Source organism: Topomyia yanbarensis, chromosome 2 (genome assembly GCF_030247195.1).
Source record: "Topomyia yanbarensis strain Yona2022 chromosome 2, ASM3024719v1, whole genome shotgun sequence".
NCBI classification, from domain to species: Eukaryota; Metazoa; Arthropoda; class Insecta; order Diptera; family Culicidae; genus Topomyia; species Topomyia yanbarensis.
The window spans coordinates 430,913,591-430,974,538 of NC_080671.1; the positions used below are offsets into that span (position 1 = coordinate 430,913,591).

Sequence of the window (60,948 nt, forward strand, 5' to 3'; positions counted from 1 at the left end):
GATTCCGAATCAAATTCCGAATGGTTTGACCGGGACCCAGCCCGATTGAGCTATTCAAACAGTGTTGCTATGATTAATAATAAAATCCACTTGTTTTGAAGTCATACTATTTCTTTAGTTAATTCACAAATTTACAATAGTCCACGAATATGTTCAGTAGAAGAATACCTTTAGAAATATATAGTGTTCTCATGAGCTGATTGATTTTTTATGAATTTATTTTCAATTTTAACCGATTTTCCATACTAATTTCCATACAAACTTTGAAATTTTTGGAGGGTCCGTAGACACAACCGATTGGTACCAAAATTTGCACAATAGACCTTTCTCGTCCGACCTAACCCCCTTTTTTCTTATTTTTATTCAAAAGACTACACATTTTTAAAAATATTTCCGCTGAAATGAGACTTTTTAGAGCTATCGTGATTTTTTAATGATTTTTTAAAATTTGAAAAATGCAAGAATGTTGAGTATTTTTTTCACCTTTGCAAGAATGGTGGGACTCAAAATATGTGTTTGGGCAGCACTGTTTTGTATATTTTTGCTTGGCTTCCTGGCAACGCGGCAAATGAAGTGGTGAGTCGCGGTACAAAGTTCATTGGTTATGTAAACAAACTAAAGTGAACATCTCGGTGGAGAAGGTTGCATGGTAATGTTTAACCTCACTTTTTTGACAGTTCAAAGAGATTGTTTACATGATCTTGGAATTTTTGTTGATTCGATCATAGTATGAGAAACTTGGTTTGGTTCGCTGCCAAATGTTAACACTTTCCCAACAAGGTAATTGATGTCGTCATCATACATTGTTCCGTTAAATTTAACATTTTTACTTTTCTTGTACATGATTCATTGAAGAAGCAAGGAATTTCTAGCCAAACATTTGAAAAAGGCCTACTGCCAAATGCAAACAAATCGAATTTTTATGTTCTCTATTAAAATTCTGGGACAGAACCTGTGGATAGATGTTTTCTTTTTCTTTTTTTCTGTTCATTTTATCTCTTGTCTTGCATAGCCACTCTTTCTTCCTCACATATTTTAAATGGACTGGCTACATTCGACAGTCCCCCTGACAGCATTTGACGGTTCCCTTTGGCTGCATTTGCCAGCTCCCACTGGCTACAATTGACATTAGGTTTTTTTTTGTATCCACACGTTCCGTCCCAGTTAAAAACTATCTATCTGGCCATGTACATAAACATAACGCAACAATGGATTATGAAGAATTTTGATAATGATTTTATAACAAATTATAAAAGAGCCCGGCTGATATAAAAGTCCTAACTAGCAATACACTCATTATAAAATGATTATAAAGGATTATTGTAAATGATTCCAAAAGGATTATAAAGGCAGTGAAATACGTACTCAATGAATTAAGGGGTGTGTCTGATGTAAACAATATGCGCAATCAAACTAAATAAAACAGTATTCAATTTTTAAATAGAATTATAATGAATTCGACCAAAACTTCTTTTGCCTTTTTCTCATTTTCAAATGTTTGGGTAGAATTTAGATTATTTTATCGTTGTTGCGATCAATTTCGTTTGGTTTGTTTTGTTCACAATGTTAGTCGCGCAAGTTAGACAATGTTTCGCCCTGTCCGGCACCGAGTCAACCGATGGTCCAACCTGCGCCGCACTCGTCTGTCGCTATGTCAGTGGCAGGGACTTGGATTAAAGGCCAAAATTTCAGCTACGGTTGGTGGTGTTGCTGCAATCGGTTTGCCTTCGGCCACGTTGGACATTCGGCTAACGGGAATATTCAGCGATTCCGGTTCGAAGGAAGCAGCGCCAGTAGCAGACTGCTTCGGTTCAGCAATACGCTCCGGTATCGGACGAAGCTAACACTCCGACAGGACAAAGGTTTCAACGAGGGGCTCAGGAATAAGTAGCAGAGTCCTTGCACTTCCTGCTTGTCGAGTGAACAATTCTGACGAAACCACTGCCGCTCTCGCCAAGTTTGATATTCGTAATAAGTGCGACGTCAGCGGTATAGTGCCAGGATTAGTCGAAAACAGTGCCAGGACTGACTTGCCAAGAGCTACAAGATTAAATAACAGGGCGTTTTCAAAGTGACCATAGTATAACGTAGAGGCTTTAGCCAGATGATTTATTCAGCAGAATAAGATAGCAAAATTACCCAAAAAATAAGACCTGGCTGCCGAAGTGAATCCACACACATCATCACCTACAGAGTCAAGCAATATTGGAACGCAGCGAAATTCCTCACAATGAATTGATCTCGTTAGGTGAAATTCCAGGAAGTACAATTTTCAAAGCATAATTTAATCGACCGAAATTGTAGTCCTCAGTCGAGAGAGAGAGACTGATAGAGTAGCAGCAGCTAGGAATTTTCTTTCGAATGCTAGCAGCGGTTTCGCGTATCCTGCACTAAGTAGAGAGCGTTAAGACAGATCTCCGAAACATGTCAAGTGCTATCAGATGAGAAAAATCGTCGCATCTATGACCAGTACGACAAGGACGGTCTGCTGACCAGCGGTTCCGTCCGGTACCACCATAACACACGGCACCGGCGACACACATATATATATATATATATATATATATATATATATATATATATATATATATATATATATATATATATATATATATATATATATATATATATATATATATATATATATATATATATATATATATATATATATATATATATATATATATATATATATATATATATATATATATATATATATTCACAACATACTAATTACTTATCCTTCCGAAAAAGTAAATAAATTGACTATGCAATTTACCATTCGCTGCCTAGTTATTTCCTGCCAATTTGAACAAGACAGCAGTTGCAGAAAGCTTTATTGCGGTGCAAAAATGATGGCAACTCGGGATATAATATAAATTTACATATAATTTCTCCTCCCTGATATTCTTCCAGAATGTATAATGCTCTGCATTCTTATCACTCCTATCAAATCCTTCTTATTCCTTATCGTCAGTGCCGAGTACTGTTTTGCATTTGCCGGCTAAATCAACGACAATGCGATAATCGACGAAACTTTTACTGTAATGGAACTTGAACACGAATAATAAATAATTATTCCATTCGAAAGCGATGTTGTCCTCATGTTTGCAGCTATCATACGCTGGTAGGCATTCTGACCAATGGAAACGTTTTTCGGTATAGGCATTGAACGATCATTTCAACAACTTATCATCGACCGAATTCGTTACCTATAAAGTTCAGGTAAACTTCACCACCTAAAAATGAGTAATCAATCGGATCATCTTGTTAGGACTTAACCCACGAGCAAACAAACAAATGTGTACAAATCCTTATCCATCATCCAGAAAGCAATCGTTTTATAGCCCAATGCTTGATCTTACGATTCAGCATATGCCACCGGGTTTTGCATCCAGCGCCGATTGGTCAACGTATGAACCAGGGGTGACATTACGCATCTCGAAACGAAAGGTTTATTGTATTCAAGCTTGTGTGAAAAGGTCGATTCGAATTGGTTGCATAATGTGGCACCAGGTTCCCATTGTTCCAATCCTCATCCCTCTTGAGTTGATAGTCTTCCAAAGAGCATCGAAAGTATTCAAGTAATGTAAATTTTAAAAGTCCATGTAAACAAGTCTTAGGTAAACAAGCACACTGAACTGTCAGAAAAGTGAGGTTATACATTTTCATGCAATGCTCTATGTTTTTGACAGGTATATGAATGAATCATTTCAGCATCAGTGATGCCAGGTCTATTTAAACAATAGCCTGCAGTGAAAATATAAAAGTCTGCAGATTGCTACAAAAAATTTCAATAAATTTGACATAGAAATGTAGTATGTATATATTTTAAATGATCAAAAATGTTAAAGGCTTGTGTATAAATTGGCTGGCATAGGCTTTGTTCTGCTAAATATTTGTAATCTGCAAAACATCTGCAGTGAAAATGCAAAATCTGCAGATTTACTAATTTATATGCAGATCTGGCATCCTTTTAGTATTCCCCACAGTAAATTCATCCAAATGTTGTAAAAATACGGGGAAACAAGGCAAGATAGGTATTCAGAATATGGGGTTAAATGACCAGCTTACACTATTTTTGATTTTTTCAATAGTTAGAGGTACCAAATCATCGCGGCAATCGGCAGTAACGAATTGGGGATAAAAAAGGAAGCATCCTATCATATAAAATTTTTTGACGAGAAAGGTCTATTACTAAGGTTCATAAAAGGAATCAGTAGAGCCTGGTGGAGCTGAAGATCAAAAATTGAACCAGTCTAATATAGACATTGTCTCAATTTGTCGAGTTGAGTTGGCCCTCCAGGCCTCGGAAAAACTTTTCAAAGTTTGAGCGGATCCAATACATTTCTTTTGTAAGAAATGTGAAAAGTATAAAAAAAATAGTGTACGGTAATTAAAATCTTTAATTGGATTTTTGAATAAATAAGCTTTTTGCTAACTTTAATTTAAGGCATTTTCCACACGGTTCGAAATCAATCAACCGACCAATCATGCAGAAGTGTCCACCCGTCATGCGTTCCAACTGTTTGCAGATCGCAGTTCAAAGTTTGTCCTCAGACTAACAGACGCAACAATTAATTTACCGTACATGAAGAACATGCCATGGAATTATTTGAACCTCACTTTTTTACATTTTGGAGAGCTTATTTACATTGATTTGGATAATTTTTGAGTTCGAGTCGCTTTTAAATTCACCTTGTAAACCAGTTAACTTTAATATTTTCTTTAATGGCGTTATCATGCAATGCTTCAAACGTGAACTGTCAATTCGGATCAAACAGGTTGTAGCTAAAATTAAAAACTAGGGAATTTGTTCAGTGTTATATCTGTTAGCAAGTGGTTTAACGGCACTTGATACCGTTGAAAGTACTTTTGTACATACATTCCTGCAGTCCAGTGCCTCTGGTTCTGATGACTTACGAGTAGTGCAAAATGGGTTTGGGTAATTAATTGTTTAATTGTTGGAACAGACTGTATATGATGTAAGGTTCCAGATAAATCATAAAAACCAAACAATTAAAAATACAATAAACAAAGCAATTTCGCGCTAGTATCCAACCGGAAAAGAGAAACGTTATATCTTGAATAATCTTGTGTTAAACCTGCTTCGAAGATATAATCATACCTCAATTGTGTCAACGATGTATACCTACATTTACCGTTTTAACAGTATGTGCCATAAAAATGCGAACGTTTGATTTACTATAAGTACTTGTTGTAAGAAGTTACTGGTATAATCCAACTGGCACCATATGCTCGCAAATAGACCCGCACATGCGATGAGGTCATACTGTGAGATATCATGTACACAGTGTTCTGCTGTTACCTTATCTTCGGAAGCCAGTAAATAGATGTCCTGTCCTGGGCACCACTGGGCTTGCATCGGTTCGCCATTCCATGTCCAACTTTTTAGGGCATCTAGGGTATCAAGACTTTAAGACTTCACGACTGTTAAAATCTACAAGTGCTTCTTTTGTAGTGATCCAAGTGCTCTTCGCCAGGGACTCAAGTGCCCTTTGGCAGCAATGGTACTTGATCCGAAAATTACGCTTACTTTAACACCAAAGCATCGCTTGTGACGAAATCTACGAGCAATTCAACGGTACTGCTATTCCTACTGGTAATTGGATAAACCACCGGCTACGAACGGAAGTGTGTACGGCTTATTGACGTCAAATGTAGTCAGATTGGCTAAATTTAGCTATAACCCAGCAAACCAGCAATCGTATATAAAAGTTTACAATAAATTACAAATCATGACAGACTAAATCGAAATTACAAATAGTGCAAGCAAAAATTATGTTTTGTTGTAAAAAGTTCACATAAAATGCAAATCTGTGATCCAAATACAATTTTGACTTGAAGTTATTTATTAGTCCACTACAACTTAAAACAAAATTGCACATGCGGAAATCTTGAAACATTGTATATAAATTAATTTGCAATTGGATTAAACTGCAAAATCGTTAAAAAAAAAATTCTCACCTGCTTATAGCACTTTGCAAATTCTCTGTCAGACTAGTTCAATATTTGAGCAATAAAAAATGGCTTGAGTAAAGAATGTAGGTTTTGATTTGACAGGTATAGAAGGTATCATTGGAGGGCCATATTTAGGTTGGATTATGGTATTTTTAGATCGTAATCACAAAGCGATAAAAATGATCAAATATAATCGTTGCTTGACAGTGTATAAATAGGTGAGTACATAGCGGCTATGCTGGGAATACGAAGATCTCAGGTTCGAAACTGTGGAAGTAAATCGTAGCAGGTAATTTAATAATTGATGTTCCAGTAACTCCAAACTCATCCATGAAAGACATATCTACCAGTGTGGACGTAACTATGTCTTATAACAGAATTATAGAAATTTTATCCTGATTTTTTATTTTCATGTTATTTTTTAAAAAAATACTCCTTGTTACCACATTGGGGACCTTAAGCTGCATAAACTTTCATGTGTGATTGTAAATTTGATCACATATAAACAGATAAGCTAGATGATTGTATAATGCTTCTGATGAGATCAAAATTCGTCGTAAATCACATACTTCTACTATACCGATTTGTTGTACGTATATGGCCTCCTCTCCCCTGCCTATCCATGTATCTGATATGAACAAATATAAAAATACGTTTTTCAACGCACTAACCTTGCTGGTGTGCCACGAAACTGCTACTTAAGGAAGCTAGAAAATTTTCCTATATAATCAATCCGAGTTTTTGATGGAATGCCATCTGTAGCTCCTATTTTGTGCGAAAATATCACCCCTCTTCACTTGTGGTTTCTTTTCGAAACACTCTTCTGTTCGTTTTCATTGCACTTTTTCAAATGCACTTTTTTCACATATCACTGCAAAAACACTCGCGAAACTTTAATCGTTTACTAACAAAACTTCAAATTTTCTGCCAATGTGCAGATGACCAAAGGAAAATGTTCGGAACTCTCATTTGTGCGTTTGAATTTTCACTTCAGATTTCAGTTTTTCCTAATGTAAACAAGCGAGTCGGTGCCTAGCAACGTGGCTTCCACATATCTTCACCTTAACACAAATTAATAAAATACGGAATATTTTCTATAAGGAAAGTATTTCCAACGACACGACTAGACACTTGCATTCCGAAACTGTATCGCAAATCTGACTACCCCTCAGTAACTCAGGTAACTGGTACTGTCAAATATGACATTTGGTAGGAAAATGTATGAAACTTGCAACACTGAATATTCTGTTATTTTTTCCAAACAACCTTCCGTGGCAACCCCTGGTTACGCTGTATGAACTTATTTGTTTACAAAATCGTTAAATTTTTTTCGGATAAATATTTTGAGTAGTATAAAGAGTAATTTAGCGTTTGATTGCTTTTTGTAATGTTGTGGTCACATTGCTAATTCAAAAGCAACTATGAGTAAGCGGAAGAAAGTTCAAAAGCAAGCGCTATGGGTGATTATGCAGATTCATTAAAGAGCGATTTCATCGGGAGCGGCTTCATCGAAAAGCAGCGAATCTACAGAAAAGCATCCTAAAGAAGTTGCCGTCCTGGAGCAAGCATTCAGCGAACTGGACATAGCTAATGCAAATTAACACACTGGTTTCTAACACCGATTTTAATGCGTGCTTGGAATATTTGTCGTTGGTATCAAAATCCTGTTAAGCATCCAACAGAAATCAAGGTTTTGGATATTTACCCCAGTCTAAGAAAAACAAAATCAACAACCTTATTACTGGATTGGTGAATTCTTTAAAAAGGGGTGCATTTTTGGGATGTCTGGATGGTTCGGACATTAGTACTCGCATTTGCGAATTGCGAAAAATGGTATCAGTAAGAAAACGGTTAGTTTCAGAAACATGATAATTCGATATAGAAACAAATGTAATATTCCTAGCATCATCCCAATCGAAAGTTTTATAAATTGTCTCTTAGCTGCAAGATTTTTATAGAAATGAATTTTAGCTCACTATTAGTGTGATAGTTAATGCTGAATTGGTGTTTGGATTCGAGTAAAGAAAGGTGATGTTTATTCATTTCGCCTTGGTGGAGCATCGATATGCCAATACCGATCGCAGCATGTTACTGTTTTATCTAATTTTGGAGTACATATTGTCAAGTCGTCGGTACTTAGCTTAGCTTGCTGCTGCTGAACGTGTCTTCGGACCGCCAGACTTCCCCAAAAGCATCTTCATGTGCTGAGTGTGGAGGTTCGAGTTTGGGAATGTCAGGGAGCAAGTGTGAAATTGATTTTATTGCTTTGATCGTATCGCGTAGAGCACCATCTACCATCGCTTGCAGCAGTTTTTGTAGCGAAGAATCGACTACTGTCATTTCGTTTAGGATTTGTATATGTGCGGAAGGTTGATGTGGTCACGTTATCGTAGTAATTTTACTTATTAGGGGTCTTTTAAGTGCACAAGTGCTCCACTATCTCGGATATTGTTGGCTGCTGAACAGGACTAGAATGTTTTTGATGCACTTGTAAGTTTATAGCGATATGCAGCCGGTGTGGTCGTCTGACTGTGAAAGATGACGTTACGAACTGCTGGTTCACTGCACCGTGCTACTGGTATATTCGTTGTTTGTAGTCTGAATTTGTGATTCCAGTGGTTGTAATTAATTTTCGAACAAATTCGTCAACTGATTATTTTTCACATTGCTCTGAAATTGAGGGTGTTCTACAGTCAAACGTAATACATTGGACTTTAATGTACCAAGTTTGTTGAGGATTTCCGGAAAACGCAGATGATTCCGCCGACTAAAAGCTCATAATTATTTTCTAGTTTCAGAAATTTCTTTGAGCAGTTTGATGTTTTGTTTTCTTTCCTGTTGTGGATTGCTAGGATACGCATATCAATATTGAGAAAATCAAGGCAGTGTTGCCCGAGAAATTCATTTCATACCATTAACGAGAGGTTGCTCAATGTTCTGGTAACTGGTGGTAAATTTCTCGGACACCTTTTCTTTGAAATTTTTCATGAAGTTTCAGGTCGTGTCGTTGGTATTTCTCATTCCAAACTTTCAAAATTACTTTAAGGGGTTAAATTTTTGTTAGGAACCTAATAGAACACGTCATAAGCTAATAATAATAAGAAGAATAACGGAAGCTGCAAATTTTATTAGGTTGTTATAACTCACATTTTTTTCGACTACGGCTAAATCAGCATCAGTTCCTAATTCCTTAGAAACGAGTAAGTGCAGTAGATTAAGATTAAGTGCAGAAATTGGTAAATTGCTCGCAAATCAGATCAGCTTCATTAGGAATAACTACAAATAAATCTATCTTGCTAGGATTTACTCTAGATCAGATCCATCACGTGTGGGACAGAGCGACCCATTCCTTCCACTCGATTCAGGCGGTCACCAAATTTGTAAGCGCATTAATTATTTACAATGAAATTATTATTAATAAACCTTAATTCTAGCTATATACAAAATTCGAGTTTGCTGTCGAGAGTTTGTGTAACCTAACCCCACAACTGTGCTTAGACGTATTGCCAACGTGTGCATTGTAAATGCGAACAACATGAGTATAAAGGAAGCTGTTACCAGCATCCAGTTGGTCGCAAAATGCTTCCGAGTAGGCCCGTACATGCTATGGGATCATACAGCTAGCAAAAAGTACGGATCTGCAGACCAACTTGATAGCTACTATTTTTTTTATGGAAATGGATATGATTGTTGCACTTAATTAGGTTTGATTAATTTTGCATGGTGTGCCCTGATCGGTTGGATTTCAAACGAATTTCATCCTGAGCTTTGCTGATGAAACATTTCTCATCATCTCCTCCCAGTAAAAGCTTGTTGTCTGGCCGATGCATTTGAGCAGAAAATCCGACAGCATTCAGCCAGAATTCCGCATATTTTTTTTCTAACCCGTTTTGAGTCTATCAAAATTTATTTGTATCTTTTCATTGCGTCAAGCAATTTTTTCGAGACATTTCAATTATTTTTTCATGTCCTTTAGTGAAACAGCTTAGAAACGAAATTCAAACAAACATTTTTTATGAAACCAAGTTGTGTTATCGCAAAACAGTGGTGGTCTGAGTGAAGATAAAATATATATTAGGTTAAAACCAAACCCGAATTTCATTTCAATGGTGACGAGAATCTCGTTTCGAAATTAACAATTTGACCGCAGTTTGGTTCAAAACTGAGTCAGTTTCAGTCTCAAGCAAAAACCAATAAATTTAAACAGTTATGTTTCATGCAGATATCCGAAGTTAAATATATAATTTCCTAATTCAAATATTCGTTAATTTTAAGTTATGATTTTTAAAAACCTTTCATTTTAAGGGACGCGTATTTACCCCATACTGAACGCTACAATGTTGAAATACTCTAAATTAGTTCCGGTTAAATTTGGCTTTATCATCAAAAGATCTTTAGCCAATGTAGAAAATGAAACAACGACGCCATGCGTACAAACAAGCACAAACTAATCGTATCTCCCAACGAATCTTAGATAGGAAATAATCAGCTGGGATAACTAGAATAACTTATTGCTAAATCAACATTTTAAATGCTATAATTGTCAGTATGATGGGACGAGTATATTGCTTTTGTCACAAATAGCACGTGAATACATTAATAATTGTGTGTAGTGTGGAAATAAATCTAACGAACTTGCTTGATGGCCTTAGTCATTAGTATCGCTTAGGAAAATCTCATTGGATAGTTGTAGCAATTATTTCAAATATGCATCTACTGGTTTCAAACTCAATTGCGCTTCAAACACAAATATCAATTTTTCACACCGTTTGATCGCACACACAATGGTTCGAACACTACCGTAGGTTCGATGCGTTAAACACAAACTGACAGCATAGTGCCTCCGGATTACTCATTAAAATTTGTTCATCGTTCTGACGAATTTTATCAGCGTATTCGTGTTCGAATTGAAAATGTTTTCCCGTGAATTCAAAATCACTAGCAAATAATTAAGTACAATTTTACGTAGGACAAGAATTAGGACTACCTGCGCAGTACCGGGAAAATCTAAAATAGTAACAGGGTTAATAATGCCGAATACAGGCAGAACACTGTCATGTTGTTGGAATAAAATAATAGATATTTGAATTCAGTGGTTCCAAACTCAATTCAAAACTTTACTGGCATCGAATTGAGTAGCACCGCCTCAACTGTATAGATTCAAAATTTGGATGCGTCTTTTTGATTTGATTTCTTTCGATTGGTCAAAATGTCAAAAAGTTTGGTATGTGTATGGAGATTGTTCCTACTCAGTATGTATGTGTATATGGGTAGCCACCATCCTAGTTTGAGTCTTGCTCTGCATGCGGCTCCACTTAAACGGTACGCTTAAATTTCGATACCATTCTGCATTCAGCATACCGCTGTACGAAGGCCCAAAAGGAGGGGAGGGGGGTTGGCGGACCTGTAGGCAATTACACATACTTCGTATCCGCGGGAATCAAAGAGTCGGCTTCCAACAATATGATCCAACAGATTAAATAACGAATTTTGCGATACTTGCCAAGCTTTCTATGAGATGGTTTGTTGAAGAAGAGCTCGTCAAATTGTTTCCAATTGTTGGAGAGAAATTCATCTGTCGCGAACGACGAACACTTTTCCTCTTTGACTCCGGCTGACCTTCCACTTCATTGGCCAGTTGTAACTTCAGTGATGCCCTGATGCACCCTCTTCACCCCATAAATCATATGCATATAATGTTAATGTACATCAATTAATATATTTTATAATATAATATAATATAATATAATATAATATATATATATATATATATATATATATATATATATATATATATATATATATATATATATATATATATATATATATATATATATATATATATATATATATATATATATATATATATATATATATATATATATATATATATATATATATATATATATATATATATATATATATATATATATATATATATATATATATATATATATATATATATATATATATATATATATATATATATATATATATATATATATATATATATATATATATATATATATATATATATATATATGGGGTGGTCGTAGCGTAGTTGGTAAATCGATAGCCTTGTACGCAGCGCACCTGGGTTCGAGTCCCGACCCCGCACATAGGGTTAGAAATTTTTCATAAGAGATTTTTCTAACCCGAAGAGGCGAACGACCTTAAGGTTAAAACTTCCATAATCGAAATAAAAAAAACCTATTTTAATCCACCTAGCGGTGCAATTGTGCCTTTCTCAATCATGAATCACGAGAATGTGTGCGTTGTTTATATTCATTAAAAACTTTTAAATGCATATATTACATTTTATTATTATACCTCACATGACAACTATATACCGGAAAATAAATCATTATTCGAGTTCTAAAATTTTGAAAAAGAAAAAACAGCCACGGTAATATTGAACTGAAAAAAGGTGCGAAATCGGCAAAGTCCCAAAAAGTCGATTTTTATAAAAAAAAATGTTTTTCGAGATAACATAAAATCTCGACGTTTCATGCATTTTAAAGATGTTTGGCATCAAAAATACGAATTCGATTTCTGAAATTTCATGAGGTCCCCCCTTTGAAAAAAAAATTTAATTCCGGCTTATATGGGAATTTCATATGTGACCGGACGGTTTAGTCTATATTTCCGGAACCATATAAGCGATCCGTACGAAATTTTATAGACATCTATGGGGATATTATAGCTATCATTTGGGATTAAGTTTGTGAAAATCGGCCCATCCATTTCCGGGAAACTGATGTGAGTTCGTAAATTTTGAAAGATGGCCGCTTTTCCCGGGCACTTCCGGAACCGTTTATGGTGGTCAATGTAGTCAACGAAAGTATGGTTGGCCGTCGGTGACCTAGAACAGCAAATTTAAGTTGTTTGAGAGACATTTTAGCGAAATTTTTACCTTTTTTGCTTTCATCGGAGTATCGGTTTGAATCACAATTTGCTATGTGATCGCACGCCACAACCTGTAACTCCGGAACCGGAAGTCGTATCGGGATGAAATTAAATAGCCATTTACGGAGACGCAATACCTTTCATTTGAGGCCAAGTTTAGTCGAATCGGTCTAGCCATCTCCGAGAAACCGATGTGACTGTTATTCTGAATTTAGATACTTCCGCCGGGGCTTCCGGAACCGAGGATGGTGGCCAATGTGGCCAAATAGACTTTGAATGGATGTTAGTGACCTAATACTACAAATCGAAGCAGTTGTGGTCGTATTTTGGAAAAATTTTCACCTTTATACATTCATTGCAGAATTTATTAAAATCGACATTTTCTGCGTGTTCGTACTTATCACCCTGTAAATCCGGAACCGGAAGTCGGATCCATTAGAAATTCAATAGCAGCCTATGGGAACGTTGCACCTTTCATTTGAGACTAAGTTTGTCAAAATCGGTTCAGCCATCTCTGAGAAAAATGAGTGACATTTTTGGTCACATACACACACACATACACACACATACATACATACACACATACATACACACACACAGACATTTGCCGAAGTCGACGAACTGAATCGAATGGTATATGTCACTCGGCCCTCCGGGCCTCCGTTAAAAAGTCGGTTTTCAGAGCAATTGCAATACCTTTCTATTGAGAAAGGCAAAAAATATAATGTAATAAAATAAAATGCAATATAATATAATAAAATGCAATATAATATAATATAACGTAATACAATAAAGTATACCGTCGTGCGGTGCTACATTGGATATGTGGGGCTACTTTGCACACTTTAGTCTTCAATATTTTCTAACAGGCGCACTTTTATTACTTTTATTATACTTTTGACATTTGCAGAGCCATATCTTTTAACCATGTTGCATGTCTTTTGTGATTTTTTTTAACACTATTCACCAAAATAAACAAAACACTTCAAGGAAAACCTTCAATGTACTGTGACCACATATAATTTCTTGGAAAGAAAAAGAGAAATGATGAAATTCTTTGTTTCTAGTACATCAGGATCGGTTTTTTATGAGCATTTGAAGATTTTTGTGACTAATCATTCTCAACAACTTTACCGTACTATTCTATATTTGCCCCTAAGGAGAAAAATTGAGTAAACACCAAAATTCCTCACTAGGACGAAAATTGTTGGTGAAACCAGTCTTTGTACGTCAAGGGCACAAATTCTAACTTAATAAAGTCATGGGTGTATTCGACTTGGTCTCATCAGAAACCGACCCTAACTTATTGTCGGAATAGATTAGCGTCGGCTTGACGCTAAATCCCTAAAACTAAAACACACGTTGTGTTTCGATCGAACGACTGGCCAAACGTGATGTCCCGTCCGAGCAGATGTTCTGCTTATGCCGATAAGACACGGTGAAGCCGGCGCTAATCTATTCCGACAATAAGTTAGTGTCGGCTTCTGATGAGACGCAGTCGAAACGCACCCATAACTTTATTACCGTAGATACCAAGGACTCTAAATAATGCTTTGAGTTTCTTCTCTATGTATTTTTCCAGGTGGATTATTCACCAAAATTATTTTTTACAAGAGATATTTGTATGTACAATGCGTTAGCAGCGGGTAGACGAGAGGCGAATGGAGTGATATGTAAAAGTGGCATATTTTTCTATAAATATATTCTAATTTATATATCAATTATATTATATGCAATTAAGTAAAGGGCGAACACGAAATTATTGCGACACATTCAACAGGGCATAACTTTTTTACCATTGGATAAAAATCAACCAAATTTTGCACACTTTCTCATTGATGTGTGTGGTATCGTACCAAATAAGCTAGCCATGACTTTAGTGCCAGAGTAGTGTGATACTTGTTACGAGATAGACGTAAAATATATTGTGCTTACACAGAAGCTAATAGATCAAGTGCTAGTAATCTTCAGTTCCGAAATCCTGTTACTACATTGGCGACGAGGAGAAAATGTGAGTACATGCATTATATGTGGAAAATTTTCATTTGGTTACATTGATCGTCTCCAAAATTCCACGCACCATTCAAATCGAGTTCAATACGGTAGCTACGCCACCCGGAATTTTCAAGCGTGCAAAGTTTCAAACGAAATACTTCCATGGCAACCGCGAAACTACAAACTTCCATGGTTTGCTATATATTTCTGAACAGCCGTTAAGAAAAAAAACGTGTTTGTTATGATTGAGTTCGACATACTAATGTACGGTGAAATCATTACGGGGGCATTGTGGTGTTATGTGTTATTCGGTGGGTTGTTCCGACTACGAATGGTAGATTATCCTGCTACAGATGATCATGTTATCTGTACACAAGAGACAGAAAACGATAACTTAAATGCAGTTGGTTTCAGGTATGTATGTATAAGATTCATGTTAACATTTGGAATTAATGATATGAAATAAAAAAAAATGCATGTGAAAACTGATTTTTATTCACAATTGTTCGCTAAAAAAATATACATAAGAAAAATTGTAAGGCGGAATCGCCATACTTTATCAAGTGGAAAGCGGGTTCGCCACGGTACAACTATTAGGTGAAAATGAGTCACCAAGTTACATGAAGTACGAAAGGCGGGTTCGCCACAGTATGTGAAATTGGGTTAGCCACAAATGTGTAAATTGAAGAAGGCGGGTTCGCCACACAAATTCCATTGAGAAGGTCAGTTCGCCAAAATGATAAACAAGTTTTTATTTGGCATGAAATATTTATGAATTTGTTTTGTTTTTTCTGCATTTTGTTCAATGAAATAATAGGGCTGGTGGAGAAATTCGGATTAAACAGTTTTTAACTTCAATAGAGTCATCCCAATTGCCCTTGGCATGGGCCAAATGGAAACGCGATTTGGAATGTTACTTTGAGTCTGAGAAAATTGAATCTCAGTACGACAAACGGTCGAAATTGTTGTACCTAGGAGGTTCTGATCTACGGGATATATATGATAATTTACCAGAGGTTGAAAATGTAGCGCACGTTCTGAGGGACCCACCGTATTTCGATGTCGCAATTGCCAAACTTGACGCTCATTTTGAGCCGTACCGTAGACGTACTTACGAACGTCATTTGTTCCGCCAAATTACTCAGAAACCATCTGAGCGTTTTTCTGATTTTGTACTGCGGTTGAGGACCCAAGTTAAAAGATGCGAATATGATAAGCCTGATGAGATGATTTTAGAACAAATAGTTGAGAAGTGTTCTTCTAGCAAGCTGAGACAAAAGATGCTTAAGCGAGATATGCCATTGAGTGAAGTAGAAGGTTTGGGTGTAAGTCTTGAAGAGAGCGAACGGAAGCTAAAGGAATTTGGAAATTTGCATGATGCTCCAATCAGTAATGTATCGAATTGGAAGGCAGATGGCAATAAAGGGAAACCAAAACTTCAATCAGGTATTTCTAGAGATGTACGACCATTTCACCATCCAGTTGGTCGTTTCTCGATACCGGTCCACAGAATGAATAAGCGGTCCGACCCGGTATGTTTTGCTTGTGGTAAACGAGGTCACGTCAAAGGAGCTGACATATGTCCGGCACGAGCTGCTACGTGTTTGAAGTGTAGAGGACCAGGGCATTTCGCTAGACAATGTCTAAAACGTGCGAACAATGAAGTTAGAGCAGAAGCAGCACCAAAACGTATTCGAGCTATTCATGAGGATGTTGAACAGGAAAATGATGAAAAATACATTTTCTATGCGATGGGAAAGAACACATTTTTGTTCAAAGTCGGTGGCATAAATATACCGATGATCATTGATTCGGGAGCAGCGGCCAATATCATTAGTCAGAAAACGTGGAATCATATGAAACAAATGAAAGTTTCTGTTTGGGATATGTCTACTGAGGCGGACAGAAACTTCACGTGCTATGCATCAAACGTACCCATGGAGATAACGGGAACGTTTATGGCAACAGTAGAAGGCGGAGGAAAAAAAATTGATGCCAAGTTCTATGTCGCCAAGGATGGCCAACAGTGCCTTTTGGGAGAACAGACGGCTAAATCGCTGCAGGTTTTGAAGGTTGGATTCGACGTTGGAAATGTTTCCCAAACATCTCATGAGTTTCCGAAAATTAAAGGAGTCACTGTAGAAATTCCAATTAATGAATCTATCCAGCATGTTCAACAAGCATTCCGACGTGCTCCATACGCTCTAGAAGACAAAGTAAACGAGAAACTTGAAACATTGCTTGTACAAGGAATCATAGAACGGGTTTCTGGACCATCGCCTTGGGTTTCACCAATGGTTCCGGTTTTAAAGGAGTCAGGCGATATTCGACTGTGCATTGACATGCGTCGAGCAAATCAGGCTGTAATACGGGAGACACATCCACTTCCTTTAGTAGACGAATTACTCGGATCGGTAAATGGTGCTACGACTTTTTCTAAAGTGGACATCAAAGATGCGTATCACCAATTGGAAATTTCGGAAAGATCTCGTCCCATTACCACATTCATTGCAAAAAGCGGCTTGTTCAGGTAATTCAGAGGAATGATTTTTAACATTTGCATTTAATTAAATATTAAGCATTTAGATGGAAAACTGAATTCAAATAAAAAACAGAGAATAAAAATATATATATATATATATATATTTCAAATATTTTTATTTTCATGACACGATTGTACTCAGATATAAAAGGCTAATGTTTGGTGTGAGCTGTGCCCCAGAGATTTTCCAGAAAACGATGGAGACGATTCTGGCGGGTCTAGAAGGGATCATAGTGTATCTGGATGACATAGTTGTGTTTGGATCTTCAAAACAGGAACACGATAATCGATTACAAACCCTCCTCAAGCGTTTGGAGGAATACGGAGTTTTATTGAATCATCAGAAATGCATATATGAAGTAAGCGAGTTGGAATTTTTGGGTCACGTCTTGAGTAAAAAAGGAGTAAGTCCCACAGAAAGTCGCATGAAAGCTATACAAAGTTTTAGGGAACCGAGGACAGTCGCTGAATTAAGAAGTTTTCTTGGCCTTATTACCTACGTCGGTCGCTTCATTCCACATCTCGCTTCGAAAACGGCACCTCTACGATCTCTTCTTCGAACTGGTTCGGTGTTTAAATGGCAAAATCAACAACATAGGGCTTTTGAATCAATCAAGGAGGCAGTTAGCGATATTAGCTATTTAGGATTTTTTGATAAGAAAGACAAAACTAAGCTGATTGTTGATGCAAGTCCTGAAGGGTTAGGAGCTGTTCTGCTACAAGTAAATGAGGACGGACAACACAGAATTATAGCTTTTGCAAGTAAAGCACTTACTGAATTAGAACAGAAATATTTTCAAACCGAACGTGAGGCTTTAGCCATAGTATGGGGTGTAGAGAGGTTCAGCTTATACTTGCTGGGAACCAAATTTCAACTTATAACTGACTGTAAGGCCCTGAAATTCTTATTCAACGCTCGATCTAGACCGTGCCCAAGGATTGAACGTTGGGTATTGCGAATTCAATCATTCAATTATGAAATTATTTACGAACCTGGAGCAACGAATCTGGCAGATGCGCTATCCCGGCTATCTGTCGCAACAGCTAAACCATTCGACAAATCAGTGGAATCCTACATTCATCAACTAGTTGATTTTGCAGTTCCTGAAGCTGTGACTCTGGACAAAGTTACCGCAGAAACAAAGGAGGACGCGACGTTGCAAGATGTAATAAGAGCTTTACAGACTGGCTGCTGGACAGAGACGACTAAAGGTTTCAATTGTTTCAAAACAGAATTACACGCAGCCAAAGGGGTGTTAATGAGAGACGATCGCCTAGTTATTCCCGAGAAACTACGTCAACAAGTGCTAACCTGTGCTCATGAAGGCCATCCGGGAATGAGTGTTATGAAACGTCGTCTTAGACAAAAAGTTTGGTGGCCAAAGATGGACGAACAGGTGGAAAAGTTCGTAAAGAGCTGCGGTTCATGTACGCTAGTTTCCGCTATCAGTCCTCCTGAACCAATGCTCAGGACCAAGATGCCAGACAAGCCCTGGTCAGATGTAGCGATTGATTTCTTGGGACCATTACCATCAGGACATTATCTTCTTGTTTTAGTAGACTATTTTAGTCGATTCACTGAAGTAATCATAATGAAACAAACAACTACAGACCTTACTGTGCAAGCTCTGTTCGAGACATTTAGTCGTTTTGGGGTGCCCGAAACCTTACGATCTGATAATGGACCACAGTTCATAAGTGAACCATTCAAAGCATTTTGCCAGGAGTTCGGTATAGAGCATCAGAAGACAATACCATATTGGCCACAGGCCAATGGTGAAGTGGAACGCATGAATAACACCATTCTAAAACGTCTCCGTATAAGCCAGGAGGAGAATCGTTCAAAGTGGAAATGGGATTTACGAAGCTTCTTGCTGATGTACAACTCGACGCCACATTCGACATCAGGTATTGCGCCATCGGCTCTTATGTTTGGCAGAGTATTGCGAGATAAATTGCCAAGTGTCCACAGTCGATTAGGACGTTTAACGGAAGCTATCCAAGATCAAGATTGGGAAAGAAAAATTAGAACAGCTGGAGTGACAGACATCCGAAGGCAGGCAAGATCAAGCGATCTTGTAGAAGGTGATATTGTGGTGGCTAAACGCATTGTTAAGGAGAACAAGCTATCCAGCAATTACGCGCCTGAGAAGTTTGAAATCGTGAAAAGGAATGGTTCAGATGTGGAAATTCGCTCAAAAGTCACGGGGAAAATATATCGTAGAAACGTTTGTCACCTTAAACGTATACATCTAGATACGAAACTACCTACAGAGGAATCATCAACGGATACTTCACAAATCAATAAATCAGATGTAGTACAGTATAACCCTATTACGGACAACCAAACCTCAAGACCATCTTTAGGCAAGAACATCGGTGATAATGTTGAAATTCGAAAAAGTCGACGAGAAGTGAAACGACCAGAGCATCTAAAGAATTATGTTTCAAGTATTTTAAAATAGATACTAAGTAAGGGGGGAGTGTGGTATCGTACCAAATAAGCTAGCCATGACTTTAGTGCCAGAGTAGTGTGATACTTGTTACGAGATAGACGTAAAATATATTGTGCTTACACAGAAGCTAATAGATCAAGTGCTAGTAATCTTCAGTTCCGAAATCCTGTTACTACAATGTGTATTGTTTACATGCTGTCAAACTCGAAGTCGTGTTTTTCGATTCAACGAAAATGGAGGTGAACCAACGCGAGTCAAGAGAACAAATTCTTTCCAAACACCTGGAATTTCCTGACCTGTCGCACCGGCAGTTGGGAAAAATGTTGAACATTCACCATTCAACCGTCTCCAGAGTGTTGAAGCGGTTCCAGGCGCGGTTGACGTTGGACCACGGCAAAGGAGCTGGAAGAAAACCGGGACCGGAGAACAAAAAGACGGAGGGAAAGGTGAAGCGGTTGATTAAAGCGAATCTCAACGTCTTAAGCCGTGATTTGGCTAAAAAGATCCGCATGTCGCAGAGCTGCGTCCAGAATGCAAAAAGAGAGCTGGACTACATACATACAAGGTACAGAACTTCCCAAACTGCGATGAGCGGCAACAATCGACAGCTAAAATTCGGGCACGGAAGCTCTACGAGAAGATGCTGACAAAATATGGCTGCTGTGTGATGGACGACGAAACGTATATAAAAGCCGATTTTAAGCAAATTCCGGGGTTGGAGTTTTTCACCGGCAAGAGCAAGTTCTATGTGGACGACAAATTTAAGAAGAAAAAAATGTCGAAGTTCGCCTCCAAATATCTCATTTGGCAGGCCATCTGCTCTTGCGGACTGAGGAGTGAGCCTTTTGTGACAAAGGGCACAGTAAATGGCGAGATCTACAAATCTGCGTGCCTCGAGAAGCGCCTTTTGCCGTTCTTGCAGCAGCACGACGAAGCTCCGCTATTTTGGCCAGATTTGGAATCATGCCACTATTCTAAAAGTGTCCTGGAGTGGTATGAGGCCAATTCTGTCCATTTTGTTCCAAAGGACATGAATCCGCCAAACTGTCCGGAGCTGCGCCCGGTGGAGCAGTACTGGGCAATGATGAAGCGGGAACTTCGGAAGAGCAAGAAGACAGTCAAAGACGAGAAAGACATGTTAAGAAAATGGAAAAAAATTGAGAAACTGGTACCGGATGACACTGTAAAGACTTTGATGGAGGGCATCAAGCGAAAATGCGTTCAATTTTACACTCAAGGCTCCATCGATTAACTTTTCTTTTGATTTTTTAAGTAAATATATGTATAAAACTACCCTAAAATTTTGGTTTGATTTTAAACATTATAAGAAAATTGGCATGATATTTTCGGTGTCGCAATAATTTCGCTTCTTCTTACATTCGCTTCTCCTCCCACCGCTTCTGCCACGAGTTCCCGGTAGGCCAAGCTCTTGATCAATGGATCTTTCTTCAGCTCGAACAGCATTTCGCCTTTCTGAGTACGCCTGGTTCTTATAACGTTCTCCCCCAGCTCCTTCAACTTGTGTGTATATGTGTCTGTGTGTGTGGGTATGTATGTATGTGCACTGTCATGTAATTATCTCAGCAATCGCTGAACCGATCTTAACGAAACTAGTTTCAAATAAAAGGCCTAACGTTACCATTGGACACTATTATTTTTGTTTGTCGATATGTTGTTTGTGGTGTGAACAAAACTAGAAAGCTTGTAAAAATACCTTTCGAACAAGCTATAGATTGTCAAAATCCGTTCACGAACGGCGCAGATATTAAACATTTTGAATTTTTATTCCTCGCTTACCAATTTTCACTAACTAGAAATGAAATCGTTACACACAGAGTATTGCTTTACGGGTGTTTTAGGGGCAAAACTGAACCGATGTTGAATATCGAGGTATGAAAACACATCAGAGTGATTCAAGGAATTCGACTCCGAAAACATTTTGTGAATTTACTTAATAGTTAATTAACTATTTCTCAAAAATTAATACGCAAGTTTACCTCAAAACAATGTGTAAATTCAGTTCAAAGTGAAAATTTGTCCAGAGTTGATGTATTTATCCGTTGGATTAAGCATTTCGTTCAGTCGTGAAATAGACATTGGATGGTATGTGAATGCACAGATCCCCAAGTAATTCACATAGCAGTGAGAAAATAGATTTCTAACATAATCCATATTTATATTATACTTAGGGTTGCCACCTCTGGAGTAGCTTTGACCCGGAGATTTTTACTGACCTGGGGGATGGTGGATTATGAGTAAAACTAGACAGATATTATTAGATAATTGCTCGACATTTTAGAGCACTTTAATCGCTTTTTATTAACTAATGATCTAAAAAGATTCAAATATGTACTCTTTTGTTACTAAAATTATCTCACAATCACTGTAAAGTGTTATGTTTTCGCCAAACTTATTGTGCGCCACTCTTCCATATCGTTAAAAAATAGCTGTACATGTTATACATTTGAGAACGGTTTTGTCGGTTTAATTAGGTGTAGTATTTCACTTCCCCGGCTAAGTACCCAGAATACAAAAGCACTAGCTACTCTCGCTGCGGTGGATAAATCGAACGAGCATCGCTCTCCTTCACAACTAACAAGAAAAGGAGAGCAAAGAAGGCAGGGTGGCGGCATCACATGGGTAGCACTATGTGGTGTTGGATATTTATCACCAGAGGTCCCAACAAAGGGGCAAAACTCACCTTCCTAGCCAACAGTTAAACGTCGCTGCAGGAGTAGCAACAACACCGGAAAAAGTCACTTGATGTTGACCTAGCCAGTTGAATTAGAATAAATCCGCCATACCTTGGTCTGCTGCTAACTTAGACAACCAACAGTGACGTGATTTTGTAAAATTACAGCAAAATAACTTTTTACACCATTTTGAACGACGTAATGGGACGCAAAATTTCAATTGTAGCACATAGCGAAATACTACGTTCCTTAATTTGTAGTAAATTTAATTTGTTTTTCATTTTGATTGGTTTGCAAACGAAATCAGCAATGTTTGGTGAACTCATCTTCGCCACCTTGAAACGAAGGGCTAGTCGAGTAAAATAAATCTAAGCCAGAGTAATAGTAAACTTAGACTTTTTAAATATTTTGTAAAGAATCAATTAATTTAAAAAAAGTTAAAATTATGCTTCTTCCCACTAAACCCGGAGCAATTAATGTTAAACACGGAGGCCCGGAAATCGCTCCCGAAAATCGGAGTCTGCGGGTCAAACCCGGAGGGGTGGCAACCCTATGTGTTTCGTATTTTTACTGAAAACTAGATTGAAAAGCACAAGAGAAAAGTGAGATCGAAAAGGAAAAATTTAGCTACAGGTAATAAAAACTAAGAAAAACAATCACACTATACCATACAGATAAAAACCAAACTTTTAAAGCTGTTCCGATACTTAGAAAGAAAAATAGTTTTATTTCCGAAAGTAGCAACATCATTTCTAATATGTCGTAACATGTCTCATTCTTTAAACGGGATCAATCAAAGCCTATACACGCACTTTTCCCGCAATCAATTTCTCCTACCGCCCATTTCAGAGCAGCACGCTAAGTATAATCATCTGCTGTTAATTTTCCTCGCCATTGAATGCCGGCGATTGTTGCATTTGTTGCTCTTGGTGCTGCTGCTGTTGCCTACGGTAATCGTCTGCCATCGCACTCCGCTGCTGGTGCTGATTGGGATGAAGGTGACGGTGCATCTGAAGGCTGGACACTGTACCAAAGTCATTGACACAAAAATGTTCAGTTTTATCCGCGACGGCTGCTGCCTCCTGGTAGTTACTAACCGGAGAGTTCTTAATCAGCCGGGCCGACTGTTCGTCCTGCTGTTGAAACTGGTCGACAGCACCATCATCACCATCCCGGTTGTAGAAATTTGCATTTCTCATACCATAGCCGGAATCGAAGTTGTCCGTGTACTCCACTTTGAACTGACTGTTGTAAACATTTTCCTGGTTGCGCTCGTACTCAAAGTTTTTCGTGTCGACCTTGTCGCTAGCGCCTAACGGGATCATACTCGTGTTCAGTTGATCTTGCAGCGTGCTAAAATGTGCATTCATCAGATCGTCATTACTAACTCCCATGTTTGAGTTATCTGGTTTAATAACAACATATGCGGAACTTCGTTGTGACAGATGATGGTTGTATTGATCAACTTGGGATTGCTGACCTTCTGAATGCTGCTGTTGTTGCTGCTGCTGTAGTTGTTGTTGTTGCTGCTGCTGCTCCTGTTGCTGGAAATAAGTTGGTACTTGCTGTTGCAGTTGCGCAGGCGGCTCAACGCAGGGTCGGTTCTGGTGATAGGTGATAAATTTTGCGTTGGAGTCGCTTTGTGCAGACGGGTTGCTTCGACACAAATAGTTTCCGGAGCGGTTCACATTGGCCATTATAGTGTTCGGACTAGGACTATCATTCAAACTACTAACGTTCATGTGTTGTACCTTGGCCGCGGTCATGGCATCTGCTATTTCCGAGCCTCCCTTCTCGGGACATTCGCTTTCGTAGTCACTGGTCGGAATGCGATATTTGGCCAGCTGCTGATAGACCTGCTTGATGCGTTCCATGTTGGCCCGGCTGGCAATCGCGTGATTCACCATGGGCATGGGATAGTCTTTACCGATGATGCACTTAGCCGCTCGCTGGACACTCTCCGGAGCATTCCACGGTTCGTGGATGTAGCGTGTTGGGAAATTCTGCAAAACAAGTAGCACATTAGTAAATAAATTTAACTACTGTCTTTATTTCAGAAATTCTAAAACAATTCGAAACATTCAACTCTTCTGTTAGACAGGAATAATTTGAAGAATAATAATTCTTCAACCAAGTCCACAACAAGAACAGAAAACACTTACCTTTAGCACCGGCAAATAACGCCGTATGTAGTCTCCGTTAGGATCCGCCTTCCGACCAAACTTCACCGGGCAGTAGCAGTGGAAAAACTGCTGGAAGAACGATGAACACGACAACCACATCCACATCCCGGCATTCACGGACCAGTCGGCATCCAACAGTAATTCCTCGAAAATTTTCATCCCCTCCTCCCAGGAAATCCACAGATCCCCACGGGTAAGAAAGCAGGCAACCGCATGTCGAGCCAGGTGATGTATCCATCCTTCCTCCCGCAATTGTGTCATAATAGAATCGATCCAGGGGAAACCCGTTTGGCCACTGGCCCATTTTGCCAGAGCGTCTGCGTTGTGGTCCCACGGGATTTGCACGCAGATTGGATTTCCACTCATTTTATCAAAATTAGGATTTTCAGTTGCCGCACAGTAAAAGAATTCCCTCCAGAGCAATTGACCGTGCAGTGACAGAGGTGGTCGGGCCTTTTTGATCTTTTTGTACAAATCTGTTAGCTGATAGTAGAACAGCCTCGTACTGAGGCAACCAAATCGCAGGTATGGCGAAAGTCCTGTTTGACTAGCAAATAACGACTGGGGAGTCATTTTAGGTCGTCCGAATGAGGCCACCCAAGCCTTACGTTCCAGGTGACGCTCAAGTCGGGCCAGAGCTTCCGTTTCTCCACCCACCCAAATAGACGGTTTAAGACCCTCGGTTTCAAAGCCCAGCTCTTCCAGTGTTGGAACGCCAAACTTATCATCGTGGTCGTTGCTCTGCGGTGTTGTCCCGTTACCGATTGTTGTCATTGTGATTGCCTGTTCCGGCTGGGATGGGGCTTCCATCGATGCGAATAAGGCTTGGAACTGATGGTAGGTGAGTGGGGCCCGGCCGCCATTTTTTTCGATGATCCTTAAAAGAATACAAAATTATTAATCACCGAAATAAGATTCCTCGTTAGCCAGAAAAACTTACCCATCGAGTTCATACAGTGTATGTGAAACGGCTGAAATAACTTCGATGCCGAGCTCTCGGCAAATTTCTGAAATACTGTGATCGCGAACCTTTCCGAACGGTTCTGGGTCCTTCTCGAAGGTCAAACAAGTGGTGCCCCATTCTTTGAACAGTTTCGGCAGAGCGTAGGCCGGCTGACCGCGAATCACGAAAAGCCGAGAGTTGAGCTTACGCAGGCTGCGGTCCAAATCTTCCAGGCATTGGAGCAGAAATCTGGAAGGAAAAATGAGAAGGGTTAGAACAACTGTGACATTCTATGTATTCGAAATTGTATGACAAAATGTAGGGAATACTTAAGATTCCTTATTTTATATTTGCACTAATCAACCTGTAACTACAGAATCGCAAGTCTGATCGGAGTGATACTCGTCAATAATCAAGCATCAGGCCTTTTGAAATCTAGTTTGTGACAATCGGTCACAAACTAGATTTCAAAATCTTACATAGCCTTAGAGCGTAGCAATTGTTAGTGCCAATTAGACCTAGGTAGACCTGGCAATCTACGCGGAAAAATTTGTTCCCAAAATCGTGAGTGCCATGAATTCTGGAACAATTACGTAAACAGGACCGTGAACAAAAAAGTATGTGCTTTATATTTTTTTTTTCAATTTCCCTTTAGTAACGCCCGCATAACGCTTTTATTAGTGGTAATATTTGTTTATTGCGAACTACAGTCGGTTTCCGCCATTTTATTACCAAATCGATTTTCTGTGCGTGAACTAGTTCACAACATTATGCATATTACTCATAAAACCAGACTCATGATTTTAGTCATAGATTTAGGAACATTGGTTTACAAGATTAGAATATGAATCTGGTGAACTATTTAACGAAATTCGGAATTTTGTTCACGAATCTATTCAATCCTCGTGAACTAGTTCCTCATTCCTCATATATTAGTCACAAATCTATTTGGTAAATGACTGGGTAATGCGTAATATAGACCCTGTGGTTCGCCACAGCGGTCCTTAGCATCTTGTCCAGTAACTCCTAATCCTACCTCCCCGCGGTTCCAGTTGGAGTACGAGTAACCATAGGAAAAATCGGGTAACCAACCCCGGTGGGACCATGGCCGTATACTGACAGGGAAGGGAGGCTCCTCTTTTCGGAGGGTGAGTCCATCCGAGCGTCAGTTCCCCATGTTAGGGGCGGCTCAAAACAGCGTCTGTTCTCCATATTAGGGGCGGCTGATGTATCGTCCTTGTGTCAGCGTGGGACTCTAAACTGGGAACCTTGGGCTTTGTAGTGCTGGGTAGGATGCATCAACGCGTGATTGGGTGGACTCTGATCAACACAAGGATGTGCAAGTTGAGGATCAAAGGCCGTTTCGTCAACTACAGCATCCTTAACGTACACTTCCCACACGATGGGAAACCCGACGACGAGAAGGGAGCGTTCTATGAGAAACTGGAGAAGGTGTACGAGGGCTGTTCGCAACGGGACGTGAAAATCGTCATCGGTGATATGAACGCTCAGGTAGGAAGGGAGCAGGGATGTAATGCACCTCAGAGCAAATGAAGAGAAGAATAGAAACGCTCTTTGCACTTTTCAGGCGAACTACCGCTCTTCTCTTTCACAATAAACATCTTCACTCCGATGTGTGTGGCTTCCATACGTGCATTCCACTCGATGGCTGCACGTCTCAAAGAGTAGAAATAAAGAGGCTCTTTAGTGTGAATCTTGCTCACACGCGCACAGAAGCAGAGAAAGCAACCAAAAAACATTTTAAAAACGTTCTTCCAATCAAACTTTATCTGAATATCAGTTTGATTCGCCTTCCTACGTACTTGCCAGTGAGGGGAGGCACAAAAAAGTGACTCTTTGAACGGAATTGTGCAGCTCTTGGTGCACAGATCTTACTCTTTTTCGTTTTCAAGTTTCTCTTTGTGCGGTCGTTCTGCACATCGCAGTGTTTTTGTGTTGCTCTATTTTTCATCGGTGTATTTCGCTCTTTGTGGCCCATTGTGTGAGCAAATAACAAGCCTGGACGGGAGGTAATGTTTAGACCGGTAATCGGGCCAAACAGCTTACATACCGTATCGAATGACAACGGCTAACGATGCGTGAACTTCACAGCCTCCCGTGGCATGGTAATCCGAAGTACCTTCTTCCCCTGCAAAGATATCCCCAAAGCCACCTGGAGATCACCTGAGCAATGCACCGAAAACCAAATCGATCACATTCTTATCGAGGGGCGATTCTTCTCTGATATCACCAACGTTCGTACCTACCGCAGTACGAATATAGATTCGGACCACCTAGTTGCAGTATGCATGCTTTCAAAACTCTCGATGGTGTACAACACTCGTCGTAGTCGGACGCCAAGGTCCAACATCGCGCAACTTCGGAACGCCGGGGTTGCCTAAGACTACGCACAGCGGCTGGAAGCAGCACTACCCACGGAAGAACAGCTGGGCGCAGCTACTCTTGAAGATGGCTGGAGGGAGATCCGTTCCACCATAGGAAGTACTGCTATAGCGACACTAGGTACAGCGATTCCGAATCGAGGAAACGACTGGTTCGATGACGAATGTAAGCAGTTAATAGAGGAGAAGAATCCAGGGCAAGCTAGGATGCTGCAGCACGGAACGAGACAGAATGTGGAGTGATATAAACAATCACGTAACAGGCAAACCTCGGTTCTCCGGAGAAAGAAGCGCCAACAGGAGGAACGAGATCGCGAAGCGATGGAACAACTGTACCGCGTAAACGATACACGAAAGCTGAACAGTTCGCGCAAGGGCTACGTTCCGCAAGCCGATATGTGCAGGGACTTAGACGGAAACCTTCTTACGAACGAGTGTGAGGTGATTGAGAGGTGGAAGCAGTACTATGACGAACACTTCAACGGTGAAGCAGCAGAACACAAAGGCGGTATGGCAACGGATCTTGGAGCACGCGCAGAAAACGATAGGCTGCCGGCCCCTGATCTCCAAGAAGTCAAGGAAGAGATTGGTCGGCTGAAAACAACAAAGCTGCGGGTGTAGATCAACTACCCAGCGAGTTATTAAAATACGGTGGTGAAACACTGGCTAGGGTGCTGCACTGGGTAATCGCCAAAATCTGGGAGGAGGAGATTCTTCCGGAGGAGTGGGTGGAGGGTGTCGTTTGCCCAATCTACAAAAAGGGTGACAAGTTGGATTGCTGCAACTACCGCGCAATCACACTACTTAGCACCTTCTACAAGGTCTTCTCCCAAATTCTTTGCCGCTGATTATCACTATTTTCAAGGGAGATCGCGGAGCACTACCAAGCGGATCCATGGGTTCCCGCGCGATTCGGCAGGTTCTGCAGAAGTGCCGCGAATACAACGTGCCCACACATCATTTCTTCATCGATTTAAAATCGGCGTATGACACAATCGATCGAGATCAGCTATGGCAGATAATGCGACGATGGAGCGGGTGATGTGCGTTGTTCGAGTATCAGGGACACTCACGAGTCCCTTTGAATCTCGAAGAGGGTTACGGCAAGGTGATGGTCTATCGTGCCTGCTGTTCAACGTTGCGTTAGAAGGTATAATAAAGAGAGTGGGGATAGACACGAGTGGCATGATCTTCAGGAAGTTCATCCAGCTTCTTGGCTTCGCTGATGACGTTAACAACGAAACTTTGAGGCGATGTCGGAAACATACATCAGAGTGAAAGCTGAAGCCAGCAGGATTGGACTTGCCATCAACGTTTCTAAGACAAAATACATGAGAGAAAGATGTTCTAGAGACGACAATGTGAACCTTCCATCCCGAGTTCGGATTGACGGTGACGTAATCGAGATGGTCGACGAATTTGTGTATTTGAGATCACTGGTAACCGCCGACAATAATACCAGCAGATTTTCAGAAACGGATGTTGACGGGAAATCGTGCCTACTTTGGACTCTGGAGGACGCTCCGGTCGAACAAAATTTGCCGCCGCACGAAGTTGATTATCTACAAGACGTTGATTAGACCGGTGGTCCTCTACGGCCACGAGACCTGGACTATGCTCGTGGAGGACCAACGCGCCCTTGGAGTTTTCGAACGAAAGGTGTTGCGTACCATCTATGGTGGCGTGCAGATGGAAGACAGAACGTGGCGCAAGCGAATGAACCATGAGTTGCATCAGCTGCTGGAAGAACCATCCGTCGCGCCTACCGCAACGTTTGCGGTGGGCTGGACATGTCGTAAGAATGTCGGACGACGACCCGGTGAAAATGGTTCTTGAGGGCGACCCTACAGGAACAAGAAGACGGGGCGCACAGCGAACACGGTGGATCGACCAGTTAGAAGACGACCTGCGGTCCCTTTGAAGACTGCGAGGCTGGCGACAAGCAGCAATGGACCGAGTGGAGTGGAGACTGCTTCTGCCTACAGCAAGAGATAACAAGGCTCTAGCCTGAACGGTAAGGTAAGTAAGTATATTTCCATCCATATATGAATACATGAATCGTGAACTGGTTCATGATTCCAAGTATAACAGCCACGTCACGACTTTCCATTCGTGCTCGTAATATAGTTCACGAAATCGTGAAATATTATTCACGTATACTTGAATTAGTTCCTAACTCCTAGTACAATAGTCACGACTTACCATTCGTGTTCGAGAACCAGTTCACGAAATCATAAAATATTATTCATGTATTCGTGAGCTGGTTAATGGTGCCCTAGTAAAATAGTCACAACAGAGCATTTGTGCTCGTAAAAAATCACAAAACAATGGAATATTATTCATGGACCAGTGAAGTGGTTCATAATTCCTCGTACATGTTTTAGGGTCTATCTTGCGTTCTTGTGTTATTTAGCATACGTCTCTAATCATTTTCAATTTTATGTAACATGGTCATGAAATTTTCACGAGAACTGTTTCACAAAATTTGTCCGCGGAATCATTTTTGTTCCATGTTCCATGCACTATTTCATGAAATGTCCAACTGTTAGCGACCAGTAGTAGGTACGAGCAGATATAAGAAAACTATTAGGACATCGAACATCGATATTCATTTTATAAGGTTCAGTGTGATGTCTGGACAGAAAACGGAAACTGAGCTTGGTACCAAAATTACAGAGTAACAAATCGTGTTCGTGATATAGTTCACGGAACAGGATACCTCGAATTAGTCACACTTTTATGATCCAGTTAGTATTTTCACGTTACTCCAAGTAAAAAATTCGATAATAACCAAAAAATAACATAACGCGATAAGGTGAAGAAAAATTAAGAATTTCATGATAAAACTGCTGATATCGTGAGCATGCATCACATCACTCCACGTGTCAAATTCGAAAGTAAGCTCTAAAATAAATATCACGATAGCGTGCATGTAAATTACAAAGATTGTGAGCAGGATACTGAAATCATCAACATAAATCACACTACTTTTGACAAAAATATAAAAAATCGTGGTTAAGATCCCGAAATCATGAACATAAATCATTCTACTCGTGGCTAAAATATCGCGATAACGTGAATCGAAATTACGCAAATCGTGACTAAAACCCTGAAATCATAAACATGAATCACATTATTCGTCATTAAAATTTCAAAAATCTTGACTATGATCTCGAAATCATGAACATAAATCACGCTATTCTGACAGAAAAATCCGACTATTAATCGCGAGTAAGCTCTTGAAATCATGAACATCGTTTAAATGTCGGCTGAGTATTCCCAAAATATGGACAAGAATCATAATAAAAACGAAACACGTTTAGGGAACTACCACAGTAACTCAACCAAGCACAATAGTTTTATTATTCATAATTTCAAGAACTTGATCACGGTTTTCGTAAATCGTTCAGTTCATCGAGTCGTACTCTTTTTTCATTAACTTATGAATGGATTTTTTCCGTGCGGATAATTTCGCACTCTTCAACCCGTATTGTCAGGACCGAAGTCAGATCGGATTGAAATTCAATACCCGTTAATGGTAATATTGTCGTTTTCATTTAAGACTACGCTTGAATCAATCGCTTCTATCATCGCTGAGAAAATTGTGAGGCCTTTTTATTAACATCCATCCATACACACACGCAGGTACAGAAGTTCCGGGGCTTAACAAACCCTTTTCCCCCGTACCTACTGCGAGTTGAGGAGTCTTACTAGGATATGGTGCGGTATGAGCAGCATTGGCCACTGTTAAACTACCAGAAAAGCCCGTAACTCCGATAGCAACTCCGACGAAGCAAGCCTGTGCCGCTTCTGTTAAGATCCTATCAAAGACCAAAGATCTTAGAAATAAAAGCATCCTAGCCCAACCGACACATTAGAATCGATACCAGTAAGATCCTAATTACGGCATACTGGCGATGGAACACGGCCATGAATTAGGATTTCATCGAAATTGATCCACGGCCCGACAGCCACGCCATTCCACCACCATAGTAAGGATGGGGGACACTTCCCCGAAACGACGAATGACTATCCCCGTCCTGTTAAAACTTTGGTAGTTCTCTAAGTACGTTCGAAACCCGACGCTTTAGTCGGGGAAGTAAGCATAGTTGAACGATCCTGACCAGCACCGATCCGGCTCCGAACGCGGTATCCCATGAAGGACCGCGTCAATCCTCGCATGCGACCTCACTGCGTGCAAAGGTAACCATGGGATAAATGCATGGGATAAATGCATGGAAGAAGATAAAAACAACAAAAAAAATTCTAACGAAGCAAGCGTGGTGAACCCGCTCACCAAAGGTGGGCTGCGAAGTCGCCGACACAGAAAAACGATCAAGTGCAACAGCAAATGCAACCGCAACAGTAGCAGCAGCGAGAGCTTCCCAGAGAGGCCATATCGAGCATGAGCGGCGACAAACCGTCCTAGCCCAGCGAAGTTAGGGCCGTGGTAGTAACCGAATGCGAACAGATGGCCTTACTGGAGAGAGCTGAAAACACCGAAAAGGCACTGAAGACCACGGAGATAGCGAAAGCAGAAGTAAGGGAAACACCAGGAGAGGAGGAGGAACCGAAGAAACCCAAGACGGTCGGTGGAAGACAGCGAATCAGCCGACTAACGGAAAATGAATGGCGAACCGTAGAAACCGTAGAAGAGAGGAGGAAAAAACGGAAGGAAAAGAAGAATAAAGATCTTCGGTCGCGCCAGGAGAGGTATAAGGGAGACGCTCTAGTCGTCAAAGCAAACGACGGCGTAACGTATGCTGTGATCTTCAAAAGGGTGAGAGAGGATTCCAAGCTGAAGGAGCAGGGAGAGATCGTAGTAAGAACTCCAGGTGAGATGCTGTTCGAGCTGAAGAAGGTACCATTGATCAAGAGCTCGACCTATCGAGAACTCGTAGCTGAAACGATGGGAGGAGAAGCGAACGTGATAGCTTTTTCCTGAACAAAGCAGTGGTCGAGTGCAGTAAACTGGACGAGATGGCAACGGGAGACGATGTGAGGAGCGGGCTAATAGAGCAATATAACCTGGAGAAAGAGCAGATGTCAATCAAGTGGAGGAAGGCGTATAGTGGCATACAGATAGCAGCGATACGCTTATCGCCAGTCGCAACCAACCAGCTTATGTCGATTAGTAAGATCAAAGTCATATAGTCGTTTTACTCGTTACGATTGATCCCTAGAGCTACTAAACAAGCTGAGAGGTGTTTCAGGTGTCTGGGTTCAGGCAATCAGGCAAGAAAGTGTAGAGGCCTGGACAGATCTCATCTGTGTGGAAAATGTGGGGAGAAGCGACAAATTGCTAGAGACTGCACCAAGCAACCGAAGTGCTTGCTCTGCATAAAGGAGGACAGAAAGGACTACATGACGACTACATGAATCTCAATCACTGCGACATTGCACAGCAACTGTTGTGACAGTCTTCCCGATAACGGTAACTGGATGGTGGATAATGCAGGGATGCTGCCAACCCAAGTGAAGGGCGGTTTCCCTGTCCAAGAGGTGGTGGATAGCACACACGAAGACTTCGTGATCGCCAGGATCAACAGCGTATTCGTTTGTAGCTGTTATGCTCCATCACGGTAGACACCAGAGCAGTACTATCGGATGCTGGACGCACTAACCGACTCGTTTGTCGGGCGAACCCTGGTTGTTATAGGAGGAGATTTTGACGCTTGGGCCGTGTAATGTGGTAGCAGGCTGATCCACGCAAGAGGTTACACCTTTTTGGAAGCCCTGGCGAAGCGGGATGTAATGCTGTGCAACGAAGGTTCCGCTAGCACATTCTGTAAAGACGGCCAAGAATCCATCATCGACGTGACATTCTGCAGTGCATCGCTGATGGATAACATGAATTGGCGAGTTAGTGAGCAGTCCACAAATAACGACCACCAGGCAATTCACTACACCATTGATCGACGGAATTGCATTGTAGCGCGGAAAGTGATGACTGGCGAGCGGAAGTGGCAAATAAAATAGTTCGATAAGGACCTTTTTGTGGAAACACTTCGTGCTGATAGCCTCGCTCCAACGCCGATGAGCTGTCGGAAACATTAGCGAGGGCATGTGACGTAACAATGCCGAGGAAAATGGAGCAGAGGAACTGCCGGCGCCCAGCGTATTGGTGGAACGAAAGGCTCAGTATCCTCCGTGCTGCTTGCCTAAAAGTCAGAAGACGCGTTCAGAAAGCAAGATCTGAGGCGACTGCGAGAGAAGAGTGTAAGGCAAAATTCCGCGCGGCAAGAGCCGCTTTTAAACGTGAGATAGTACTTAGTACGTCTACCTGCCACGCTTAGCCTGTCGTGTTGGTCAGGATGAAGGGTCCATCGACGCCAGTCGAAATGTACGCTGACAAAATGAAGATTATCGTGGAGGGTCTTTTCTCGAAACACGATCCAACCGCATGGACGCCTACATCGTACGTTGATGTAGACGGTGGAATGCTGGTGACAATCGAGTCTCCAACAACACTCGTCCTTATAGTGGTGAAAGGGCTGAAAGCGAAGAAAGCTCCCGGGAAGTCCAACGTGGCATTGAAGACTGCGATTCGGACGTTTCCCGACATATTCAGGATAGTTTTACAGAAATGCCTGGACGAAGGCTACTACCCGGATAAATGGAAGATCCAGAAGCTGATGTTTCTGCCAAAACCAAGGAATCTAGCACCGTATTGGCTTATATATCTGGTGGATAATCTTGGTAAACTTCTGGAAAGGGTATCTTCAACAGGCTGACGAATTACGCTCTCGTTGGTGGACGCCATCAGCACAGTCATCACGAGCGAGGAGAAAACATTGATGCGAAGAATAAGGGGTAATCGCTGCTTCACGGTAGTTACGATCGACGTGAAGAACGCGTTCAACAGCGCCAGCTGGGTGACTAACGCCGTAGCACTGCACAGGTCCCGGACAATTTGTGCAAGGTTGAGTTACTTTCAGAACCGAGTACTAGTCTATGAGACGAACATGGGAAATAGGTCGATTAGGGTCACAGCGGGAGTACCCCAGGGTTCCATACTCGGCCCAACGCTCTACGCTGGAACTGCCCAGAGGATTCGAGATCGTCGGTTTTGCAAATGACGTCGTTCTGGTGCCATTTTTGTCCGGGCACGGATGCTTCCGGAAGTACTTGCATCGTTTTGGACATGCTTCGTCACCCCTTTGCCCGGAGTGTGTGAACGTGCAAGAGACAGCGGAACAGGTGGTCTTCGAATGCCCTAAGTTCGAAGAAGTTCGTAGGGGTATGCCTGGTGTGACAGTTGACAATATCGTAGAAGAGATGTGTCACGACAAGAATACCTGGGACGTTATCAACAGGGTGGCTGCGGGTATACTTTCCAAGCTGTGGAGAAAGTGGCGAAGGGACCAACAAAGTAGTGCCGTCGGCTAGAGAGTCACTGTGTTACCACAAATCGGTTTTCTCAAGAAATTTTGCCGCCAAAAACTCTCCCGTGGTGTATATTAGGTACACCGCCGGGGACCAGTTGAGAAGTACGCGAAGTCGTCGGGGCGCCAGTGAACCGGACGTCGCGCTTCACCGGAATCGCCGGACCGATCACGACACACTACTGGGTAGCTTGTAAGTAGGCTAGATCAACCGCCGGGGATTAGAGAGAGTAGATCGCGTTGAATAGCTAGCAGTTGGTCTTTGGGGCGCCAATGGACTGGAAGCTACGCTCCACCCGAAAACGCTGAACAGATCTCAACACCTACTGGCTGGCTTATTGACTGAGACGAAGCGGCACACGGAAACGAACATCGGTATCCGGAGAAATTTACCGCCGGGGGATTTACAGTAGGATAGATTCATGGACTATATCCGACTATATCGTGACAAACATGAGAGTTGATTTGCTCACGAAACAGACATCGCTACCGACAGAAATTCAGCTGCCAGGGAAATCACCACCGGCTAATATTCGAGATCTCGATAAAGCTTGGAGTTAAATGGCTGGAAAAAGCGGGTATCCATGTCGGGATAAATTCCTCCGTCGGGGAACTCTCAGTCGGAGTAGGGTGAGCCGAAGACTATCAGAATAGATGGGACGATAGCTAAATGGCGACGTAATATATGAAGACAAAAAGCAAGAGAAGAGTTGAGAGTTAAATCAAAGTTCAAAGGTCGAGCTATTTCATGAACCCAGTGAGGCTCCGAAATAGAGCACAAGAAAGAGATACGGCGAAAGCTCAACGAACCCCTCTTCCCTACGAAATAATACCTTGGTGTAAATTAGTTGTGGAATATTTCTCTTTTGTGGAGAACAATTTTGGTAAAAACTATTTTTTCTCCATTAAGGAGCAAATTGTTTCAAACCATCTTCGTGCGCGAAGAGCACAAAACTTATAACTATGTTAACTATGGAATTTGCGTTTCGACTTCGTATCATCAGAATCCGATATTATCTTACTGTCAGGACTAAGCTAGTGCCGGATTGACGCTAGTTCCAAAAACCGAGACTTAATTTGTGTTCCTGAGCAAACCCCTAGTCAAGATGATGTTTCGCAAACGTCAATCCGGCACTAGCTTGGTGCTGTCACTAAGCTAGTGTCGGATTCTGATGAAACGAAGTCGAAACGCAAATTTCACAATTAAATTAGTTATAGGTTTTGTGCTCTTCACATGCAAAGAAGGATTTAAACAATTTTATTCTTAATGGAGAAAAAATAGTTTTTATCAAAATTGTTCTTCAATAACGAGAAATATAGCAACTTGTAATTCCGTAAGAGCAAACAGTGCTTTTAGTGGCTAGGCACGAAAGTGAGTCCTGAGTCCTATACAGTACCAACACACTACATGCCAGGCTTTTGAAACTTTTAAAACATTACCATAAAAACACCCAGTCCCAGACATTGTCCCAAATCATCGAGCTGAGTCGATTGGTATATTTAAGATGTTTAGTTTTTTTTTGGTATTTTAAGATCTTAAAAGTTTGAACGAATTCTATGCATTTCTTTTACAAGAAATTTAAAAATAATGTTTTTATTGCTGCATATTTTGCATCTCTAAGATAATAAAAGCATGCTCAAGAAAGGATTTACACAAATTTGACTAGGTTTGTCTCCTAAAGGCCGTCGGATTTTCATGTGAGGCTGAAAAAATCGTTAGCTGATAAAATCGGGTTTGTGTATAATTTTTCATTACAGTATTAATTAAAAAAAATTGAACAACTTTGAGATTATTACGACAGCAGCTTCATAATTAACATGTTCCCACAACAAAGGTTTCGAAATGCGTATCAAACAATACTTTCGAAACATAATTAGTCGGTGTTAAGCCAGACTGGACTAAGTGACAATTATTTGCTTTCGAGAAAAACTAGTTTAAAGTTTGAATCGCAGCATCCTTTACATTGTATTTGGAAATTAATTTTCGCCAGAATTCATATTTGATGTATTATAAGAATACCCAGTTCCTATTAAACATCTCAGTCAGCTGCAGAATTGTTTCGTCTCAGAAACAAGGATAAACAAACACTATAACACGTCGAAATTTGCATTCCCTTGGTACTAGTCAAATAGCTTCTAACAACCAACAACAACATAGATCGGAACCGACTACCCGAACAGAGAAAGAATCTACAATGTATTTACTGCAACAGCGTGGTTCACATTGTCCAACACGTGACCTGATGTGCCTCGAAGGCAATTTTAGTATATAACCAGCCAGACCGTGTTATTTCCTTTCGTCGTGCACCGGCTATTAACCTACGAGGAGTGCTTCGAAATAGTACTTAATGGAAGTGATAAGTAGCACGGAAGGTGATGCCACTCCTCGCCACTCTTTTCTTTTCACACCTTCATCGTTGCAACTACCAGACGGGGGCGCGTGGAAATATAAAGAATTGCTACAAGACAAATTATATGCTACTCGTTATGTGATTAGACTCAACGTAATATGGATCATCGTAATTCACATAGGTCAGGAATTGACGCTGTTTTCCGACAAGTCAAGTCTGTTACATTTGAACTTTGATCGCTTTTTAAAATTTGTTGTAGAATTTAGAATGCGAGAGAGGTCTAAAAATTGAACGAGATCAAGCGAATCGCAATGGTTCTTAAATTTGAGCGACCGAAAATAAAAGTCGTACGGACAGAATATACTTCGTAAAACCTACTTCAAATATATTAGAATGTAAAAACCGGATATAAACTTCAAGCATAAAAATCAGACTTGAACTTTCCGACTCTTAGAAAGGAAAAACCTTCAGTATAAAAACCGGAACAAATGTATTCGACTCTTACAAAGTAGTTTTTGTTAACTTTTAATCTTGAACATCACGATTTACAGATGATCCAGCTTAAAAAATTGACATCCCTGCGTGAACGTGAAAGGAAACGAAATTCAATTCATGCCCGCTGCGATGAATGAATTTTTTGGTTCGTTTCTCTCGTCATTTGTTCTCCCGACGCATTCAAGCTCGGACATGTTCGGTTTCAGAAGCAAACTGAATTTAGTTTCTACGCTAGCTCTGAGAAAGATTATTAATCAAAAGTGCAACAGATGTAGATTACGCAGTTCACTTATACTCGAAAATGTAGAAGATGCCAACTTCTGCCATCAAACCGTCCACATAGTAACAAATGAATGCTTTGGTTGGTGAAGGAATTTATATTTATTCTTCATTCAAGCATTCGATTCTGCATGAAATTTTAGTCAGGTGGAAAGTTAATGAATGAGGGAGGTGGCGAATCTGAATGTTGGTTTCGGTGAATACAAGCAGAAATAGGTAACTGATTTTGAAATTTCGCAGTACTGGTCCTGGGTACGATTTATTTATTTTTAATCGGATTTTATACTGATGGTTCAACCTGGCCGCGTTTTACGAGTGATAACTTTTTAAGCGATTTATTTATGTAATATTAAACCCTACCTCCACTTGTTAATGCCTACGTTGGAACTGCCGGCAAACCACGGGTCGATGATGAACACACACCGAAACGTTGTGGCATCCTTGAGACCTTCGCGCAGGGCAGGATTATCGTGCAATCGAAGACCTTTCCGGAACCAGTGAACAGTATGTTTTTGTTGTCGTTGCTGTTGTTGTTTCATGCCACCGGTGCCTACCGCCGTTTCTCCAGATTTATTGGTCAAATTTTGCTGATTGGTCATGCCCACTGTGAAGAGGAAGAAAGTAAAATTGTGTTAGATTAGCTACATGTAAATATGTGTCGACAAATAGCAATGTTTTATTGAGTCAAGTTCTCAAACTTTAGTTGATTGTTTGGCTCTTGGCTACAATTTGAAACAGTAGTTCCACGGCGGAACAGTGAACAACTCCGTGATCTTGTTCGATGAATTAGCCATCGATGGACACGATCGCTGCCAATCAGCTGCTTCAAACATATTTTCACAGTACGGATACGGACTTGTAAAGGAATCAGAAATGTTTTAGGCTACGATAACCAAGTCTACTATTTGAGATTTCTTTTAAAATTTATTTTTATTTTCGTGATTTTAAATCACTATGTGAACAAATTTCATCAGTCCAACAAGGTTGAAGCTCTGGCCGAAATGTCGAAACAATTGGGCTTTCTGTTGGGTCAGGAACCGCTGGGAACACCTTGTTTGATCTCAAACTTCTACGACTAGGGACTATTTGGCTTTGGCTTTTAAGGAGCACTGTTTCAAACTGTTAGATTTGGTGGTCCATCAAGAGAAACCTTTTGGGCTTTACAAAGAATCATGGATGAGGGTTAGCGCTTTCTTCTTCTGTCCTACTTGTTATATTCTATAATGGTGGCCAATATTTACTTGTTCGTAATATGTTGACAATCTTCATTTTGATAATTGTTGTTTAAGCCATCCGACCAGTAAGACGAAATCATCCTTTAGTCTAATGAGTCGGGCGTTTGTTCAATATTCGGGCGACATTCATTACGGGGTGTTTTGCTGTCAAAGTGGCGTAAACAACTAACTCAGAATAAGGGCTATTGATGTATTAGGAACATAAAAAGTTGGATGTTTTCTAAAGACAATAAAAAATATACCCTCACGGAGATCGTCCGAGTGGGACTCTTCTTGAGCCAAGGGAGCGTAATTATCTGTACGCGGGTCAATCGAGCGCTCTAGTGAACGATCCCCACATACAAGACAATTTTCAGCATTTCAACTGTAAGAATCATAGGGGAGACTGAGGAGACTTGATCCCCGGGGAGACTTGATCCCATCATTGTAACTCAAAGGCGGATCAGAATACATTAATCGAATATACTAGAAAGTTGCGCAGTTTTATCTAAACATATGTTTCTTTAACAGAAAAAAAATAAATTGGACATGTGTTACTGAATTTTTACCGATTCAAAGAAAAAAATCTCGGAAGAACTGAAGAAGATTTATTTTCTAAATTTTCAAACTTTTATACAATTGATAAATTGTATAATTGATTTTTGCATACAGAATTACTGGAGAATGTCAATTATATGAATACGTTATGATTGAGCTGATTTTTTTGTTCAGCTACACTTGTGCCTAAATTTGCTGAAATAGATGCTATGGGTTCACTTGATCCCTTCAAATTTGTGGAGATTTGATCCCCTTCGCCATGCTTCATACACACCACTGAAAATAACCAAATTCACACCAGAACAATTGAAGTCATTGTTGCCATAAAATAACAAAGAATACTGTCAAAAATGAACGCTTCATCGTACAGAAACATAACTGTAATTGTTTACTACAGTATACGTAGCAACCATGCATCCCACATTTGACGTTCCTCAACCATAATAACGACATTGCACAGAGATTTGGGGAATTCGTTAAAAAATCTTGTGAGAGATGCGTAATATGTAGTAACAAAAATAGTAATATGTAATCACAACAATTTAATCAATACCACAATACATTTATAACATTGAATGGGGTTAGGTACCTATTTTTGTCCTATTAGGGAGAATACCACATTATTTCATTATTAATTTTATTATTTCAGCTTCTTTGCTTTGTTATTAGGAGCCATTTTTTATTTCGATTATAGAGGTTTTAGCCTTAAGGTCATTCGCCTCTTATTAAGAGCCAATATAATAACAAAATTGTCTTGAGAATGGTGAATATCTTCTGTTTGAGCGCAGCAAAAACTCTAATCGAGTACCCCAATTATCGCAACACCATTTGAGCCAATGCGTTGAGCAAAGATGGCAGAAGCTGCTCTAACCAAAGGCTTCAGATGGGTAGGATGATAATAGAAAAAGGGTAAAAATAGGCTTACTACCCTACATGCTCTTTTAAACACGTTTTCAAAAAATAATCAAGTGTCCCCAAATTATGGATCGAGTCTCCACTAATCAAAGAATTTTCCAGTTTTTTGTTGTTTTCCAAAAATGCTCATAGCTCATGTCCAGTATAATATTTCCATGTAATTTTTTTATGATTATCAGTCAACCCTAGAAACAATATAAAACTACAAAAAATACATAGTTTTTGTATCATTCCACGGAGTAGTATTGAAAAATAAAAAAGGGGATCAAGTCTCCTCAGTCTCCCCTACCCATGATTCCTTTCGCACTTACCATATCGGTTCTTATTGCTGCATCGAGTGGCTTCATTGTGTAATTGCTAACATTTAGTGCAGCCCATGTTTCGTGGCACGAAAAGGCGAACAAGTAAACCAACTTTATCAAGGAGCGCGTAGTTGGACAAAGAACTTCCGGAGAAGGTCATACGATACGAGTTTGAATGGTAAGCTCCGACACAAAGACGCGGTAGGGATCCGTATCAGAGACAGAGGAGAAGAGGGTGGACATTGTGTAACCCGTCAGGGTAACAATTTAGCACTGGGTGGAAATATACCATTTATTGGGTATACACTCCGTAGAGTATATTTGTTTACATGTGTAATTATGCTCACCGCTGTTCGGTACCGTTCACTTTTTCTTGTAAATTTTGTTCATTTACGCGTTTGTGAACGGTTTTGTTCGGGCAGCTAGGTTAGATAATTTTTGTTAAACATTTGTCAATAACTAACATAGGGCTTAGGTAGGTTACCGCGCTCCTCTTGCTGTTATATTGGTTGCTGTTTATGCTGCAAAGGAGATGACAGTTATGCGGCGGTGCGGTTTTGTGGTGATGGTGTTTGTTTTAGTGGAGTGAAAAGGCGGCCATCGTGAAAAAGCCAGAAAGTGACGGACCACAGCCAGGAACAGACGTTCCAGATTTATTCCTTTTTTTCGGGACAGTTTCCCGCCACCGTAATAAAAGTTCAGTGCGCGCGTGTGACGGCAAGTAAAATCCGTCAGTGTATCGGTGTGTGGTCCGGGCATACGAAAAAGTCCTGGTATAGGGTCGCCGAGACGGGAAGCTAATCGCTAAGGAGCTACTCGCTTCCCCGGCTAAATAAAAAGGACCCAAGTGACACCAGTGCCGTTCTCACTGTGGAGGATCAGTCGAACGAGCCAAGCTCTCCTCCACAGTTAATTGCCAAGGAGAACGAAGCAGGGCGGACAAAGGTTCCCCCTGGAAAGTTTACTGCGGTAACTTCCGGGATCGGTAGACGGCGAGTAGACGATCCGGCGATTCGTCGCCAACGTCGCTAGGGAGGTTCCAACAAAGGAGCCAAGCTCACCTCCCTAGCTAAAAGCCAAGGACCGCTGCCGGAGCAGCCAACGACACCAGCAGGAGAACGCGGCCGTTGTGTTCCCGGCCGGTCGGAAGAAACCGCCCGCCTTCCCGCCATCGTCAGAAGCAGCTAATCAACTTCATTGACAGAGTGCAGCAGAGGAGATTTGGTGGAATAAAAGTCGGTAAATCTATTAATTTATTTGTTTGTTTACACTTTTTTTCTTGTGAAACGAAAATCCGAAATTCTGTAGAAGCACCTAGGCCGCCCTGAAAAGAAGGGTACGCCGGGCAAACAAGAACCCGAGTAGTGGGCAAACCTCTACTTACAATTGGACAATGATGATAAGGAGAAAAAATATTAGCTCGCTGCTTCAGAACAACAAGAGATTAACGAAATCGATTGCGGACTCAGACGGCCTTCCTGAATTAGCAGGAAATTCCTCCCTTGAGTCCTTCAACTAGCATGGAATCCCTCCAGACGATTTTGTAATGTGTCATTTTTAAAATCAAACCATATTCCGAGATATTTGAATGTCAAAACCTCAGCAATACTTTGACCCATTAATTGATGCTGTAGTTGCACTCGTAAACGCTTCCTTGAAAATATGACTAGCTCTTTTTTCCGTGGAAATTCGATACCGGAGGGCCGAAGCAGACAAATTGTCTAAGGTATTTTGCAATGGTCCTTGCAAATCGACAGCTTTGGGACCTATAATGGAGACTACATCGTCGTCGTGTAAGCTGCCTTAGCGTGCCAGAATTTACAAGACATTCGTCAATGACATTCACGTAAAAATTGTTGATTAGGAGTAGGAGTATCGTGATGTCGACAAATTACGATATGAAAAATGCTGAAATGTGCTTTTCAGATAAGAGGTTTAGCAAAAAGTTATTTCAAATTGATAGAAGACCATGCTGATGCAGCTTATCCGACAGAACGTTTGAGTCAAAAATCCCTTTAACCTTCCGGCAAGCGCGCTAGTGCACTGAGTTCACGCTGCTCTGAAAATCTAGCGAAATCGTCTTAGAGCACCAGCGGCTACTCGTTCAGTGGGCCATAAGCGCGACATCCGGAGGGTTAATAAACAAGAATGGGATCATTTTCTCGATCAACTTCATGATGCAGGACAACGGCCGATACGAGTTGTGATCGGAGGTTTGTTTTCCAGTTTTAAGATTATGATGACCTTAATTTGCCTCAACTTATAAAGGACAATGTTATTCTCAAGGAACTTGTTGAATAAAATCAACTAACGCCTTTTATCAGATTCAGGTAGATTCTTCAACAAATTGAATTCGATTCTGTCTATCCGGTTAGCTTATCGCATACGCCAGGCCGCGCCCCATAAATTGCTCATAGATGTTTCTCTCATTAATCCATCAACGAATCGGCGCCAGTAACTACGTTTCTTGACTTTCGCCAAACTCTTCTTTCATGTTTCTAACGCTGCATACAGTCGATAGTTAGCGGGTAAGCTGAAGGTCTTCTACGCTGCGGTATACGGCTGAGCACTATTTGTCTCACCTCTTTGGGTTGGGATACCGTCTGCTAGAGTTCGCGTCTGGAACGAGTTTAGTCTGAGCTTGAATCGCGGTATCGAGAATCAATTCAGCGAAGAACCCGTATTTTTCCTCCAGATGAAGCTTTTGTGTGGACTTGATTTTGCTGGATATCGTTGTAGCAACCATCTGCCAACCGTAGTTACTATTGCTAACGGTTCAGGGCCATCGAATACAATCAATTATTCATATGACCTCACACGAAATATTGGTCGGAAGAGATATCAATTTTTCGCCTAAGGTGATGCGAAAAAATTAATTGTGTTCTGTGGCCCTGATCCATTATCAGGGGATCAAAGATTATCTTCAAAAGAAATATAACAAGAGCAATGTCGAGCAGAGGGACAAGTCTAAAGCATACCGTCGCGCTGAGAGAGCAGGAATCTGTGTCATTTTACCCGTATTCAAAACGGTTATATTGATGTTGCCCGAGGAGTGAGGTAGATCGATTATCATCATGTAGCTATGCCGTACCGTGGTAGTTAAAAGCTCTCGGTCCTGGGATGAGTTCCGCAACATCGCAAATCCGTCGGTGACCAACTGCGGCTCTAGAGGAAATGTGGTGGAAGCAATGCAAATGGATTTGCATTTAACTTCAATTTGATACAACTTCAATTCCTGATGTCGAGGGGACATCGAAACGATTGGAAGAATAGAAATTTTTGATACCCAAAAGTACTCCTCCGTAAAAGTATTCTCGATTCAAGCGAATAATATTAAAATCGTGAAAGTTTTGATGTATTTCTGAAGTAAGCCATGTTTCGCATAATGCAAAAGCATCGCATTTCGAATTATTTATAAAAATTTCAATAGAATCGTTTTTCGGGATAATGCTTCTACAGCTCCTCTGTAGAACAGTGATCAAATCGTAAAGAAAACATCGCAAGCAATACCATTTGCCTGTGCTCCGTTGCTCATCAAAACGCAGAACTTATCTGGAATCAGGACTCAAAATAAATTGGGTCAATGGGAACGTTCCTCATGTTGTTTGGAGAATTTAGCCTTGCCAGGTCGTCCCATTTTTTCCCTGATTCGAATGGAAACGGGATGAAAGAAAAAATAGGGAAATGGAAAAGGAAAACACAATACGATCACATCACAAAACAATAAACAACTTGGATTTTTCACTTCTGAGGGATGACGAACCCTACTGATAAAGCCTATGGGTTTGAAACACACTGGTTTAGGAACAGTAACATACTATTACGAGCAAGTTTCTCATCCTCATTTGTTCGAGAGGTTGTATTGAGAGCCGATTTGTTCGAAAGATTTATTGAGAGCAAGCTGGCGAGAGTTGCTCGATGGCAATAATCCAACTTTCTCCACCCAGGAACTGTGGAGAAGGGTCAACGCAATTAGCGGCAAACGCCGACAGACCGGATTTTCCCTTAATGACTATGGAACGATTGCTATGGACCCTACTGAAGTAGCAAACCAAATCGGAACATATTTTCAGGAGCTATCACCCGACTAATCTCAACCGACATCCTATAGGAGTCGAAAAGCCGGCATAGAAGCAAACCCAACGAGCTTCGGACTCGCCTGTAGTGCGCCGTACAATCAACCATTTTCTGGAATGGTACTCACCACTGCACTAATCGCGGCACGCGGGAAATCGGCTGGACCCGACGAAGTGCTATGCTATATTTCACCCTAAGGAGAAAAATTGGGTAAACACCGACGAAGTGGGCTACCCAACACCTCCTACCAAGGGCGAAAAGAGCCTTACTAAAATGCTTGAACATAGTCTGGGAAGATACTTGGAGCGAGGCGCTGATCATTCCTATTCACAAAAAAGTAGCGGAAGAAAGGAGCCCAGCGACTTCCGACCCATAAACCTGATTAGCTGTACAGCTAAAACGATGGAGAGACTAGTAAAATGACGCCTTGTGACGTTTCTGGAGGAGGAAAACTGCCTTGACTTCCGTCAGTTTGCGTTCAGAAAAGGACTCGGCTCAGGTATCCATCTTGGGTCGTTCGATATCGCGATCCTCAACCTCGCCAAGGCCTGCAATACGGTCTGGCGAGAGGGTGTACTGCAGCAATTGCATCAGTGTAATAAGAGGGAATATGGGCCGCTTTGTCCAGGAATTTCCCAGTAACAGAACCTTCCGTGTGTGCATTGGGGAAATAAATCTGGTACACGGTGTTCCTAAAACCGTTATTAACTAAAAAAAATGACCATAAATTTGGCATACGGTATTCGACAGATACAGTATCCAAGCATCTTCTCAGTGAATTTCAAAATGATTCATCGAGGGATTCGAGAGATATGGCGATTTGAAGTTTTATGATACGTTTCATAAGGCTACCAGCAAACACCCACGGGTTTGGTCCAATCTCTATGAACAAAAAAATATTTGTCTACTTATTTAGTATATGGCATTCAAAAGATATAGTAATCAAGTATATCCCCTGCAAGTTTGGAAATATTTCATTGACGGAATCGAAAGTTATAACGGTTTAGACAACTTAATTATCCTCAACTATATGTATTATCACTATTTAGTAAATATCTTTATATTCAAAACGACGACCTATCAATTTCTATACATTAGTTGAATGCAACGACCGCAAACTAAAAATCATGGAAAAATAAATAAAACCATAAATTCAATACATATATTCAAAAATATGAAGGTATTTGCTGATTCAGATCAATTTATGTTATGATACGGTTTTTGTTGGAAATTTTGTACAATCGTGATTCGCTGGTTGGGTTGACAGATGTTAAAACTGGGGGATGTTATTAGTAGGGGGATCAAAGGGGATGTTATTAGTACAAGTTCATCTGCTCATATCTCTAACTATTGTCAGTTTTATTGTCGAATTGAATTTAACATGAGAACTTGACATTCAGATGTCGACAATGGACCAACTAGCGGAGGTCCAACTAAAAAGCGGCTCCTGTTAAAAATTGAGCGACCAGCGAATCACGACTGAATTAGTTTTAACATTTCACATATCCATAATTTGTAGTAAACAGCAATTGCAATCAACTAGTATATAAAAATTGATAGGCCGTTATTTTTAATACAAAAATAATCACTAAATAATTATAATACATACAGTTGAGACCAATTATATTGTCTATTTATTTATGTAGACAACTCTATTTTATATTCTTCTTGATGAAAATTAACGATGAAACGTCTACTTGTTCAATAATGAAAAAATAATTAGAATCGGTCAACAAACCATTGAAATATGGCCTTTTGAAGTAAACATTCCGACTTTTATCCATTTTTTTAATTTACACATTATATTTAACGTTTGGTAGACAACCCTATTTTCATATTTTTTTCAGTGCGCCATATAAATAACATTATTTGTACATTATATTTATGTAATTAAATCGCAAGGGTTTCCTTTAAAAATCGCGACACGTATAAACGATTTAAATAGTCAATGGACAAACATGGATTCACGCTTGAAGTCTGGTAGAAAACCCATCTATGACCGCATACCACATCCAAACCGTTATAACTTTCGATTCCGTCAATGAAATATTTTCAAACTTGCAAGGGATATACTTGATTACTATATCTTTCGAATGCCATGTACTAAATAAGTAGGCAAATATTTTCTTGTTTATAGAGATTGGACCAAACCCGTGGGTGTTTGCTGGTAGCCTTATGAAACGTATCATAAAACTTCAAATCGCCATATCTCTCGAATCCCTCGATGGATCATTTTGAAATTCACTGAGAAGATGCTTGGATACTGTATCTGTCGAATGCCGTATGCCAAATTAGTGGTCATTTTTTTTAGTTAATAACGGTTTTAGGAACACCGTGGGTACCTTCCAATGGGGTCCCGCAAGAATGGCAGTCACCCTTTTTCTCGTAAGCATGACTACTCTATTCGATGTTTTACCGAAAGGAGTATTTATATTCATATACGCTGATGATCATTTTGGTGGCGATCGGAAAAACTAAAGCTAGAACCAGGCTAAAATTGCAAGCAGCTGTTAACGCCGTAGGCCGGTGGGCCGAAGCAACCGGTTTCAATACTGTCCCAGAAAAATGCGCTATTGCACAATGCTGCAACTCCTACCATGTTACATTCGACCGACCCGTGAAACACGCCGGCGCATCGATACCATTTCGCAAGGAACTAAAAATTCTCGGAATTAAGGTACCTAGGAGAATGACCTTCACATCCAGCAAACAAAAAAGCATTGCGACAGCAGGAAAAGGCTAGTCCGAACCATACACTGATAGAATATATCCGTAAATCACTTGGAATTAGTTTCGTACAAATAACTTTCATAAAATATACGAATTTTTCGTACATATGAGAATAGTTCGTAGTTCTATTGAAACCCTTTTTACGAGTTTCTCGTGAAAACCACGAAATTACTTTCGTTAGCTTATTGCGAAACAGCTTCATTCGGCAAACGAATTGCTCGCTGCTATATACGAATATATTTATAATATTTACGAGCACAATTCGTCAAACCGTCAACAAGATTTCCTGAACCTCTTTTGCTTCCAGTTAATCCAGAATCCGGAGCAGTACGGATTCAGTTGAGCCATCGCGAACTGCTCGTTGGTTTTGTATGAATAAGTTTAAGTTTTTCTCTGTCGGAAAAATGTCAAAATAATATGCTATTAAATACGAAAACTTCTCTTAGATGAACGAAATAAATTCGTGCGACCAACGATTGTTCGTAATATACAAAAACGTTTATTAAAATAAACAAAACATTTCTTTTCATTCACGAAAAAGAATGTAGCTTTCAGCGACAACATTCGTGCAATGTACACTAAATAAGTAACATTTACGACAAATTTGGTTCAACAAGTGGCCATTGCTTCATAAAACAATAAAATCGATTTTGCCAGATCTGTTTTTTTTTTTCAATTAAAAAACATCGGTGTTGTCAAACATCGATCCCAAAAGATCGAATAAAAAATAAGAGGATAATAAATACGAAAACTTTTCTAAGATGAACCAAATGAATTCGTGCGACCAACGAAGTCTTTCGTAATATACACAAACATTTATTGAAATAAACGAATCATTTCGTTTCATTCACGAAAAATAATGTCGTTATCAACAATAACATTCGTGTCATGTACACTACATAAGTAAAATTTGCTAAAACTTTTGTTCATCAAGCGTCCATTTCTTCACACCACAATCTTTCTAGTCCTCAATAGAGGTGAGCAGATTGAAATAAAATCGATTTGCCAGATCTATCCTTATGTTTAAAGCAAATTGTTGTTGTCAATCATCGATCCAAAAAGATCGATTGAAAAAAATAGTGTGCCAATAAATACGAAAACTTTTCTAAGATGAACGAAATGAATTCGTGTAACCAACGAAATCGTTCGTAACATATTTCGTTTCATCCACGAAAAATAATGTCGTTACCAACGATAACATTCCTGCAATGTAAACTAAATATGCAAAATTTACGAAAACTTTCGTACATCAAGCGGCCATTTCTTCGTTCACATCGATTTTTTTAAATAAAAAAAATCTATATTGTCAAACATCGATCCCAAAAGATCTACTGAAAACAATAAGAGGCTAATAAATTCTGAAATATACGAAATAAATTCGTGCGACCACCGAAATCGTTCGTAATATACACAAGCGTTTATTAAAATAAACAAAACATTTCGTTTCATCCACGAAAAATAATGTCGTTATCAACGATAAAATTCGTGCAGTGTACATTAAATGTGTAAAATTTACGAAAGTTTTCGTTCACCAAGCGGCCATTCTTGGTCATGAAATGAACGAAACCTACTATTTACAATGCACGAAAATACTTCGGTGCAGAAAACGACGAATAAATTCGTGCATTGCATGATCGATTTCATTATATTTACGAATTTGTATTACCAGTGTAAGCTCCCTCCACGCCAAGTGCAAAAGAACAACGGCACTAAATGTAGTTGAGCCTTAATACACTCAAAATATTCTACGGCCTTGGGCTCACCTTCAGAAACTGGGAGGGTGTGGTCCCTACACTTGCGCCTGTTTATCATGGTGCGGTCAGATTCGCGACTAGCGTGCTCCCTAGCACAGTGGCGGAAGCTGCCTGCATTCTACCGCGTCGATGGGCGGTAGCGATCAATGTTGTGAAACGTGCACTGACCTTCCTCGAAAAAACGACATACTTCATTCTCTGCAATTTCCAGTATGCGCAGGGTCAGGAACCGCCCCTGGAACAAACGCTGCCCAAATCTGGACACCAAACTGTCACGTATCGTAAAAAAGACGATCCTCACAGCGCAACGCAAGCAAAGTTTCTTCAATTGGTCAACCGCAAATACCAAAATCACCACAAAATCTTCACTGACGGATCAAAGCTGGAAGAAGAAGTTGGAATAGGAGTGAACGGTATCTGTGAAGGATTAGCTCTTCGTTTGCTTCCAGAATACTCGATATTCTCCGCAGATCGCCGCCGCCCAGAGTTGCGTTATGACGATGATTTTGGCGGATTGCACACTGATTTCATCATGTTTGGCTTCTGATTATCTAATAAGAGTTGCTTAGGAAGTGATATGTAGGAATTCATACCAATCCGACCTATATTAAAACCTCAGCAACATGATAGCTATCATTGCTGGCCGTCCCCATCTCCATCGTTCACGTGGAAGGATAAAGGAAAAGGTAGACGGGAAGTGTTAATGCTCTACCTACTAAACGGAAGGTATACGATTCATCAGGCTCTTCCATAGGTGTCGCGGAGTTGGTAGTTTGGAAGGGTATAAGGTCTAGGATCCGCTCCAAGGAAGCGATGCGACCAGTAAAGCATATTAGATAGTTGTTTAGTTGGTCTTCGAGTACATGATCACTCGAAAAAGAAAAGATCTTGTTTAGCTTTTGGTTCTTTTTAAACTCGGGGTGGCCGGCTACCGAGAGTATCCTATGTTTTCTAATCAAAAGCAAATTGAACTGCCACACGGCCGACCGTAGGAATATTTCCTTGAAAAGGTAATTTTATCTGCGTAATGGGATCACTATTTATTGCAATAGTATTTAGACAGATTTTGCCATTCCTTCTCTACGATATATTAAATAGGTTGAAAACTTAATGATACAGACAAAAAGTTATGATAGCGCGAGATGTTATAAATCAAGGCAAGTATTTCTTATTTAAGGTATTGGATGATTTGTAAAATACACGTATACGAACGATAATAACGACCATTGAAAAGAAATACAAAGGATCATTAACCTGATACACGGGCTGGTTCGCAATAACGGAACTTGAAATTAAATTGAGTCAAACCATGTCCAGTGGGCCTCGAAATTTCGACAAAATCACCGATTTTCATGAAAAATGTGTAGGAGTTTAAGTTTTGGTATAAATATTTTGTTAAAATTGCTTTTTTTGTTTAAATTATAGGTTTTTAAACTTTGAAATACAATAAAATAGTATTTTTTTCAATATCTTATTTCTCAAAAACTACTCGATATAATTGAACGAAATTTTGCACACTTATACAGGGTGTTTGGTTCATGAGTAAGAATCTCTCGAGGGGTGATTTACTGTCATATTTGGAGCAAAAAATCGTTCTACACATTCCATCAAATCTCAACCGTTACAGAGTTATTGAATTTTTTATGTAAAAAATTTGTTTATCTTAAAATACCTCTAACTCAAAAAGTATACCTCGTATTTTAAATCTTTTAGTGCCATTTTCTATTGAACAATGTTCTCATATCTTTCAGATAATTTGTTTTAATTACCTTTTAGTTGTAAAGTAGTTAAAAGTTAGTGTTTTTGATGAGGCTTTTGTTAATTTTCTCAAAATAATGAATTATGATTATAGCAATATCTATTATCTAAAAGTTGGGATTGAGGACGATTCATAATTTGTTCTTCAACATAACATTCCAATCTCATTCCTATCGTTTCCTTGTAATTTGACTTCTAAACTTTTTCTGTAATTGACTTGCAAGTTCTTAAAAGACTCTAAGCTAAAAAATATGCTTTATATCGCTATTATCAGGGCTTCATTTGAAAGCTGAGAAAATTTCCTTTCGATGTATGTACATATATTGTTTAGTTAAGTGTACTACATGACTTTTTACTAGTAGTATAACTCAAAATTTGCGTTTTTTGGTGATTTTTGTAATTATTCTAATTATTAATCAACTAAATTTATCGTCACTATTGTTCATTTGGTACCCCTTAATATTCTCTACAACTTGTTATTTGACACTTTATCCCTATCGCTTTTCATTTCGCTGCAATTTAATAGTTAACACAACATGGCCTCATCACAAATGCAGTGGGTTCGAAATCGTTGTTTTTGCATATGAAACGAGAAGATAAAAATAATTTTGCTTTGAAACTAAAAGAGATAATTGAATGGAGTCAAAGGAAGAATTGTAGAACTTGCTGAGATGCATTCATTCCATGATAATAACGGTGAAGTTTATTATTTACTATTTTACGAAAATAACGAAAATGCAAATAATAACACTAACTTTAAACTAATTAACTTCTAAAAGAATGCTAAATTCACTTAACTGAAAGGTATTATTACATTTTTCTCAGCAAAATTTTCCTGACTTTCGAATAAAAATAAGAAAAGGTACAATAAGTGCCATACTTTTTCAATAAGAGCTAGTGTTAGTGAATATGAGATAAAAAAAATATCCAAGTTCAATAAATCAAACACATGAAAACAAGACAAGATAAGTGTATCATGTCAAAGAACAAATTATACAACTTTTCAAGACTAACAATTTGAATTATTAAAATAGTGATGTAAACTATTAAGATTTTCGCGAAGTGAACGAAAAATCTATCGAAATTGTTAAATTTCAAATAAATTACTGTGAAAAGATTACTTAACCTCATTAGCTGTAACATTTGAGGACATTTTTCAGTGGAAAATTTTCTCACCTATCCAATGGATCTAAAAGATTTGAAATACAAAGTATATTTTTTGAGTTACAGCTATTTTAAGACAACTAAGTTTTTAACACAAAAAGTTCAATAACTTAGTAACGGTTGAGATTTGATGGTATGTGTAGAACGATTTTTTTCTCCAAATATGACAGTCAATCATCCCTCGAGAGGTTCTTAACCATGAACCAAACACCCTGTAGAATGATGCTTACACTGTCATATAAATACAGTAAGATTCCGTTTTTGGCACGTTCCGTTTTTGGCATGCTCCCATTTTGGGTTCCGTTTTTGGCAACATTCTTGTTGTACATAATAAGTCTTTTAAAAATGTGCAATAGATTTTTTTTGTATCAATTGACATCACATTTGACTTTATTTCCAAACATGGGAGTGATATTAACCCTCAAAGAGGCAAATCATTTTTTTCAAATTTCGTTAAAATTGTCTCATAGTTTCAATACATTACTGTGATAATTTTGAGATGTTTTTCGCAATATTATTTTAAAACAGTGTTATGCATATAAGGGTTAACTATATTTTACACTATACGTGTTGTGTTTAATGATTACAATAAGTATAGAAATGTATTATTCATGTATAATATAACTGGTAACAGTGTAACTAGTGTCTGACGGAATCAATTTTTATAGCAAGGCCCAGAGTCTGTGCACTTTAAGAGTCAAGTACAGAGAAATGCGCTACACTGCATAATAAGACTAGTTCTGGAGAAAATTTTCAATAGTAACCTTAGTAACATTGCGAGCCTCTTTCTCTTTGGATTATTACGACGTCCATAAAAAACTTGGCACTAAATTTTCAGTACATATCGAAAGCTGACCATGGTACGTCCCAATGCCGTATTTAGGAATTCAAAACTGATGGCCCCCAAATAGTTTGGTTTAGCTTTATGATGTCTTTGGCAAAATTGTTAGTTTTTTTGGCGATGTTTTTTTCACATGAATGAAATTAGAGTGCACCTTGTGGTTGAGGTGTTCAAAGTACTGTTTAGATGCGTGAAGTTTACCTGCGCGATGCCCTACAATATAATAACACAAATGCATTGAAGAAGGTTGATGAATAAACAAGGCTATAATGGTTAATTTGTTATATTTTTTGAAAGATTTAAGGTAGGCTGGCTCTTGGAAAATAGTATTGCTTATATTATCTTTTGATGTGTTAATTGCTCGCAAATGCATTGTTCTAGAGATTTTTGGAACTTTTATTGGAGAACATTTTCACTGTAGCACGGATGTTTCAATCCCTTTTGTTTGGATAGTTGCAAGTGGTTTATACAGGTTTTCTTCAAACTTAGCTATTTTCAAACATTGCAATTTAATTTTAAATCTATCAATCTGGAAGATCAGCGATTGGTTAGTTATAGAGAACAAAATTTATTTATTTCTTAAAAGAGCTATGTTTTTTGAACAATTTTTTTTTTATTATTCACGAAAGAAAAGATAACAATCCCAGAAGCAAATGTCATGATAACATTTATCACACTTTGAAGCTTTTGTTATTATTGTATATTTTCCAAGATTTAGGAATAAAACATTTATTTCTAGATATATTTTTCATAAAAAAATGTTAAAATTCATTTTTTTTAAATGTGATATAGCGCCATCTACATAAGTTATAAAGTATAAATGTCTTCAGTACATGTATTAAAAATATCAATCCAACAACTTTACCGAAGAAAGTTTTTTGATAGAACACCTCTGTCAAAAGATAGAACTGATTTAGATCAGTTTCTACTTATCTAGATCAAAACCAAAGTTGTCAAAATAATTATCATATCCATCTAAGATACTTTGCTAAAGACACTAATCCTTCAGGATATATACTCAAGGCGCTAGAGGTTTTGAGCGTCGAAAGTAGCATTCTGCCCCAACCGTATGACATCTGAATTTAATAAAAACATGAATAAAATAGAATTTACTTATTTTTTTCTTTCATCCCATTCCATTTCACATATGATTAAAAATCCTTGAAACATTTTGGAAATCGTAAATTGAAAATCTAAACTTTAAAAACAAGGTTCCATTTTTGGCACGGTTCCGGTTTTGGAGACTGAAAAAAATAAAATTGTTGCCAAAAACGGAATCCTACTGTATATATTTACAGACTATTTTCAAAAATTACCTCACGATGATTTAGTTAGAACCCTAAATCCCTGCTATATTTGTTCTGCTCCCAAGCCCAGTTCGTTGGGATTTTTTTTAAATCATAAGGCATTACAATAAAATTTTTGATATTCGAATTTTTTTCAAGGTCAAGTCCTTGGAACTAAAAAAATACAAATTTGTTTTGATCGGTTTTTGTTTGTTTTGAAACTAGATGATGGTGTTTCATATTTCGTAAAAAAATTCAATTTTCAACGTTTCATGTACTCCCTTTCCCCTTTGGATTTATTCGAATATTATGAAATCAATATTCAAACGCCGCACTCCCTTAACCCTCCGGAAGTCGCGTAAATGGCCCACTGAACGAACAGCCGCTGGTGCGCTAAGACGATTTCGTTTGATTTTCAGAGTAGCGTGCACTCAGTGCACTAGCGCGACTTCCGGAAGGTTAATGATGTTCGATTGAGCTAAAACATTCCATAGATTTCTTTTTCGGTGTAATAAGCATTTTATGTAAGATTTTATGCGAAAAGTTAAGATGACCATTTTCATTGATATCTTCCCTCTTGATCACCCCTAGTTTTTCATACAAACTTTGGTTTTAAACTGTGAAAACCCGTTCAATTTTTTTTTTTCACCATTTTTCGCCATTTTTTTCGCTCTACCCCCCGATTGTGTGTTGAACAGGATAATGCACTATAGAAGCGCGATAAATTCACAATTTCGAATCATGTAATAAAACAAGTGCAGGAAAAACGAATAATTCATTATATCATAGAAATTATTTTTCAACAATTCTGCATTCTTTTGATGCTAAAAATAAATACGGATACTTATTTATGTGTTTTGTGCGGAAGCATTGGTAGTTCTACAAATTTGCTTTGGTCGCGAAAATATCATCTCATATTCTAGATAAGGTCGGATGCTCCCTTCCGCCAAAGTTAGGCAGCAAATAGCGTAGTATCACCTGCTTGCTTTTCTTTTGCTGGTCGAAGTAGGTGAAATATCGCCTATTTCTGCTCATGAGTGGGAAAATTTCAAACTCTGCTGGCAAGTAAAAAATATTGTATTGTAGGTAAAATGTTGATTATTTGAGGTTAAGTTTAATAATATAGTCGGGGAATGTAAATGGAATGAAACCTTAAAATTTTAGTTAATTAGTCACTACAATTTGTAAAAACGAACTTTTTGATCTTTACAGTAAACCGCCCAGAAAAAAACGAATTTTTGAAAACTCAATCAACCCACCACAGAATCTATTCTTAATCCCACCAGGGGCGTCTGCTCCAAATGTGAACTAAATCGGTGAAGCCTAGCTGCTGGCACTTGAAATTTTTGTGAGATTTTTCGTTCATTTACATGAAGAAAACCCTCTTTGTAGTGCGTTTTTTTATCACACGGGCAAGTGAGAGTTGCAAGTGAGAATAAGAAAGATAATTGTATTGCCTATAGCTTTGTCGAAGATTAACATATCCAGCTTTGTTAAGAAAAGTTATCAAACTTTTGTGAAAGTGATGTCTAAATCAGTTTTACAAGAAACCTAACAAGGCATGGTGCTGAATCAATAATTTATTTTCTTGAACTTTATTTTTTCTCGAAAGAAACCTTAGCTTCAACTAAATAGTAAGTTGAAAGAATTTTAGTACATACAGTACATCTAAAAAGTTTCACTATCTTATCGAATAGAACACTAACTTTTCAAAAAAGGTAGATCAAATAGGGAAAGATCCAGAGGAATATTTTTTTTTAATTCGTTTATTTAAAACGGCTCAAAGCGTTAGCTTAGAGGAGCCATGGGTCTTTTATATATTTACAATATGTAAAAAATAAAAATCACAATACATTTTATTTTGAGCCTGTAAGATCCCGTGCGCGCAACTAGCTATTGCGAACGGAGATCTTTTTTCGTGTCGGGATGATGTTCCTTCTCTCGCCAATTTCGGCATTATCCATGTCTCTCTCGTTGTCGTTTACGCCCGTATCAGCATCTTGATTACTGCCTTGATACTCGCGATCAGATGTTCTTCCTGGCTTCTTGCCCTTGCGGGTCACGAATGTGAACACTCCATCCTTGGTGGTAGTTTCTTCACTGGTGGTATTAGTTGTTAAATTTGAAGTACTTGACACAGCTTTTACAGTTGTCATTATTGCCTGAACAGCAGCCACAAATTTGGCAACCGTTTGCGGTTCAGGTGATATTGGAGCTTGGGTGTTGGAATTTCTTTCTGCAGGTGAGCTTACCTCAGCGGTTTCTGAACAGGGTTGTCCGTAGTGTGCCGTTTGTTCACAGAACTGGCACGTATTCGTTTGTCCTGGATATGTACAAAGAGTTCGCTGTGTAATGGTATCACCCCCTTCTGTTTTGTACTGCAGGGTAAGGTAGGAGGGAATGGGTTGGTCTACCCACATTCTCACCACAAAGACACCATTTGAAATACCTGGGAAGTAGTTTCTCCATGTGTCCTTCGAAATTCGACATGAATTTTTTAATTGCCACTTTGCAAGTAAGTGGAGATAAATCATGTAATTTAACTTCAATATTTCCATTATCCATGTATATAGGGAGCTTGATTTCAACGTTATCACAAACAAGCACGTGTTTCAAGTTGTTCTGCGAAATAAATCTTTTCGCCTGGGCGAATTTGTTGAAGGTTATCAGCATCGCATGCCTGATGTGTTCAAGCTGTATGGAGGTGACTTCCGAAAACCGAAGCTGCATTTTCACCTTCAACAGATGTTCCACATCACGAATACTTGATCTTAAGCGAAAAGACCTGAAGTCAATGGCCACTGTGTTAGGCCGAATAATCACGTTTTGTTGATGAGACTCAGTCATCTTGAAAAATCACCCAAGAATACAAATAACGGTATCCTTTGTTCTTCAAACAATGCACACAAGTAACTGTTTTTTTCGTTCGCTTTGCACTGGCTCGGACAGAAGCAGGAGTACACTGAGTACCGTGACCGCTGTCTTTGATGGTTGAAAATAGACTGAGAGGAATAATTAAAATTACTTGTTCTACAACTTTGTAGAAGGCATTTAATTTCTATCTCTCTCCGTCAAAAAGTTAGTGTTTGCGTCCTAAGTACAGTGAAATGGGAAACCTAAATTTTCGTGCCGAGAGATGACTCAAAACATGTACTAATTTTTTTCAAACCCAGGCGTCACTTCGTAATAATTTTAATAACTTCTCCTAACAAACCTGGATCACGCTGAAGTCTTCGGCAAAGTTGTGGACAAGAAAATAATCTTTCTTATTCTCACTTGCAACGAAAATCTGATGATTACAGAGCCACCCAGCGATGAAAATGCGAGCTAGTCAGTTTTCTCCATGTAATTTTTCAAACGCGTTGATCCGGCAGCTACACTTCTCTGATTTGGTTCAAATTTTAAGCATACACTCTTAGTAGAACTAGAAATCTACTCAGAGGTGTGGCAATGGGAATCATTTTTTATCGCTCTACACAAAAACCATACTGAAGAACAAAGTACACGAATAAAGGAATTCGACGACGGCACTGAGTTTCTGCACTGTACATGCGGATTAGGAAACGTAATGTTGCCAATTTGAAAATAGCGTTACAGCTTATCGACTTACTTGTGCTTTTCCCTGTAGTTAAGTGTCCAAACGTGGATGTAATATCAACCTAATCCGATAAGGTCAGAAACACTTTTCAGGACACCAAATTGCATTAGTTTCGTTCGACGAACTTTTGATACACACCAGTAGAAAAAATGAAACACTTTACGACTTAATTCGATTAGGGTTTTATCCACAATGTTTGGTTCAATTTTGACACGTTGTTTTGTTCACATTTCAATGGAGCACATGATGTTAATTAACTAAACTAACATTTTTTCGTTTAAACTTTTAAGTACAATTTTTTAATCTGGATCCTACTCCATTACTTTATAATCTTCTAGGGCTACATCAAGACACTCAGTTATGTTGATATTTCTCTCGTCAACTTTTACACATAAAAAGTTACCGTGCATTGGTTTTTTGTGGCACCTTTGTACGTTAGCTCGTATTATTGTTCAACTACTAAACCAGTAGCTATTGTTCAAGCTCACATTGGATTACGGTATGACCTGTTACCTAATCGTCGCACACTTAACATGGAAAATGACCGCTCGTTTCGCACTGACACATCGAAACTGTTAGAACCTAGAACAAGCCGTCCAACCTTCGTCAACAGACGATCACATACACGCATATGCACTTTTCCGCCACGAATGCACTTTTAAACGGTTTTTTCGGTGATATAGCACAGGCTCAGTAGCCGAGTTAAACAGCTTCTGTGGAACGCTGGTGTTCTACTACTAAAAACTTCACTTCAAACGTTTTGTTTCACTAGAATCGGTATCCGTTATCACACAGAGGCAATCGCAAACTGCAACGCTGCACTCGAATCCAGCGATGATTACGATCTGTCCCTGTACTGCACGATGATTTGCGAGGTTGCTAGTTGATTAGTAGGCATACAAAGTTAGTGTAGCTCACACTTTGAAAGCACGTCACGTTGATAGCGTTTTGGAGTAAGTTCTTGTCGACGCTCATCATTCTGATGATGCGTTGGTGTTTCAGCGCATGGAACGAAAAGAAATTGATACTTTGATTACTTAAAACAGATATGTGATTAGCTCTCAATTTCATATAAGGCTTTATTTTAAAGCAAGACACATTCGTTCACAATAAATCTGTTGAATGAATAATGTATTTTCCACTTCTTATTCAAATCGAAGGCGTTATTCATCTCAATCACTATGTACATTCCAATCGAGACATGACCTTTACCGCGTTATATAAACCAATTCCCACTGTTAAATTTATTTCAAATATCCTAAGGCCAGTCGAGAAAATGTCCTTCTCAAATCTGCACTAGGCGGGATATGAGTGCTTTGCCCTCACATAGACACAAGAAACTAAATATACACAGGATGGATATAGGATTCCAATCGTACCATCATAAACTTGAAACTATCTAAATTTAACACAACAATTGATGTTTGAAAACACTGGCACTTATTCACAGAACCACAACTTACCTCCATCGGTTAGCACATTGCAATACTAACTGACTGAGTTTTCACCAAACCAAGCCGTAAGCTACTCGGCAACCGGTGGGCCAGGCTGCCTCCACCCGCCGCCGTGCCTGGGTAGGGCTTCCCGGAATACCTGCTGCGAGCTTGTGGCAAAACACGCTTCCATCCAGGAACGTCTGCTGTGTATATGTATGACTGTGCTGAATAATAGGTGCCTCCATATAAATACATATATGAAGCTATATGACTCGCAAGCACACAAATCTGTAGCATATAACAATTTCGTCCCACTGTCCCTGTCTGATATTATGCAATTGCGTGTTTTTCTACATGCTGATGAAGGTATGGAAATGAAGGGCTGTTCCATGTTATTTAGAGGAACTGAGTTCTGAGCAAGTTACGTAATTCATCATGGAGACAGATGATTGATCTGTGATCATGTAATTCATCAACGTATGTGACCATGGGAGATGCGAACACAATCGTGTTTTCTGTGCAAACAAATAATGAATAATCTTGAAACGTTTCATTTGTTCACTTGGCTCTCATTTGACCAAGGAGTCCACAACGATGCTAATTTCAGATTGACAGCCCATCAACCCGATAGAATGTGTGAATGAAAAAGAATTTTTCCCAGAACTTCAAGACCCGTTAGTATTGCTGCTTGCCGTAGTGTTGC

General features: G+C 39.4%; 1 protein-coding gene across 1 annotated transcript; it reads right to left on the reverse strand.

The window, feature by feature from the left end:
• Positions 1-23,278: 23,278 nt before the first annotated feature.
• Positions 23,279-60,424, reverse strand: LOC131685414 (cryptochrome-1-like). Its single transcript, XM_058969108.1, has 6 exons — positions 60,273-60,424; positions 58,822-59,788; positions 38,973-39,216; positions 25,698-25,949; positions 24,737-25,634; positions 23,279-24,577 (listed from the first exon to the last, which is right to left on the reverse strand). Coding segments are annotated over exons 2-6 (2,520 nt in total). The 5' UTR covers positions 58,823-59,788; positions 60,273-60,424; the 3' UTR covers positions 23,279-23,452.
• Positions 60,425-60,948: the final 524 nt, after the last annotated feature.

What these genes read in the sequence shown, in the direction of transcription:
- LOC131685414 (XM_058969108.1), bottom strand. An exon ending in ACACTGTATGAACTCGATGG is followed by an intron (nt 25,635 to 25,697) that starts GTAAGTTTTTCT and finishes TATTCTTTTAAG; the next exon opens with GATCATCGAAAAAAATGGCG. An exon ending in GTTATTTGCCGGTGCTAAAG is followed by an intron (nt 24,578 to 24,736) that starts GTAAGTGTTTTC and finishes CTTGTTTTGCAG; the next exon opens with AATTTCCCAACACGCTACAT.